The sequence below is a fragment of the Rattus rattus genome, chromosome 5 (genome assembly GCF_011064425.1).
Source record: "Rattus rattus isolate New Zealand chromosome 5, Rrattus_CSIRO_v1, whole genome shotgun sequence".
In the NCBI taxonomy this organism is placed as follows: Eukaryota; Metazoa; Chordata; class Mammalia; order Rodentia; family Muridae; genus Rattus; species Rattus rattus.
In genome coordinates this window covers 90366732-90428884 of record NC_046158.1, presented here as the reverse complement: position 1 = coordinate 90428884, position 62153 = coordinate 90366732, and the positions used below count along the sequence as shown (strand labels likewise).

Sequence of the window (62153 nt, the reverse complement as noted above, 5' to 3'; positions counted from 1 at the left end):
AGGAGTATTCAAGTTAGTAAAAAAAAAAAAAAAGGATTGAAGGAGTTGAAAGGGTGTAAAAGTCCATATGAATAAGAATACCAACCAACTAGAGCTCCCAGGGACTAAACCACTACCCAGAGAGTACACATGGACAGACCCATGGCTCCAGGTTCATAAGCAGCAGAGAATGGCCTTGTTGGGTGCCAATGGGAGTAGAATTTCTTGGTTCTGTCAAGGCTGGACCCCCCAGTGTAAGGGAATGTTAGGGCTGGGAGGTAGGAAGGGGCTGTGGTTGTGGATGGGGAATACCCTTATAGAAGAATGTGAAGGGGTTATGGGATAGGGGCTTATGGACTGGAAACTGGGAAAGGGAATAACATTTGAAATGTTAATAAAAATATCCAATAAAATAAATTAAAATAAAAAGAATAACAATACCAACCAACCAGAGTTCTTAGGGACTAAACCACAATCCAAAGAGTACACATGGACAGATCCATGGCTCTAGCTGCATATGTAGCAGAGGATGACCTTGTTGTGCACCAATGGGACAAGAAGCCCTTAGTCCTGCCAAGGCTGGACCCCACAGTGTAGGGGAATGTCAGGGTGGGGATGTGGGAAGGAAGGGGTGGGTGGATGGATGGGGGAACACCTTCAAGAAGAATTGGGATGAGGCATGGGTTAGGGTGTTTATGAATGGGAAACTGGGAAAGGGCATAACATTTGAAACGTACATAAAAAAATCCAATAAAAAATAAACATGCAAATGTAAAAAAAAGAAGAGGGTCATTTTATGGTGATAACATACTGGGATGAGAAATGTGATTGTGCTGAATCTTTCACAGCCGTAACAAATGTGTGAGATGGGGAATGTGACACATGAGTCATTACGCAGTATGAGTGTGTGGAGGCATTGCACTCCACTCATAGGGATAGAAAAGATTTACTGTCAATATTGATAAAGAAAGAAACAGTCATGTTACTTCCTCTGAATATTTTGTAATGAAAATGAATACTTCATTATCACATACAATCAGTAAAACATAGACTTTTTACTTTTTTTGAGATAATACAATTACAAAATTTCTCCCTTCCTTTTCCCTACTCCCCTTCAAATTCCCTATACCCCTCACTATTCCCCTTCAAATTCGTGTTCTTTATTTATCAATTGTTATTACATGTACATCTATGTATATGTACATATATTATCCCTAGATATAACTCAGTTATATATAGATATAATATCCCTAGATATTGCTCAGTCTGTATAATGTTGCTTGTCTGTATAAATTAGGGCTATCAATTTGGTATTGGATAACCAATTGATGTGTTCTTCCTTGGGGAATACTATTCCTTCTGCCCTCGGCATTTCTTAGTTGCATGTCGTTCTTTGTGTAGGGCTGAGGTCCCATGGGCTTTCCCCATCCACATTGGCATGTCAGTTTGTGCGCTCCTTGTTCAGCTCATGTTTGGGAAGTCATGTTTCTGAGAGCTTATAGGTATATATTCTGACATTACCTGAGACAAAATCTCACAGAAAATACTCCGATCTGACTCTTACCATCTTTCTAATGTTCCTCGAGCCTTAGGTCTATGAGTATTTTATAGATATAGTCACTGGGTCTGAGCTCCTCATTCTTTATTTTGATTGGGTGTGATTTTCTATAGTGGTCTCCGTCTGTTGCAAAGAGAAATTTACTTGGTGACATTTATATATATAGGATAGATGTTTATAGATTGTTATTAGGGATTATGCTGGTTTAGTAAAGTATTGGCTGTAGATTTTCCTCTAATATCCATGATGTCACTAGCTCTCAGCTGTTAGCTAGTTTTCCAATATCAAGAATAACTTCTGTCTTGTTGAGGGGGTCTTAAGTCCAATGAGAGATCTTTTGATTACCATCAAGGTGTTTGTGCCACTGCTACACTCTCAGGGTTACCATGCACTGCTGGTGGTTGATGTGGTTTGTAGATATCATTGTGTTTTAAATACCAGAATGAGTATCTTCTCTATGTTCATATTAATACTGTCTCTAAATAGCAGTACAGAAAGAGACACTGAAGACATTTGAATAAACCCACTTGCCAAATGCAGCAAATACAAGCTGGATGCCCTTGATAGCAGAACAAAGTTGCTCTGGAAGACACAAGCTGAGTTAGACAAAGCTGTCCTCACACACTTACTGCAATGCTCTAAATTTATAATTTATAAAAGTCATTATAAGATAATTTTAAATATTTCTGTAGTGATTTTACTTGTGTAGTTCGCATGTATATAGAGAAAATTCTGTTTTTAAATTAAGGTTGTTGTTATCATTTCTATGAATTCCTCAGAAACTGAATATTAAAAGTTTGTTGAAATATTTGTATTCATCATGAGAGAGTTTAAACTGACAAAAGTATGAAATTGATTTTTATGCAGACCTTGGTATCATTTTGCCTTCCTGTGACCCATTACTCATTACAACATTCCCCTTGTTGCTTGACAATGAATATGTTTTAGAAGACATCTTCCTTGGTTAATTGACTTTAGTTTTGTAGGACCACATCATTTCAGCTTGGTTTGGTCACTATTTCTGCCCATCCCCCACACAGTTAATGAGCTATGTTTTCTATTTATAGAAAAATTTTATACTCTCTGTGCTTGAAGTAATAGCCAGTGAATAGTCACTATGGAGAGACGCCATGAATTTCACAGCAGGAAAACATTATGATAAGTAAGCTTCAGCAGCAAGGAAGACTTGGGTAACAGTTTGCTTTTTGCATATATTAGTTATGGTTTGTAGACAGGAAGAAATGGGTGGTGGGAGGAATGTTGTTCAAAACAGAAGAGTTTGTTTTGGTTACAGAGACAAGAAGCAATCCTCAGCAAAGTCACTTAGAGAATCAGATTCATCTGAGGTACACTTTAGTCTGTTATTCACCCTTGCTCAGTTCAGGACTAGACTAGAACACAAGTTAGTGACTGCATTCATGGCTCTTTAGGGAAATTATTATGACTGCAGAGGAAGACAAATATTCTGTTTTCTTCAAAACAAGTTTATTGTAGATATTTTAAAAGAGAAGAGGTAAAATATAAGGAAAAATTCATTACTGACAAGTGCAGGTTAAAAAACAAAACAAAACAGTGTCCTGTAAGCGATGCAGTATATAGAAATTGAATATATGCTTAAACAGCTATCTAAGGTACAAATTTACCCCAAGCTAAAACCATGTAAGATCAGCTACAATTACCTGGTGGAAGAAAGAGTAAAGGCTAAAATGTAAATATGTAATGTTTACTGTTAACGATCAATCTTCTAGACTTTTTATTTTTAAAATATTTATCATAATTTTTCTAGGCCAACTCAAAGAGAGGTTTGATGAACTGTGGCAGTCGGACAGCAGCAACGAAGAAAAGGGGCCAGAAAATGCATCTTATGAGGAAAAGCCAAAGGGACAGGGAGAATGAACACTAACTAGGGAGTGCACTCACATGGTGTGTGAACATTCACTGGAACATGAATATCTGCCAGTGGTCAGGTGGATATAATCAGAAATATTGTGTACTTGTAGGAAACTTTTTATTCATAAAAATTATTTTAAAATCTTAAAGGTACAGACAAGTGATTTTATTGGTATTTTACTAGCTTCATGGATATTGAGTACTGAGACTTGTGGGCAAGTTCTTCAAGCCCATAGCAAAAATAAACCCATGTTCATAGGCAAGTTCTTCGTGTCTATGCAGGAGAAGTAAGCATACATTGACTCTATTAAGAGGATGACAGATCTCCTTTTTGCAAAGAAGAACTTCGGGCTTACTACATTAACAAAAATAATAAAAACAAAACAGGAAATGACCTAATTTCAAACCTTGTAAACTGAGGAAAACATGTTATGACCCAGATAGATTAATAAATGGAACAGTCTCAGAACATATTTTAGTCCCATGATTCAGTAATTTCTTCACTTGATGTGAACATCACATTTATTTTTCAAATTTTCTGCATGTCCAGTTATTATTAATCCATTCAAAAGTGTCATTCACTTTCATATAAATGAAGACAGAACTAGTCACCTCAAAGCAGAGGACCCCTGACAGGCAGTAGTCACAGAAGAGGACACGCTCCAGGAGGGTGTGAACGTGGTGAAGGGCTCAGAGCTAAGTGTCTCCCTCTAGAAGTCTTTGAGTGACTAACTCATAGAAATGGCTGTCTGGTACTCAAGACGTCTGAAAATCTGAAGACCAAAACTGAGTAAGTTACTAAGTATGCTAATGCTCACTGTGTTATTTTGTCCTCTTTGATTTGGGAGGATTCTGAAAAAGGGAAATGTGTATTCAGTCTTATTTCTCCCACTTTTCTATCTAGCGGCCATTCCTGCAGTCTGTCTCTCTCCTCTTACCCTCTCTCCTGCAGCCTCAGCCACAGAGCCAAGCTAATCCTCCTTGGATAACGACTTGGCTTTAAAGAAACTATATTTTTCATCCACTAAATCCCTATCCTTACATGAATAATATCTCAGGATAATTTGTCTGGAAAGCCACATGGAACTCATGTGTAACAGGGTTCCTGTCTGTCAGCAGTGTACCCAAGACTGGGGACTGCAATGTGTTAGCCTAAAATGACCCACTGCTGCTGGTAGGGAATTACTTGTGGTGCTGCTGTTTTTAAGAGTGCACCATTGGACTGCCCTCCTGCCATCTCTTTTCCTTTATTTTAATTTTTCAGCCCCACTGGCCAACTTTGTCTCCTGCCTTGTTCAATGATCTAATTTCACTTTCTCTTTCTTTTCCATCTATTTCCTTTCGTATTTTAAATGTATATTTAATTATCCTAAAATTCCAAGTTGCCCTCTGCCTGGGCTTTATCTTTGCATGAATTTTACATGGAGTACCATATTTTTGTGTTTAAATGTCGCCATGACTATCATTCTTCTGTGTAGTTTCGTTGGCCGTGGTGATTTGCCTTTTCGCAGTCTCCCTCTGCTAGCTGTAACTCACTACGGAGCACAACCTGAATTCAAACTAGCAGTAAACCTCCTGTCTCTTCTTCACAAGGAATGAGAATACATAGCCTATCACCAATTTAAAAAAATTGCTCTCAAAATTTCAGTTTGGAAAAAGGATACTCTCATTGTGCTTAATCCATTCAAGCCTACAGCAAAGCATATTCCTCTTAGGAATCACAAGGAATTTTGGGAGGCTTTTAAATTTTCCATTTTTATGGAACTTTTGGTTAGTTTTATAGCTCCTCACAAGAATGAAAGTTTGAATAGAAATCATAAATTAGTTCTTTTAACTTTCTTGAGATTATACTATACTCACATCATTTTCCTGTTCCTTTTTTCCCCCTCCAAACTCTCCCAAGTAACACCGCCACACACTCTTTTTCAAGTTCATAGCTTCTTTTTCCTTTAATATCTATATTTCCTAAATACATATATGCAATCTACTCAGCCCATACAATGTTACTTGTATATGTTTTCAAGGCTGACTCATTGTTGCTTCATTGTAAGATTTTTATTATTCCATTAAAATGGTGTGGCATACAGAATGATGTCCTTGAAAAATGCCTGTGTCCTAAGTGGGAACCTGTGATTATTATCTTATGGCAAAGTTGGCGTTGTGAATATAATTGGTTCAAGAATTTTAAGATTTAAAATTATCATTGATCTGTCCGAAGTAATTCCAATGATCATTAGAAGGGAAAACAAGAGATTCAGAATGAAAGAGAAAGTGATCAGATTAGAATTAGAGGCTGGAAATATGCACTTCAAATATTCCAAAAGGGGCCCTGAACCAAGAAATGCAAGCATCCTTTAGAAGCTGGAAATGACAAGGAAACAGATTCTATCCAGAAACTTTGAGAAGAATAAAGCTCTGGTGCTAGTTTAATGCTATTTCCTAATACTCACATTAGAACGGTGTCAGGGTAGGTGAAGATGAGGGGGCAGGTGAGTGGAATGGGGTTGGGACAGTGGGCTGAGGGAAAGATAAGCTCTTTTTAGCCACAAAATTTGTGATATTTTCTTACAACATAGATCAGAAACAAATACAAATGTTAATTATGGGGCTGAGTAAATAGTTCAACTATAAAACAATTGTTTTAAAATTATGCATAAAGACCTGGGTTCAATACCCAGACATGCTAGGTACATACATACATACATACATACATACATACATACATACATACATACATACATACATACACACATAAAAAGAGAGAGAGCTGAAAACTGTTTATTGTGAATATTTAGTGAGAGTCTTACATTTTGGTCTTAGTGTAAAGTTTCATATTTGGTGATAATTGCTTCCTCTCAAGTGCTTCTCTAGCCATGTGCAGAGGCTATTCTTTATCTGTACAAAGGTCTATTGTCATCCTCCTCCCCATGTTGGGAGCCGACCACTCTTTTTAGCTGCTTTTATGCTCTTTATAACTCAGTAGTCACCCTGTTCCCCGAGTACATACACACGCACACACATGCACGCACACACAAACACATCATACCACACCTCCACACAATTTGACTCTTCCCAATATTTTATTTGCTGTTAATTTACCCAATTCAAGTGCATTTTAATACAAATTCTATGTGATTTAATTCTTATATCGGGGAGTCAAGTGGGTGTGCAGATCTATACCAGAGAGCATTTTTGTCTCAGATAACCAGAAACAGATTTTGTTGAAAGTGTATAATGGCTATATAATGAAAGGACTTCTATTTTAAAACGAATTTAGCTACCTTCTTTTTGACTTTGTAAATGAATGATTGATGCCGCATAATTAGTTTTATGAGAGAAGTTTCCCATACAACTATTTCTCTGTGTGGTTTATCAAGGACAGGAATGACCTTGGGTTCTTGTTGTAGCCCTTAATTGGCATACGGTTACATACTATTGGTTTGAAGACAACTGATTTGCAGAATATTCTCAACTCTAATGTCAGTCCTCAGTCCCATGAATGTATTTCTTCATTCAGCAAGCAGATACACTTGTAATCTGGCTTTGTGAGTTCCTTTTGGTGACATGATGGTGGTAGAAACTACCCACGAGAACCAAACAGGATCCCCATATCAAAGTTAGCTATATTTTATTTTATGTTTTATTTTGCAGTCCTAGGATTCAAAATTCGGTCTCATATAGTCTAAGACAGTACTCTACTATTGAGCATCAAGAAGCTGCATTTCAGTTCAAGAGATGAACAGTTACACAATTACGAATAATAATTGTACTAAATACTAACAGAGTGGTTTTAGTTAGGGCTACTATTGCTATTTTAAAAATGTCATGATGAACATGGACTGACCCTGGACTCTGACCTCATAGGTAGCAATGAATATCCTAGTAAGAGCACCAGTGGAAGGGGAAGCCCTGGGTCCTGCTAAGACTGAACCCCTAGTGAACTAGACTTTTGGGGAGAGGGCAGCAATGGGGGGGTAGGGTTGGGAGGGAACACCCATAAGGAAGGAGGGGGAGGGGATGTTTACCCGAAACCGGAAAGGAATAACACTCGAAATGTACATAAGAAATACTCAAGTTAATAATAATAATAATAATAATAATAATAATAATAATAATAATAAAAATGTCATGATGAAAAGCAAGGTGAGGAGGAAAATTTTTATTTTGCTTATACTTCCATATCTTTATTACTCATCAAAGAAAATCAGGATAGAAACTAAAACAAGTCAGGAACCTGGAAGCAGAAGCTGATGCAGAGGCTTACTGGCTTGCTCCTCGTGACTTGCTCTGCCTGCTTTCTGATAGAACCTAGGACCACCTGCCCAGGGATGGTAACACTCACAATAGACTGGGCCCTCCCATGTCAGTCACTGATTAAGAAAATGTCTTACAGATTTCCCTATTCTATTGTCCTATGGAGGCATTTTCTCAGTTGAAATTCTCTCCTCTCAGATGACTATTTTGTGTCAAGTTGACATTAAATACTAGCCAGGAGAAAGTTAGCGAATATGGGAAGATTGGATTGGACTGTGATTTTAAAAATAAGGGCATGTTTACCTGGAGTTTGAGAATTAGACTTTGTGTAATGCCCAATACAATGAGAGAAATTTTGGAAGTTGAAGAAAGAAGAGAAATGTTTGTTTAAAGTTTAATTCAGTTATAAAAATAACTAGAGACTTTGAAAACTGTAAATTGTGTATGAGTGTGTTAGATGACTGATATGGATAGCTGAAATCATAGCAGTCCATAAAATATTGTAGTCAAAGGGATTTAAAAATGACTTGTTTTGTCATTCAGGTAGAATATCCTGGACAAGAAGAAGTAAAAATATCCATTTAATATTAAGCAACAGCATAGAAGACACCATTTTAGAGATGAAATTAATTTAGTAGTAGTAGTAGCTAGGTTTAAAAACTATGACACAGTGTGGAAATCAACTGACCCATCTAGGTGGAAGCCAGTGTACATGTTATAATGATTATTTTGCTGAATGTAGTATTAATTTAATAATTACTTCCACAGCTGCAGACTTTCTTTCTTAAACACTAACTTTTGCCTAGGTAAATTGTTCTCATTTTTATTCTCCCCTCAGCAAATACGAATGCTGATTCTGACATCAGAAGCAATGTATGGAATGAATCGCTCTGCAGTATCAGAGTTTATATTCCTCGGGATCACTAATATATGGGAGGTTCAGTGTTTACTTTTTTTCTTCACCTTGCTGTTCTACTTTGCAAGTATGATTGGCAACCTTGTCATTGTGCTCACGGTAACCTTGGATCCTCATCTAAACTCCCCCCTGTATTTCCTCTTAGCTAATCTCTCAGTCATTGATATGATGTTCTGCTCAATTACAGCTCCTAAGATGATCTGTGACATTTTTAAGAAAAACAAAACCATCTCCTTCTGGGGATGTATAACTCAGATCTTCTTCAGTCATGCAGTTGGGGGCACTGAGATGGTGCTCCTCATAGCCATGGCCTTTGACAGATATGTAGCCATATGTAAGCCTCTGCATTACCTGATCATCATGAGCCCACGAGTGTGTCTATTCTTTTTAGTCACTTCCTGGGTCATTGGTCTTATTCACTCAATGGTACAACTAGTGTTTGTTGTAGACTTGCCTTTCTGTGGTCCTAATACATTGGACAGTTTTTACTGTGACCTGCCCCGACTCCTCAGACTTGCCTGCACAAACACTCAAGAGCTTGAGCTCATGGTCACTGTCAACAGTGGGCTCATTTCTGTGGGGTCCTTTCTTCTACTGGTCATTTCCTATATTTTCATTCTATTCACTGTTTGGAAACATTCTTCTGGTGGGTTATCTAAAGCCCTTTCCACTCTCTCAGCCCACATCACTGTGGTCATCTTGTTCTTTGGGCCACTGATGTTTTTCTATACGTGGCCTTCACCAACATCACACCTTGATAAGTATCTTGCTATCTTTGATGCATTTATCACTCCCTTTTTGAATCCAGTCATCTATACATTCAGGAACAAAGACATGAAAGTGGCAATGGGGAGACTGTGGGCCTATTTTAGGCATTACAGGAAAATGTCATAAATGGTTTGACTATGATGATGGAACTATAGATACTCCATTATGGACATTTCAAAGAAGTCTCCATGAAATATCAGAGACACTCCCAAGATTTATGCAATACTACATGCCCAAAGATCTGCTAAATATTTATCAGCTGTATTATTACAAATGGTGTTAATGACTGACACTCTGTATGTCAGGGTGTGAATAACAATTTAGAGTCCTTTATACTTTACCATCTTTAAAGTCCATGATCCAGAGAAATTTCCAACCATAAATCAAAGAATAATATTATATCAGATTTCTGTAGTAGGTAGACTAAGAGATTATACAAATATGTGACTTTTTAGTCTGCTTACTACCTTCCTTGATCTTGAGATTTTTTTTTAACAAAAATTTTGTTTTCATTGATCCAGTCTCTTGTGTCTCACCTCTTTATCATACTTCTCTCTTTTGTGGTCTGGAAAATTGTTCGACCTGTGTGTAGAATAATAGAATTGAAAATTAGAGTGATTGATCAACACTGTTTGTTCCAATCTCCTTAAGCTATAAAAATGTTAGGAATAAAGAGTATATTTTAAAACAGATTGATGGAACTTTCTCAGAGGCTGAGTGGAAATAGCTATAAAGTCACCAGGGAGACTCAGGCTGAAGAAAACTTGATGATAAACACTGTATCTGTGCCCTTTCATTTTCAGATGGGCTGTGTATTTGAATTGGTGCCCATATTTCACTCTCTCAGGTTTTCCTGTAGTCACAAAGCAGTATATGTTCCTTGTATCCTTCCCTCTCTGTAAAAGGTCATTTTCATGTGGCATGATGAAGTCGTTTCTAATTCCTTTCCAAACTTCTCCTACTACCATACTTTTCCTGTCTCAGGCCCTAGGAAAGTCCAGAACCAATAGGAGGAGAAGCCCTTGGTTCTGTAAAGGTGTGTTTCCCCATTATGGGGGAATGCCAGGGTGTTGAGGTGGGAGTGGGTGGGTGGGGGTGGGAGCATCCTCATAGAAGCAGTGAGAGGGCAGAGGAAGTATAGGAGAGGGGGAAAAGGAGATAACATTTGAAATGTAAATACATAAAATATCCAAGAAAGATATAATTAAAAATAAATAAATAAGTAAATAGTACAACAACAAAAAAGGTGAATTTTAAACCATTGCTCTAACTGTGGAAAAGGAAACTCCACATGAAACAGTTTTCTCTTGTCTAGGTGGCATTCTCAGAGACTCTCCATCAGAATCTGCTATCCAAGCCTGCAGCCCTTTGTACACTTATGTAGATGCTTTTTTTGCCCGTTAAATTACCAACACTTAATCATCTTGATTATTTTTATGGTATAAGGTAAGAGTTCTATTTGGCTTTCCTTGGATGAATAGCAATTTGTTCCATTTCTTTCCTTCGAATTGAAACTAAATACTTTTTATATTAAAGTACTATTCCTATTGGGATCAATTTCTGAAATTTGTTTCATTCACTATCCAATTTCTTTATTGGGCTATCTATATAATAGATATTATTCATATTTATTTTTATGTGTGCATATGTGTGTACACACACTGTATGGGTACAGATGCCCACAGAAGCAAGATGCACACAGACCATCATGAACAGCCGATGCGGATGCTGGGAACTAAACTTAGGCCATCTGGAAGAACAGCAAGTACTCTTAACCTCTGAATCATCTCTCCAGCCTCAATATATATCATACTCTTTTGATGATTGTCAATTAATGGACATTTTTAGCATCTCATCTAAAAAGTCAGTTTCCTATGTATATTTTCCTTTATCACTGCAATGTGATTTTGTTCACATTAATTGTACAAGCCATGTACTATAGATTGATTATCTCTTACTCAGGGAAATGTGATCTGATGTTTGTTCTTTATAAGTCATATAAATCATTGTGGCTCTTTCTCAAAAAATTAAATAGAAAAAATGATGTCAGTCAAATATGCATAAAATTTCTTTTTGTTTAAAATGTGTTTAAAATTATCCAACATGGTTAATAAAGATTAGAAAGAAGTTACTAATTGACACTTGCTTCATGGGGTGATGAAGTTATGATAACTTCTCATTGCTTGTGCCTGTGGAGATGTAGGTACATTACCTGTGTGGAATCCCACAGATCAGATAGCCTGAAATATGTAGAAATAATAGAGACCCATGGAGGGGAAGGGGAGGACCAAATCTCAAAAGTTGTTTCTGACTGACATGTGGGCTATGATACAACACACACACACACACACACACACACACACACACACACACACACGCACACACACACACCACAGCATGCTATACTAGAAAATAGTTTTTAATGCAAAAACATAACAGAACTCCCATTTCATCTATTATACCACTCCTGATTATATCCCTGAAGGAACTTTAGACAACCAACAATAAGATACTTGCACGCCCATGATTTTGTGTTACTATTCACAATAAGTAAGTTATGAGCACAATCTAGTTGGCTACCGACAGGTGAATGGATAATGAAAATACTATATAAATGCATACATACATACATACATACATACATACATACATACATACATACATACGTGTGTGTGTGTGTGTGTGTGTGTGTGTGTGTGTAATGTATTATTCAGCCATAAAAAGTAATGCTATCTTATCATTGCAGAAAACTGGATGGAGCTTCAGGAAATGTTACATAAATAAGCTAGACACAAGAAAGACATGTTCCACATTTGCTATATGTAAAACAAATAATGTTGCCCTGAAAGTAGAGGCTTGACTACTACATATGGCATGGGAGTGGCATGGGAGAAGAGATTGATATTCTAGGACAAATCATATATTTTCTAACTATGTTTGAAACAGATATTAATTCCTACTTTTGTGAGACAGAATCTCATATTGCCTTGAGATCACTGTGTAATGGAGAATGATCCTCCTGCCTTACTCGCCCAGGTATTGGGATTACAACTGTGTATGGCCATGGTCAGCAATAGCATGCATAGTGATGAACAATGAGTTCAACTTCTAGGAGTAGCATATGTTCTCACTGATTAAAACAAATATTTGGAGCTTACACCAGGAAGAATTGTCACCTGAAAGAAAATGTCAAGAAGGGGACATCATTTTGAGCTTTTAGTATCTTTTTAGTAAATCTTGAAAGTGAGCTCCTGACCCAAAAATATCAGAAGCTCAAAATCACATGTTTTACCAAATTGTGTTATAGTAATACATTGGGGTTTCCAGTATGCTTGAAGAAGATTCAATTGCTGTCAGTTGAGCAAGTGAGTTATTTAAAAACTGGATTTCAGACTCCATTCAAAGAGGTTTACATGGAAGGATTTAATCATCAGGCACAAGTCCACTTCAAAGCATAGCCTGATGAACATGAAGTTGGTTACACTTAACTGTTATGTTTGGTAGTAAAAACTTCTTTAAGTTATTATTTGTGGTTTGGCAAAATTTGTTTTCAGAATTTTAAGAGAAGTTACTCATAAAATAGAAAATTGATTTATATTTTACAAGTATTAATAAATCCCTTACTATGTTCCAGAGCACTGGTCTGGAAGAATCTTTACTGGTGGGGTGTCTATGTGTGTACAGAAGGGTTTTTAGGAGCATCCATGTACTATTCACCAAATACCATTTATCAGACCTACTGCTATGGCAACCAAAATTACATAAAATTGTACCAAAGTCCCCTGGTGGCAGTCACCGCTAGTAGGAATGCATCATTGTATAGTCAGGGCTATTTCAGGAAGTAGGTATACATTACTGATACCACAAGAGAAAAAAAAGCCTCAGTTTGAGTTCTTGCTAGAGCCATAAAATGTATTTATATGATAGATATATTTATAATTTTATTCTTCCCCATACGGACATAAATGTATACCTACCTCTCTGCTACTAGTTTTGACAAAATACTATTGAGATGTGATCAGTTTTCAGCATGACTTTCTACTTCTCTTTAGTATACTTATTTAATTTATAACCAGAAAAACATATTAAAAAGCAAAATTCACAAATCATGGTGGTACACATATGAAATCCCAAACCTTGGGAGGTTGAGGCATGAGGATTGATGTGAGTTTGAGGGCTATGCTATAGGAAGTACAAGAAGAGGTCAGGCATGGTGGAATTCACCCTTATTCCCAGCACTTGGGAGGCAGAATCAGACAGACATTGATTTTTCCCCCAGGAACTATAACTGCTTTAAGTTAATAAGCATTGTGCAAAACCAACACATAGCAAACAGTAATGATTTACCATATCATTATTTTCAGCATAATCCAATGCTGAATTAATGGCTCCTTATTGTTTTCATGATCTTTAAAACAAAGATTCAATTGAAAGAATGGATAGACAAAACAGATCAAATTAAATCAAATCAAAGCAAAGCAAAGTAAAGTAAAACAAGTCAAATATCCCAGAAAAGATATTTCATAGTTCATCTTTTCCCCAAAAGGAAGAACAGTAGAAATAGGTAATCATTTTGCTTACACACACACACACACACACACACACACACACACACACACACACACACACAATCACGCCCTCACAAGTTTGTGTATCCACACGAAAAATAAGAAATAAAAATAAACAATACAAGGATCACCTAACCATTTTATTTACAAAGAATAGACCCAGTTTTTCCATGTCTAGATCTCTGTGGCCATTTGTTTATATATCCCTGGCTTCAGTTGAGGTATGTACACATGGAGCAATCCATGGCTCCAGTCACATATGTAGCAGAGGATGGCATTGTTCAGGAGGAGTGGAGGATAAGAGAAGAGGCCCTTGGTTCTGTGAAGGCTCATTTCCCCAGTGTAGGGAAAAGCCAGGGTTTTGATGTGGGAGGGGATGAGTGGGAGTGGGATCATCTTCATAAAAGCAGGGGAGGGGTTTAGGGGAGAGGGATAACATGTGGAATGTAAATACATAAATGTAAATACATAAATGTAAATACATAAAATATCCAATAAGTAAAGAATTTAAGGAGTGGCAAATCAGGAAATACAGTCATGCTTGTTGCTGTAAAATTAAAATAAATGGTTTATTTTATCCCACACTAGGTCTGGCACCATAATGCCCCATGGCATCTATTTGATATTTTCATCTCAGTCAGCAAAGCATCTCACTCGCTTTGCTCCATCCCATATCACACAGCCGATGGCAACTCTCTGAGCCTGGCTACAATCTCTCTACCCTGTTTACCAAATTGTGTTCAGTGGCAGGTTGCCACTATGCCAGACATACACATCCCAATTTCATGGCGGCCCAGTGTCTCCAACCCCCACACACTCTCTTGAATTCAATTAAATCACCACATTAAAGAACACACAGTACAATAACCTCTGATCCAATTGATAATATATAATTGCCCACCTAGACATACAAAGTCCTGTACCTATCCATCCCTTAAGAATATTCATAATGATCTGTAAATGTGCAGAGAGAAATATTAACATCTGCCTCCATGTTCTCTTGGCTGCTTCTCCTGCTGACTCCAGTTTCTTTCTCCTCTCTAAAACTTTTTTCCCTCCCACCCTTCCTTCTCACCCAATGACAGGCCTTGTTCTATCTTGTACCTGCCTTCACCTGCATAATGACCTCATCCTACATGTGCTTCCTAAATTCAGCATGAAAAAAATTGCTGCAGACTGGGATACATTAAAATAAAGTCATTTGGTTTGTCTGTTGTACACTCCCAACTATACTCTGGAGTGTTTTACTGATGTGCCTTGGGTTGCTGAGATATACAGTTATATCATTAATAAATTAATTTTAATTTTAATTTGAAGATTTTCTGGTTCTATATAGTATTCATTACACGACAATCCTACGAACATAGAATGATTACTATACTTTTCTTCCTTTACTTGGTTACTACCTCATTCCTTGTGATATACTTTTTAAAACATACATGAATTATTTTCCTCACCAATACTATTTCCTCCTTATAGGTTCTCAGCACCAAATACACTTAGATAATTAAGATTATTTTCTCCACTCTCTGCTCAAGTGTTCCACTACAAATAAGTCAGTTGATAGTTTTATCTTTCTGGAAACACTATTGGTGTTATTGATAGTATCCTCCCAATTCTTCTATAATATTTTCCATCTCATCGATGACCTTCACCCACTGCGCTTAATCGAACCTTTTCACCCCATCTTTATTAAATTGGGTATTTCTTATTTACATTTCAAATGTTATTCCATTTCCCGGTTTCCAGGCCAACATCCCCCTAACGCCTCTCCCTCCCCTTCTATATGGGTGTTCCCCTCCCCATCCTACCACATTACTGCCCTCCCCACAAGAATCCCGTTCACTGGGGGTCCAGCCTTGGCAGGAACAAAGGTTTCCCCTTCCACTGGTGCACTTACTAGGCTATTCATTGCTACCTATGCAGTTGGAGCCCAGGGTCAGTCCATGTATAGTCTTTGGGTAGTGGCTTAGTCCCTGGAAGCTCTGGTTGGTTGGCATTGTTGTTCATATGCGGTCTCAGGCTCCTTCAGCTCATTCAGTCCTTTCTCTGATTCTTTCAACAGGAGTCCCGTTCTCAGTTGAGTGGTTTGCTGCTGGCATTCACCTATGTACTTGCCATATTCCTGCTGCATTTCTCAGGAGAAATACATCCGGTTCCTGTCAGCCTGCACCTCTTTGTTTCATCCATCTTATCTAGTTTGGTGGCTGTATATGTATGGGCCATATGCGGGGCAAGCTATGAATGGGCGTTCCTTCAGCCTCTGTTCTAAACTTTGCCTCCCTATCCCCTACAAAAGATATTCTTTTTCCCTTTTAAAGAAGGAGTGAAGCATTCACATTTTGGTCGTCCTTCTTGAGTTTCATGTGTTCTGTGCATCTAGGGTAATTCGAGCATTTGGGCTAATAGCCACTTATCAATGAGTGCATACCATGTGTGTTTTTCTGTGATTGGGTTACCTCACTCAGGATGATATTTTCCAGTTCCATCCATTTGCCTATGAATTTCATAAAGTCATTGTTTTTGAAAGCTGAGTAATATTCCACTGTGTAGATGTACCATATTTTCTGTATCCATTCCTCTGTTGAAGGGCATCTGGGTTTTTTCCAGCTTCTGGCTATTATAAATAAGGCTGCAATGAACATAGTGGAGCACATGACTTTTTTATATGTTGGGGCATCTTTTGGGTATATGCCCAAGAGAGGTATAGCTGGATCCTCAGGCAGTTAATGTCCAATTTTCTGAGGAACCTTCAGACTGATTTCCAGAATGGTTGTACCAGTCTGCAATCCCACCAACAATGGAGGAGTGTTCCTCTTTCTCCACATCCTCACCAGCACCTGCTGTCACAGGAGTTTTTGATCTTAGCCATTCTCACTGGTGTGAGGTGAAATCTCAGGGTTGTTTTGATTTGCATTTCCATTATGACTAAAGATGTTGAACATTTCTTTAGGTGCTTCTCACCCATTCAGCATTCCTGAGCTATGAATTCTTTGTTTAGCTCTGAACCCCATTTTTAATAGGGATATTTGTCTCCCTGCGGTCTAACTTCTTGAGTTCTTTGTATATTTTGGATATAAGCCCTCTATTGGTTGTAGGATTGGTGAAGCTATTTTCACAATCTGTTGGTTGATGTTTTATCCTAACGACAGTGTCCTTTGCCTTACAGAACCTTTGTAGCGTTATGAGATCCCATTTGTCGATTCTTGATCTTAGAGTATAAGCCATTGGTGTTTTGTACAGGAAATTTTCTCCATTGCCCATGCGTTCAAATTGCTTCCCCACTTTTTCTTCTATTAGTTTGAGTGTATCTAGTTTGATATGGAGGTCCTTGGTCCACTTGGATTTAAGCTTTATACAGGGAAACATGGATAGATCTGCATTCTGGAGGTGAGATTATGTTTGTGTACTTGTCTTCAGTTTTTTGCTTTTTCTAGGGTGTAACTTTCCTCCTTGTATTGGGTTTTACCATTCATTATCCTTTGTTGGGCTGGATTTGTAGAAAGATGTATAAATTTGGTTTTGTCATGGAATATCTTGGCTTCTCCATCCATGTTAATTGAGAATTTTGCTGGATACAGTAACTTGGGCTGGTATTTTTGTTCTCTTAGGGTCTGTATGACATCTGTCTAGGATCTTCTGGCTTTCATAGTTTCTGGTAAGAAGTCTGGTGTAATTCTGATAGGTCTCCCTTTATATGCTACTTGACCTTTTTCCTTTACTGTTTTTAATATTCTTTCTTTGTTTTGTGTGTTTGTTGCTTTGATTATTATATGATGGGAAAAGTTTCTTTTCTGGTTCAATCTATTTGTAGTTCTGTAGGCTGTTTGAATGTTTATGGGCATCTCTTTCTTTAGGTTAGGGAATTTTTCTTCTATGATTTTGTTGAAGATATTTACTGGTCCTTTTAGCTGGGGTTTTCACTCTCTTCTATACCTATTATCCTTAGGTTTGATCTTCTCCTTGTGTCCTGGATTTCCTGTATGTTTTGGCCCAGTAGCTTTTTCAGTTTTACATTATCTTTGACAGTTGTGTCAATGATTTCTATGGAATCTTCTGCTCCTGTGATTCTCTCTTTTATCTCTTGTATTCTGTTGTTATGCTTGTATCTACAACTCCTTTTCTCTTCCTTTTGTTTTCTACATCCAGGGTTGTCTCCCTTTGTGCTTTCTTTATTGTTTCTATTTCCATTTTCAATTCCTTTACCTGTGTGATTGTGTGTTCCTGTAATTCTTTCAGGGATTTTGTCTTTCCTCTCTAAGGGTTTCTACTTGTTTACTTATGTTTTCCTACATTTCTCTAAAGCAGTTCTTTATGTTTTTCTTGAAGTCCTCCAGCATCACGATCGAATGTGATATTAAATCTAGATCTTGCTTTTCTGTTGTGTTTGAAGATTCATTTTTTGCTTTGGTGGGAGATTTGGGCTCTGATGATGCCATGTAGTCTTGGTTTCTGATGCTTGGGTTCCTGTGCTTGCCTCTTGCCATCAGGTTGTCTCTGGTATTACCTTGTTTTGCTATTTCTGGCAGTGGCTTAACTGTTCTATATGCCTGTGTGTCAGGAGTGCTGTAGACCTGCTTTCCTGTTTTCTTTCAGCCAGTTATGGGAACAGAGTATTCTGCTTTTAGGCCGGTAGTAGTTCTTGTCTACTGGCCTTCAGTTGTTCCTGTGGGCGTGTGTCCTCATTCTACCAGGCAAGTCATTTGGAGCAGAAATGTTGATCTTACCTCTTGTTTCAGGCCTGAAGTCCTTCCTCAGGGCTGGGTTTCAGCTCTCTGTGAGGGCAGCAACCAGAAGGGCCTGCCTCTACTTCTAGGTCCCTGCGTGCAGGGGGCCCTGACGGCACTAGGTGTTTACCTCTAGAGTCAGAAATGTGGGCAGAGAGTAGTCTTCTTTGGTTTCCCCAGAGTGTCTGCCCCTCTGAAGCTCTAGCTCTTCCTTCCAAGGGATTTGGGTGCAGGGAACTGTTTGACCAGGTCTCTTCAGATCTGGTCACAGTCTGTACCACAGGGCTCCTGCAGCTTGAGTGCCCCTATCTTCCTGTTCCCAGAGGCCCTATACAGTTTCCTCTTGGTCCAGGGATGTGGGCAAAGGTGGGCAGAAGTGGTGGTCTCTTGTGCCCTGCAATCTCAGGAGTGCCCACACTTCTGGGCAATCAGCTTCTCTCTCACGGGGTTTGGGAGCAAGGAGCTTTGGGCCGGGATCAGTGAGGTTTGGGCATCAACTAGAAACCAGAAGTGTCCAGTCACAGGGGAGTTTTGTCTTTGTGTGTCTTGAGTCTACCAAGCAGGTCACTTGGAGCAGAAAAGTTGGTTTTACCTCTGGTCTTTGGTCTGAAGTTGCTCCTTGGGCCTGGGTTTCAGCTCTCCTTGAGGGCAGCAACCAGAAGGGCCTGCCCCTCTTTCCTTAATCGAACCTTTTATTGTTAGAATTCTTTCCTCAAATCTAGCCTCTACATTTCTTTTCAGCTCCAGGTGCTTTCAAATGGTTGTGACTAGGACAATTTTTTCCAAGTGCTTTGGAATTAGGAATGCTTCTGCTCTGATTTTATTATTAGTATGTTTTACTTAATTTTATTTCATTTTTAATTATTTTTTGATTTTGCAAACCAACCAGACCTTATACAAAATAGTTACATTCTTTGTAGCTCAAGTACCTCCACCAACTCTTTTTAATCTTTTGTACCAAGTACAAATCTTTAGTAGAGGGTTACTAGAACTTAAAAGATTATTTGCCTTGTTTCTAACTGCTTACATACTATACATATATTCCATATCTCTTGTTGAAAACTAGTCCAAGAAAAGTGATATATATACTTCACAATTTAAAAAAATGATTCAAAGGCCAGGAAATGGCTCATCAAGTTCAGGCTTTTGATGCCAAACTGGGAGACTTGAGGTCATAACTGAATTAAATCCCTAAGTTGCATATGGTGAAAGGAGGGACCTGACCCCAAATGTCCTCTGGATTCTGGTCTGACTTTTGGCTATTTTATTGTGTTCTTTTCTCTAACATCCTTCTTTATCATTCTAACCCTGCAACACTAGGTAGGAAAGAAAGGCAAAGGGAAGTGGGCATTGAAATCATTAGAATACTTCCTGCTAATTAGGGGCATTGAATTCCTTGGGGCAAGTCAAACTTCACTATCAGGATACCTCCAACTAGCGAGCAGCAAGCATTGAGCAACAAGCAGGAAGCAGCAAATAGCAAGAAAGCAGCAAGCAGGAAGTAGCAAGCAAGCAGGAAGCAGCAAACAACAAGAAAGCAACAAGCAGGAAGTAACAAGCAAGCAGGAAGCAGGAAGCAGCAAACAACAAGAAAGCAGCAAGCAGGAAGCAGCAAATAGCAAGAAAGCAGCAAGCAGGAAGTAGCAAGCAAGCAGGAATCAGGAAGCAGCAAACAACAAGAAAGCAACAAGCAGGAAGTAGCAAGCAAGCAGGAATCAGGAAGCAGCAAACAGCAAGAAAGCAGCAAGCAGGAAGCAGCAAGCAAACAGCAAGCAGCAACCAGTAGTAGCAGCGGCAGCCATCACCTCTCTCAGGGCTCTGACATTTATGTTCCCTCTAAAGTGTCCCCCGAATTCCAAATGTAAACTATTTTTAGCTGACAAAAATCATGTTACAGCCAGAGCACAAGATGAATCATAGTTAGCTGCTGTGGACAATATGAAGCAGTCCCATATCTTACACCTCAGATTAAAAGAAAAACATTTAAGTAACATTTCTGTGCTTTTAAAGAAACCAAAATTCTCACTATATTTCCCCTCTCTGTTTTAAGCCATTAATTGTGCTGTTTTTTTTTTTTAATCAAACATTTGGTACAAATTTTAAACAAAGACATTTACAATAAACTAAACACTTTTTAAATCAATGGTTAAGGTTTTGAGATCTTTCCTGCTCAGTTCTAATCTTTATAAATTTTGATAGTATCCATAGGTTTTCATTTCCTGTAGAAACATAAACCAAACTGCAACCTCAAAGCAAAACTATTGCAGGTGTCCATGCTGATGTTACCACATCCTTATAGTATATAGGCTGATTTGATTCCATAGTTTTTTCTATAACCCAGTGCCTCTGTGCTGATGTTATTCTGTTTTCATTACCCTTTAGAAATTTTAAAGTTAGACTCCGGGGCCGGCGGATCCCTGCCCTCAGCAGCTCTCTGCTCCCAGGCCCCCTGGTCGGGCGGGCACTCCTGAGGCAGCAGAGCGGAGGAGACCACCAACGCTGCCCACCCCTGCCCACATCCCTGGCCCAGGAGGAAACTGTTAACGGCCTCTGGGTACCCGTAGAGGAGGGCCCAGGAGCAGCAGGTCCACCGCGTCTGAGACACCGCACCTGAAGGGACCGACCGGATAAACAGTTCTCTGCACCCAAATCCCGTGGGAGGGAGAGCTAAACCTTCAGAGAGGCGGACACGCCTGGGAAACCAGAAGAGACTACACGCTGCACACAGTACTGATCCCAGAGGAAAACACCAAAAGATATCTGGAACCCTGGTGCACGGAACCTCCCGGAAGGGGCGGCGCAGATCTGCCTGGTTGCTGCCGCAGCGGAGAGCCCGTGGGAAGCACCCCGCAAGCAAACTTGAGCCTCGGGTCCGCAGGTAAGACCAACTTTTCTGCTACAAACGACTTGCCTGGTAAACTCAGGTCTCACAGAGGCGGAGTTCCTCTGGGACCGGACACTTCCGGTGTTTGGCCAGACTCCGGGGCCGGCGGATCCCTGCCCTCAGCAGCTCTCTGCTCCCAGGCCCCCTGGTCGGGCGGGCACTCCTGAGGCAGCAGAGCAGAGGAGACCACCAACGCTGCCCACCCCTGCCCACATCCCTGGCCCAGGAGGAAACTGTTAACGCCTCTGGGTACCCGTGAGAGGAGGGCCCAGGAGCAGCAGGTCCACTGCGTCTGGGACACCGCACCTGAAGGGACCGACCGGATAAACAGTTCTCTGCACCCAAATCCCGTGGGAGGGAGAGCTAAACCTTCAGAGAGGGAGACACGCCTGCGAAACCAGAAGAGACTGCTCTCTGCACACATTACTGATTCCAGAGGAAAACACCGGAGGCCATCTGGAACCCTGGTGCACGGAGGCTCCCAGAAGGGGCGGCGCAGATCTTCCTGGTTGCTGCCGAGCGGAGAGCCCGTGGGCAGCACCCTGCAAGCAAACTTGAGCCTCGGGTCCGCAGGGTAAGACCAACTTTTCTGCTAAAACGACTTGCCTGGTAAACTCAGGTCTCACAGAGGCGGAGTTCCTCTGGGACCGGACACTTCCGGTGTTTGGCCAGACTCCGGGGCCGGGCGGATCCTGCCCTCAGCAGCTCTCTGCTCCCAGGCCCCCTGGTCGGGCGGGCACCCTGAGGCAGCAGAGCAGAGGAGACCACCAACGCTGCCCACCCCTGCCCACATCCCTGGCCCAGGAGGAAACTGTTAACGGCCTCTGGGTACCCGAGAGGAGGGCCCAGGAGCAGCAGGTCCACCGCCTGAGACACCGCACCTGAAGGGACCGACCGGATAAACAGTTCTCTGCACCCAAATCCCGTGGGAGAGCTAAACCTTCAGAGAGGCGGACACGCCTGGGAAACCAGAAGAGACTGCACGCTGCACACAGTACTGAGCCCAGAGGAAAACAACAAAAGATATCTGGAACCCTGGTGCACGGAACCTCCCGGAAGGGACGGAGCAGATCTTCCTGGTTGCTGCCGCAGCGGAGAGCCAGTGGGCAGCACCCATAAGCAAGCTTAACTTGAGCCTCGGGTCCACAGGTAAGACCAACTTTTCTGCTGCAAGTGACTTGCCTGGTGAACTCAAGACACAGGTCCACAGGAACAGCTGAAGACCTGTAGAGAGGAAAACTACACGCCCAAAGCAGAACACTCTGTCCCGATAACTGGCAGAAAGAAAAACAGGAAAACAGGTCTACAGCACTCCTGACACACAGGCTTATAGGACAGTTTAGCCACTGTCAGAAATAGCAGAACAAAGTAACACTAGAGATAATCTGATGGCGAGAGGCAAGCGCAGGAACCCAAGCAACAGAAACCAAGACTACCTGGCACCATCGGAGCCCAATTCTCCCATCAAAACAAACATGGAATATCCAAACACACCAGAAAAGCAAGATCTAGATTCAAAATCATATTTGACCATGATGCTGGAGGACTTCAAGAAAGACGGGAAGAACTCCCTTAGAGAACAAGTAGAAGCCTACAGAGAGGAATCGCAAAAATGCCTGAAAGAATTCCAGGAAAACATAAATAAACAAGTAGAAGCCCATAGAGAGGAGACACAAAAATCCTTGAAAGAATTCCAGGAAAACATAAATAAACAAGTAGAAGTCCATAGGGAGGAGACACAAAAATCCCTGAAAGAATTCCAGGAAAACACAATCAAACAGTTGAAGGAATTAAAAGTGGAAATAGAAGCAATCAAGAAAGAACACATGGAAACAACCCTGATATAGAAAACCAAAAGAAGAGACAAGGAGCTGTAGATACAAGCTTCACCAACAGAATACAAGAGATGGAAGAGAGAATCTCAGGAGCAGAAGATTCCATAGAAATCATTGACTCAACTGTCAAAGATAATGTAAAGCGGAAAAAGCTACTGGTCCAAAACATACAGGAAATCCAGGACTCAATGAGAAGATCAAACCTAAGGATAATAGGTATAGAAGAGAGTGAAGACTCCCAACTCAAAGGACCAGTAAATATCTTCAACAAAATCATAGAAGAAAACTTCCCTACCCTAAAAAAGAGATACCAATAGGCATACAAGAAGCCTACAGAACTCCAAATAGATTGGACCAGAAAAGAAACACCTCCCGTCATATAATAGTCAAAACACCAAACGCACAAAATAAAGAAAGAATATTAAAAGCAGTAAGGGAAAAAGGCCAAGTAACATATAAAGGCAGACCTATCAGAATCACACCAGACTTTTCGCCAGAAACTATGAAGGCCAGAAGATCCTGGACTGATGTCATACAGACCCTAAGAGAACACAAATGCCAGCCCAGGTTACTGTATCCTGCAAAACTCTCAATCAACATAGATGGAGAAACCAAGATATTCCATGACAAAACCAAATTTACACAATATCTTTCTACAAATCCAGCACTACAAAGGATAATAAATGGTAAAGCCCAACATAAGGAGGCAAGCTATACCCTAGAAGAAGCAAGAAACTAATCGTCTTGGCAACAAAACAAAGAGAAGAAAAGCACACAAACATAACCTCACATCCAAATATGAATACAACCGGAAGCAATAATCACTATTCCTTAATATCTCTCAACATCAATGGCCTCAACTCTCCAATAAAAAGACATAGATTAACAAACTGGATACGCAACGAGGACCCTGCATTCTGCTGCCTACAGGAAACACACCTCAGAGACAAAGACAGACACTACCTCAGAGTGAAAGGCTGGAAAACAACTTTCCAGGCAAATGGTCAGAAGAAGCAAGCTGGAGTAGCCATTCTAATATCAGATAAAATCAATTTTCAACTAAAAGTCATCAAAAAAGATAAGGAAGGACACTTCATATTCATCAAAGGAAAAATCCACCAAGATGAACTCTCAATCCTAAATATCTATGCCCCAAATACAAGGGCACCCTACATACGTAAAAGAAACCTTACTAAAGCTCAAAACACACATTGCACCTCACACAATAATAGTGGGAGATTTCAACACCCCACTCTCATCAATGGACAGATCATGGAAACAGAAATTAAACAGAGATGTAGACAGACTAAGAGAAGTCATGAGCCAAATGGACTTAACGGATATTTATAGAACATTCTATCCTAAAGTAAAAGGATATACCTTCTTCTCAGCTCCTCATGGCACTTTCTCCAAAATTGACCATATAATTGGTCAAAAAACGGGCCTCAACAGGTACAGAAAGATAGAAATAATCCCATGCGTGCTATCAGACCACCACGGCCTAAAACTGGTCTTCAATAACAATAAGGGAAGAATGCCCACATATACGTGGAAATTGAACAATGCTCTACTCAATGATAACCTGGTCAAGGAAGAAATAAAGAAAGAAATTAAAAACTTTTTAGAATTTAATGAAAATGAAGGTACAACATACCCAAACTTATGGGACACAATGAAAGCTGTGCTAAGAGGAAAACTCATAGCGCTGAGTGCCTGCAGAAAGAAACAGGAAAGAGCATATGTCAGCAGCTTGACAGCACACCTAAAAGCTCTAGAACAAAAAGAAGCAAATACACCCAGGAGGAGTAGAAGGCAGGAAATAATCAAACTCAGAGCCGAAATCAACCAAGTAGAAACAAAAAGGACCATAGAAAGAATCAACAGAACCAAAAGTTGGTTCTTTGAGAAAATCAACAAGATAGATAAACCCTTAGCCAGATTAACGAGAGGACACAGAGAGTGTGTCCAAATTAACAAAATCAGAAATGAAAAGGGAGACATAACTACAGATTCAGAGGAAATTCAAAAAATCATCAGATCTTACTATAAAAGCCTATATTCAACAAAACTTGAAAATCTGCAGGAAATGGACAATTTCCTAGACAGATACCAGGTACCGAAGTTAAATCAGGAACAGATAAACCAGTTAAACAACCCCATAACTCCTAAGGAAATAGAAGCAGTCATTAAAGGTCTCCCAACCAAAAAGAGCCCAGGTCCAGACGGGTTCAGTGCAGAATTCTATCAGACCTTCATAGAAGACCTCATACCAATATTATCCAAACTATTCCACAAAATTGAAACAGATGGAGCACTACCGAATTCCTTCTATGAAGCCACAATTACTCTTATACCTAAACCACACAAAGACCCAACAAAGAAAGAGAACTTCAGACCAATTTCCCTTATGAATATCGACGCAAAAATACTCAATAAAATCCTGGCAAACCGAATCCAAGAGCACATCAAAACAATCATCCACCATGATCAAGTAGGCTTCATCCCAGGCATGCAGGGATGGTTTAATATACGGAAAACCATCAACGTGATCCATTATATAAACAAACTGAAAGAGCAAAACCACATGATCATTTCATTAGATGCTGAGAAAGCATTTGACAAAATTCAACACCCCTTCATGATAAAAGTCCTGGAAAGAATAGGAATTCAAGGCCCATACCTAAACATAGTAAAAGCCATATACAGCAAACCAGTTGCTAACATTAAACTAAATGGAGAGAAACTTGAAGCAATCCCACTAAAATCAGGGACTAGACAAGGCTGCCCACTCTCTCCCTACTTATTCAATATAGTTCTTGAAGTTCTAGCCAGAGCAATCAGACAACAAAAAGGAGGTCAAGGGGATACAGATCGAAAAGAAGAAGTCAAAATATCACTATTTGCAGATGATATGATAGTATATTTAAGTGATCCCAAAAGTTCCACCAGAGAACTACTAAAACTGATAGACAACTTCAGCAAAGTGGCTGGGTATAAAATTAACTCAAATAAATCAGTAGCCTTCCTCTACACAAAAGAGAAACAGGCCGAGAAAGAAATTAGGGAAATGACACCCTTCATAATAGACCCAAATAATATAAAGTACCTCAGTGTGACTTTAACCAAGCAAGGGAAAGATCTGTACAATAAGAACTTCAAGACTCTGAAGAAAGAAATTGAAGAAGATCTCAGAAGATGGAAAGATCTCCCATGCTCATGGATTGGCAGGATTAATATAGTAAAATGGCCATTCTACCAAAAAGCGATCTACAGATTCAATGCAATCCCCATCAAAATACCAATCCAATTCTTCAAAGAGTTAGACAGAACAATTTGCAAATTCATCTGAATAACAAAAACCCAGGATAGCTAAAACTATCCTCAACAATAAAAGGACTTCAGGGGAATCACTATCCCAGAACTCAAGCAGTATTATAGAGCAATAGTGATAAAAACTGCATGGTATTGGTATAGAGACAGACAGATAGACCAATGGAACAGAATTGAAGACCCAGAAATGAACCCACACACCTATGGTCACTTGATTTTTGACAAAGGAGCCAAAACCATCCAATGGAAAAAAGATAGCATTTTCAGCAAATGGTGCTGGTTCAACTGGAGGTCAACATGTAGAAGAATGCAGATCGATCCATGCTTATCACCCTGTACAAAGCTTAAGTCCAAGTGGATAAAGGACCTCCACATCAAACCAGATACACTCAAACTAATAGAAGAAAAACTAGGGAAGCATTTGGAACACATGGGCACTGGAAAAAATTTCCTGAACAAAACACCAATGGCTTATGCTTTAAGATCAAGAATCGACAAATGGGATCTCATAAAACTGCAAAGCTTCTGTAAGGCAAAGGACACTGTGGTTAGGACAAAACGACAACCAACAGATTGGGAAAAGATCTTTACCAATCCTACAACAGATAGAGGGCTTATATCCAAAATATACAAAGAACTCAAGAAGTTAGACCGCAGGGAGACAAATAACCCTATTAAAAAATGGGGTTCAGAGCTAAACAAAGAATTCACAGCTGAGGAATACCGAATGGCCGAGAAACACCTAAAGAAATGTTCAACATCGTTAGTCATAAGGGAAATGCAAATCAAAACAACCCTGAGATTTCACCTCACACCAGTGAGAATGGCTAAGATCAAAAACTCAGGTGACAGCAAATGCTGGCGAGGATGTGGAGAAAGGGGAACACTCCTCCATTGTTGGTGGGGTTGCAGACTGGTACAACCATTCTGGAAATCAGTCTGGAGGTTCCTCAGAAAATTGGACATTGAACTGCCTGAGGATCCAGCTATACCTCTCCTGGGCATATACCCAAAAGATGCCCCAACATATAAAAAAGACACGTGCTCCACTATGTTCATCGCAGCCTTATTTATAATAGCCAGAAGCTGGAAAGAACCCAGATGCCCTTCAACAGAGGAATGGATACAGAAAATGTGGTACATCTACACAATGGAATATTACTCAGCTATCAAAAAACAATGACTTTATGAAATTAGTAGGCAAATGGTTGGAACTGGAAAATATCATCCTGAGTGAGCTAACCCAATCACAGAAAGACATACATGGTATGTACTCATTGATAAGTGGCTATTAGCCCAAATGCTCGAATTACCCTAGATGCCTAGAACAAATGAAACTCAAGACGGATGATCAAAAAGTGAATGCATATCGCTCCTGAGAGACACAGCCAGAATACAGCAAATACAGAGGCGTATGCCAGCAGGAAACCACTGAACTGAGAACAGGACCCCCGTTGAAGGAATCAGAGAAAGAACTGGAAGAGCTTGAAGGAGCTCGAGACCCCATATGTACAGCAATGCCAACCAAACAGAGCTTCCAGGGACTAAGCCACCCCAAAGACTATACATGGACTGACCCTGACTCTGACCTCATAGGGTAGCAAATGAATATCCTAGTAAGAGCACCAGTGGAAGGGGAAGCCCTGGGTCCTGCAAGACTGAACCCCAGTGAACTAGACTGTTGGGGAGAGGGGAAGCAAGGGGGGAGGGGTTGGGAGGGGAACACCCATAAGGAAGGGGAGGGGAGGAGATGTTTGCCGAAACCGGAAAAGGGAATAACACTCAAAATGTATATAAGAAATATTCAAGTTAATAAAAAAAAAAAAAAGAAAAAAAAAAGAAATAAAAAAAAAAAAGAAATTTTAAAGTTAACAAAGCATTACTTAGCTGATCCCTGAGAATCTTTACTCTCCCTTTTCATTTTATAAGTATTTCTAAAGCATGATTAGAGCTTTCTACAAATGCTTGTTCTGTAGGATTGTACTGTATATTTGTAATATGCTTTATACTTTAGTATGCAAAGAATTTGCTGGAGAGAAATGTGAGAGACATTGTCATTTTTTTTGTGTGCAGGAATCCCCATAATAGCCATTACTTCCAGTAAATGTATAACTGTAGAATCAGCCTTTTTAAAACTCAAAGTGGTTGCCCATTGAATCTTCAAATATGTGTCAATGGTATTGTGTACAAATGTTATTTTTCCAAATTCTGCAAAGTAAAAGAGACTAGTCTGCCAGATTTCATTTCTTTTGGTATCCCTAGGCCTTCTTCCAGTGGTCAATGAAACTGTGGTTATACAAAGAAAAAGTAGGACATTTTCTTATAATTTCCTTGGCATGTTGCCAGGTTATATAGAGTTTTTTTCTTTAAACCTTTATTGTTAGCATGGTGTTTTCATAAACATTTGAGGCTTCTACCACATTTCCTATTAATAATTGAATTTTCTCATTTCTTCGTGCTGGTGTGCCTGGAAACCCTGTAGGAGGTTGAATATAGATGATATATAATGAATAGTTTCTATTTCTGATTATTTTTTGTAGTTGAATAAATAAGGTTAATTCTGAATTGTCAGGAATAAACAGCAGTTTCTATACATAGATGTGCTATATACCTTTAATCCCTCTGGCTCAAATACAGATTCTCCTTTAGTAGACACCTTTAATCTCAAGCAATGATATCTAATTGATGGGCTAACAAACTGACTAATCAGAGCAAGATTTGAGAGAAAGAATCAGAGCCAGGGCATGTCCATCTCACAGGAGAATGGCCAGGAAAGAAGGGCTACTGAAGAGCAGCCCAGAGGGAGTCAGGGAAGGTCAGTTCAGTGAGTGCAGTTCAATTGCATTCAGACAATGCAGTGGAGTTCTGTTGAGTTCAGTTGAGTGTGGTAGGTTGCAATTCAGCTGAATGCAGTTGAATTTATTTGAGTTTGTGCACTTTCATGCAGTTCCATTCAGTTTGTGCTATCAGTGCACTTCAGTTGATGGAGTTCAGAGGCAGTTTTTTCTACACACAGCAATTCATCGATAAGTCAAGAGAAGCCAGTTTAAAGAACTCAGCTTGAAGAGGATTTTTGAACCAGAAAAGTCAAGTTGAACAAGTCTGTTAGAGTTCAGAAAGCACTGAAACAGTGAGATTACTCAGCAAAAGCCTCTGAGACAGTTACATCTGATGACTAAAAGATACTTTTACAGAATATAAGAAGACAAACGGTACAAATAGTTCTCCCTTCCTCTTATATCTGGTTTCTGTTTCTGTGCTATTTCTGAGTTTATTAATCACCCACTGACATGAGTATGCCATTTCTTATAGGAGCCATCTTGTTACAAGTTATATAAAATTAAGCCACAATATACTTCATTGTTTCTGAAGTCCTTAGTGTGCTGTGGTACTTACTGAAAAATAAATCTCTGTTCTTCTACATTTATGTTTACTTACGTATACAACTATATTATGTGCTTGTCTGCTCTCGACTCTTTGGATAAACTGTGTTGTTACTGTTGTCAAACAGTCTCGGCCTTCCCCTCCCCCCCCCAGCAGTTTCTAGGACTTTGATTGTTTCTTTTATTATCAAATATTTTGGTTATTTTATTCAATATTGAGGTTTATTTACCATATCAACTTCTATACATCTAAACATGGTCACACACCTGCAAAAGCAGGTAGTAGTATACCGCCTGCTTTTTACTGAAAATCAAAACGTTTCATAGACATTTTACTTCCTAAAGGACAGTACAAGCAGCATATTGATTTGTTTCAATAAATGACATGCAGACATTTCATGTCATAGCATGAAAGTAAATGAGAATATACTTACCTAATATTAAGGAATGAGAGTCATGAATGATTATTAAGAATTATATCCATGTAGGCTAATGATACAAAACCAACATTTTTTGTCCCTTATTACTGTGAGTTGTAATTTTTTTTGTCACATAGGCCACATCAAGTAAGTCTCCAGGGAAGAGAATCCTGTATTCATGAGATCTTTCTAAATTACCATGTTTTTGTAGCACATCTTGGTCAGCAGCCTCTTGAGGTGTATATAATTAGCTTCTTTTCTCCTTAATGGAAGACTCTGTGTGGCAGTTTATGTGAGAGGACACAGGGACCTTGAACTATGCCAAGATGCTTTTATTCTCATTCAGGTAAATAAACAGGTAAAAGGAAACTTAATAATGCTTGAATTGCTTATGGTCAGATGTTAGTTTGTTCTTGGAATTGCAGTGGAGATGATTTACATTGCAAAGGAATGTGGATGTGGGAACATAGAGCAAAGCAGAAAGCAGTCAGGAAAAGGAACTGGACAGCACAGAAAAATAGTCATTAAACATCAGTTGTTGTACGGAAAAGTCTAAGTACCTGACAGCCTTTGAGCTAGAACCACATTGTAAATGGCCTTGAGTAGTCAAACTATTTTGTTACTTTCTACTAAGTTTATGCCATAATTAACCGTTCTATGCTCACTGATCATTGATTGAATGAATGAGCTAATATCCTATGAACTGACAACTAAGAAAAATAGCAGTAATGCATATAAATAAAAGGGAAAATTTGTATTTATCTCTTCACTGGCTTGTAAACATAGGTGGGAATGAACTATTCCCCTGTGAAATATTTAGTGAATATTATGTAAAGCAGAATTAAATTTATCAGAAATATTCATGTTTTCCATCCCATGGAAGAATGTTATAAGTACTTGATTAGAAGTAAAATTTAACATATGACCAAAGGACCTAGTGCTGAAAACAAGCATTCTGATAGAATGTCAGTTTTAAATTTCAGAAGAAGATGATACTTAAAAATACCGAAATGTGTAATTTGTTTTCTTGTTATTATCTGTGGTTTATAGTTGGAGTTTCAACATTCATTGGATTTTGATTAGCGATCTGATCAGGAAGGTTTTTAAAGAGGTATGAGGTGACAGTCACATAAATATTTATTTGAAAAGGATATGGAACTATTTATATCTCCCTAACTTTTAAATGAATATAATATGTTCTAAACTGAATTTAAGAATTTTGGTTAAGTTTAAGGAAAACCTTGAAACGATCTGCAAAGTGAAAATACAGACAGATTTAATTGGGGGAGAAAAAAATCATAATTCAAATATTTTATGCCTAACTTACAGTAAGCTTTCCCATTTTCTTTGCCCAGTTACACACTTGCATATTTCAAATTTCATAGTTATTACATGTGCATTCTGCATGATCTAGGTCTAGACATTCATTTTGTTCTTATTTTTATTTTATTATCACTTTTTTGAAGCTTGATAATAATTTTATTAGTGTTTAGAAGAAAAAAATCTCAGCCTAGGCAGATTTTAAATCTCAGCAGTACTCCAGGAGAGAAAGGAGGCTTGTCTGTGTGTGTGTGTGTGTGTGTGTGTGTGTGTGTGTGTGTGTGTGTGTGTATGCTCACACACCTAAAAATGAGAGAAAAGTCAGAGAGAGAGAGAGAGAGACAGAGAAAGAGACAGAGAGAGAGACACAGAGAGAGAGAGAGAGACAGAGACACAGAGACACAGAGATACAGGGAGATAGACAGAGAAGTGTTAAGCTAGCATGAAAGTCAGGCACAGGTTGGGAAGGGAACTTTAAAGAAATAGTATGGAAGACAAAGAATTAGAGGACACATGTTTAGGACAAGCTTAGGGCAGAGTTTGAAATGTTAAAAGCAAAAATTACAATTTATATTTTCTATCACTTGATAATTTTACTCAATCTTTAATATTATACAATCGTATATATTTTAAGTGGTTTAAGAACATAGATTCACAACTTTTCGTTTCCAGCAAACACTTATTTCCCTGTTTTCTGATTCTAAACTTTTGGATGCATTAAAGAGAAGACATGTAAATTCAACTGTATAGGGTCTGCTGTCTGATTGAGAAATTCATCAATGAATTAAATTTGTATTGAGTATTAAAAATAGACATGGTGTTCCATGAGAGCAAATGCACTAATTTTACATTTGAACGTTGTTTTTTGGTCAATAAAATGATGCGAATAATGTAATGTGGTACTCAATGGGGCATAGGTATGCCATTTTGAGGCATACTTTGGGCATGGCAGTGTGATGTTCTCTGCCTATTTCTATTCTTTAATACTCTTGAGTAATTATTCTCATGGGTTGGTCACTACTATGAGCAAAGAAAGAAGAATAAAGGCGTTGATATTGTTAACGTTTATTCAGCATCCACAAATGGAACACCTGTCTATTGAGGACATGATTGTGTCTATAAGCATGTCACCCTTATCCTGACAAATATTTACTGATTTCAGGACTGTCTTTCATGTTTCGTGTCTCTAACTTAACCAAAGTAACCATTTTAGTTTGTTTAACAGAGAAACAAAAACCAAGGTCAGGGGTTACAGTACCTTTTCTGATAGTTGAACAATTAGCTTAATCATGGGTCCTGAATGCAAAGCCCAGATGTTATCTATTATGCTGTTTCATCTCTAAATAAAAAGAACTCTACAATATGATATGATAAATTTTTCATAGAATCTTGTGTGTGTGTTTATAATCCACATGTCTATGAATGCTCAATGAATAAATGTTGTTCATCATAATTTTTATAAAAACTGCTACAGTGAAAATGGGAAAACATACATGATAATATTTTCTAAATGACATGATAATATTTTCTTCTGTATTAACATCCTTAATGTGAGAATTTTATATAATATGGCTATTCTATCCTAATCTCTCAAATATTTTCACTTGTCTTTTTTCTACTTTATAATCTGCTCAGTTCTCTTTTTGTATTGCCCTATCGAGAAAAAAATCCAGTGTCTTAAACATATCAATGCTGTGTTGCAAATCTAGTCTTGATGGTAGTATTTGAAATGTCTCCATACTTTTAAAAATATGTGTGTTAATTTACACTGTCATTAACAATTTGTAAAAATACCCTCTTCATAATTAAAAATTATGTGTATGTGTCTTTGCCCCCAAGTCTAAGCTCTGTATTTGTGGAAACCTCATGGAAACAAAGAGATATCAAATTCTCTGGAATCTGAATTACTTACAGCTAGAACTGCTGTAATCTGCTTGGCATGGATGTCAAGAACAAAACTAGGGTCTTTTGCAAGAGTTCCAATTGCTCTTAACTGATGAGCCACCTCTCCAAGTCCAAATATTCTTTAAAAACATCCATTAAACTTTACTATGTTTTGAGTTTTTGATGATATATTTTGTTATAGGTCTTAAGTAATACTTTAAAAACTAATTTGTGATTTTTTTGTTATTGGTTATGTTTGGAACTTGCTCACATCTCTGCTTAGTTACAATGCTATAGTTAAAATAGTTTTCACAACTTGGAGATCCTTCTTTCCTCTTATACAATTATAATGTACAGTTTCTCCCATTTTCTCCTTCAGGTATCACTACCTACAAAGCCAATGGAAGGTGTGAATCAGTCTACGGTGTCAGAGTTTGTGTTCCTGGGACTCACCAACTCTTGGGACATTCAACTATTCCTTTTTGTGTTCTCCTCCATATTTTATGTAGCAAGCATGACAGGAAACTCTCTCATTGTCTTCACTGTGGCATCGGACCCTCACTTACACTCTCCAATGTACTTTCTGCTGGCTAACCTCTCCTTCATTGACCTAGGTGTATCTTCTGTTATTTCCCCCAAGATGATTTATGACCTCTTTAAAAAGCATAAAGTAATCTCTTTTAGAGGTTGTGTCACTCAAATCTTCTTCATTCACTTCATTGGTGGTGTGGAAATGGTTTTACTCGTAGCCATGGCCTTTGACAGATATGTGGCCATATGTAAGCCTCTCCATTACCTGACCATCATGAGCCCACGGATGTGCATCTTGTTTTCAGTGGCCTCCTGGTTGGTTGGCTTTATGCATTCTCTGGTTCAACTGGCTTTTGTAGTAAGCTTGCCATTCTGTGGACCAAATGTGTTGGACAGCTTCTACTGTGACTTTCCCCGGTTCATCAAACTAGCCTGTATAGACACATACAGCCTGAAATTACTGGTCTCAGTCAACAGTGGATTCATGTCTGTGGGCTCCTTCTTCATACTGACCATTTCCTATATTGTCATCATATTTACTGTTCAGAAACACTCTTCAAGTGGTTCCTCCAAAGCTCTGTCTACACTTTCAGCTCATGTTATGGTGGTTGTCTTATTCTTTGGTCCTGTGATGTTCATTTATACATGGCCTTTTTCTTTCACACACTTGGATAAATTTCTGTCTATATTTGATGCAATTGTCACTCCCTTTCTGAACCCAGTGATCTATACATTCAGGAATCAAGAAATGAAAATGGCAATGATGAGAGTACTTAATCAGATAATGGGTTACAGACAACTTATTAAACACTTGCACTCCGATCAGTCTTAACTAAATATAGATATTAATTATTAACCAATTTCTAAGAAAAATACTTTCTTGCATATTTTGATATGCTTATTTATAATTATATATTTTTATTATACTTAGTAGGGAATAATAAGAATTGCATTTATTTATATAGCAAAAATATAGCAGGGGCTGGAGAGATGGCTAGGTGATTAAGATCACTAACAGCTCTTCCAGGGGTCCTGAGTTCAATTCCCAGCAACCACATGGTGGTTTCCAATCATCTGTAATGATATCTGATGGTCTCTTCTGGTGTGTCTGAAGAGAGTAGCAGTGTGCCCATATAAATAAAATTAATTAATTAGAAATACAACAAATATAAATTTCTACAGAATAATATCTCACTGACGGAAGCTCTTAGGCATAAAAGAGGGACTGTTTTAAGATCTTCAGGCATAGGAACAATTTTTACCTTTCTTTCCAAATAATTTTTTAAAAATTATGTGTATTTATATGCTGCATGTGCACATGAAAATGCAAGTGCCCTAAAATACTTGACTACATTCATAGAGAAAAGGATGAATCAACATATGTTAATCAATAAATGTTCTTTGGTACATAAATAGTCTAAAAGTCAGGATTACATAATCATCTCTGTAAAGGCAGATGCAGCCTTTAACAAAATTTATTGCTTCATGATAAAAATCATGAATATGCTAATGTTAGAAGGAAGATATCTCAACATAATAAATGCTGTGCTATGTAAATCTATATCCACCATCATACTAAATGGAGAAACATTTTTTTTTTCAAGGAAAGGAGACCCAATTTATTCTGGTGCTATTGCAAATGGGTATGATCTCTGTGGAAGTTAGCATGGAGCTTCCTTAAAAAAACTGAAAATCACATATCACATAATCTAGCTTTACCACATTTGGGCCTATATACAAACAGCTTTACATCTTGCTACAGAGATACTCATCTATTTTATTGTTGGTCTATTAATAACAGCCAGAAATTGGAAACCGCTTAGATATCCATTAACTGATGAATGAACGGTGGAATGTGGTACATTTACACAATGCTAAATACGAAGGGGTGAAGCTCAAGATAGATTGCTGGAGCCAGAAATGATCCTCAGTGAGGTAACTCAGACTTCAAAAGACAAACATTGCATGTTTTATCATGTATGCAGATTAGCTTTTAAGCTTTAGACACGTGTTTCAATCAGAACAACCACAGAGGTTAGGTAGCTACTAAGGTAGCAGGCCTTCCAAGGAAGGAGAAATAGAACATAGTGCTATTAAGTTGAAATTTGCTTCATTATTTTCAATGTTTGTGACCTTCTTTGGTTTGAAACTTTTTCTCTTTTTCTTCCCATTTCCTTCAATCAACATTGTGTCTTCTTTCTTTTTTTTTCTTCCATTTTTCTTTATTAACTTGAGTATTTCTTATTTACATTTCGAATGTTATTCCCTTTCCCAGTTTCTGGGCCAACATCCCCCTAACCCCTCCTCCTCCCCTTCTGTATGGGTGTTCCCCTCCCCATCCTCCCCCATTACCACCCTCCCCCCAACAGTCTTTCACTGGGGGTTCAGTCTTAGCAGGACCAAGGGCTTCCCCTTCCACTGGTGATCTTACTAGGCTATTCATTGCTACCTATGAGGTTGGAGCCCAGGGTCAGTCCATGTATAGTCTTTGGGTAGTGGCTTAGTCCCTGGAAGCTCTGGTTGCTTGGCATTGTTGTACATATGGTGTCTCGAGCCCCTTCAAGCTCTTCCAGTCCTTTCTCTGATTCTTTCAACAGGGGTCCCGCTCTCAGTTCAGTGATTTGCTGCTGGCATTCACCTCTGAATTTGCTGTATTCTGGCTGTGTCTCTCAGGAGAGATCTACATCCGGTTCCTGTCGGCCTGCACTTCTTTGCTTCATCCATCTTGTCTAATACATCTGTATATGTATGGGCCACATGTGGGGCAGGCTCTGAATGGGTGTTCCTTCTGCCTCTGTTTTAATCTTTGCATCCCTATTCCCTGACAAGGGTATTCTTGTTCCCCTTTTAAAGAAGGAGTGAAGCATTCGCATTTTGATAATCCGTCTTGAGTTTCTTGTGTTCTGTGAATCTAGGGCAATTCAAACATTTGGGCTAATAGTCACTTATCAATGAGTGCATAGGAGAAACATTTAAAATTTAAAATTATTTAAAATTAGAAGAATCATTCTCTCTCTGTCATTGTTCAATATAGCAATTGATTTATTAGCTAGAGCAATAAGACAATGGAAAATGAGAAAATAGACATGAAACTCTGAAGCTGTCAGAGGGAAAAGCAGATAGTTGTGTTAGTTACTTTTGTTGTGACAAAATTCAGTGACCAAAACCAGAGTTTATTTTGGCATGTAGTTTCAGAGGTGATGCTCATAACAGCAAGGAAGGTATTTCAGCAGTGTTAGATTAGGAAGCTGGCTAATCACATTTGCCAGTCCTATACACAGAGTAGCGATGTGTTGGAAGTAAGGTAAGGCTATAAACTCTCAAAAACCACCTCCGAAAATGCACTTCTGCAGCAAAGGTCTAGATTGCAAGAGTCCTCTTCAAACAGCCCCACCAAATGTTCAAATACCTGATCCTATTTGGGGGGGGGGAGTGTTTTTCATTCAAACCACCACAGTACTATAAAATATGGGTTTGGGAAGTATTTCCTAAATAGGACTCTGGTTTCTCAGGGAATAAAGGCAACAATCAGCAAATATGTCCTTATGAAATTAAGAAGCCATAGAGCAGAGAAAAGTGTCGATTGAGTGAAGAGGTAGTCTATTACATGGGAGAAAATATTTCCCATCTGTATATCTAATAGAATATTACTATTCAGATTACATAAAGGCAAGATTTCTATGGTGAAAACAACCTAATAAAAATGGGCTATAGAATTAAATAGCAAGTTCTCAAAAGAGAAGTTACAAATGTTAGTAAATATTTTGAAGGGTGTTGATCTCTGAACACTCCATCTTTTGTAACAAGACTAGTCACCAAGCAGTGGGATTGGGACACCATCCCTGTCACAAAAAAATCTCTCCAGCCTGCAAGATGCCTTGGGGCAATGCTGGCTCAGAGCTTGTGGGAGTGGCCAACCAATGACTGGTCTAATTTAAGGCCTAAACCTTAAGTGGGAGCCCATGCCTTGTATTGCCTGGAAGTCCAGGAACTACAAAATGTGGATAGATCAGAGACCTAGGGTGGAACTACATATGACTGACAAAAGTCAATAAAATGATGTTTAATGATATTCTACTATGCTAATAGATTGGCACCTCTCCCGGTAATCATCAGAGAAACTCCTTCCAGCAGCTGATGGAAACAGATGCAGAGACTCACAGCCCAACATCATGTAAAACACAGAGCTTCTGGAATCCTGTAGAGGATGGGGAGGAAGGATTATATATGGAAGCGGGGTCAAGAATACTAAGAGAACACAGTCCACAGAATCAAGTATGCAGGGTCCCTAGGAGCTCTCAAGGACTGAAGTGGCAATCACAGAGCCTGCATGGGTCTGTGTTACATTTTCTGCTTACATGCTATGACTATTTAGCTTGGAGTTTTGTGAGACTTCTAGTAGTGGGAGTAGGGGCATCTCTTACTCTTTCGTCTGCATATGGGACTCTTTTCCTTCTGCTGGGTTGCCTCTTCCAGCCTTGATAAGAGGGTTTGTGCCTAGTCTTATTGCATTTTGTTATACCTTGTGTGGTTGACATCATAAGAGGCCTGTCCTTTTCTAAAGGGAAACAGGAGAAGTGGATTTTGAGAAGAATGGAGGTAGGGACTGTGAGGAGGAGAGGAGGGATGGGAGGTTGTGGTTGGGATGCATTATATGAGAGAAGAGTAAAGGAAAAGAAAAGGAAATTTTAAAGTGTTCAACACCGCTAGCTATTAGGGAAGTGCAAATTAGAACTACCTTGAGATACCATCTCACTCCAGGCAAACAAATGACCATAACTGTTGGTGAGAATGTGAGCAAAGTGGCATCTTTATTCATATTGTTGTGGTTATAGATGCAGTGCTATGAAAATCAGTGTGGCGGCATCTAAAATATACTGAGTAGAGTTCATGGCACTGGACGGGACTATGTACACTACTGGAGGGGCAAAGTAATAATCCATTTCTCTTTGCCACAAACCCTGTCAGTTACCTTAGAGACCTACCTGAAAGATAAACCCTTTGGTGCAATAGTTAATGGAGTTAAAATAGTCGAAGGTCATGGGAGTTAAGCAAAACACTATTTGATTGGATTTAAGACCCATTCCATGGTATGGAACCCATACCTTACATCATTAATTATATTAAGAACCTGAGACTACATAGATTATAGACCCCATAGAAAAATCTGCTACAATTATTCTGCTAGCTAAATGTCTCTTAACAACATATGGCTATACCTATATGTTGATCAGTCCATCATTCAACTCTTATCACTGAAACTTCTTTGTGCAGTAGAGTGCTTTTAACACAGATACCTACAACGACAACATGCACAGAATGAGAGACTTTGGTTTACTCAGCCCTAAATGAGGCAACTATATCACACCTCTCCCTTCAAGACCCAGAGGTTTAAGTGGAAGAGGAGACAGAAAGATGATAATAATCAAAGGTTGGTGGATGACTCTAAGGACACAGCTTGTTCGCAGACAAAATAGGAACCCATAGGAACTACAATAGCATGCATAATATCTGCACAAGTTCAAACTAAAAATCATCCCATCAGAAACAAGTGGGCCCAAGTTTTCACACCCAAGAAGCTATTTACAATTGATAGCTGCTGGGATAGGGAAAATCAGTTTCCATCAGCGACACTGGATATATGACCTCAGAGAAGACTGCATGCTCAGAAATAGTTGGCCACACAAAACAGACTCCATGTGTTTGTCATTATTTTGTTTGTTTGTTTGTTTGTTTTTGGTGTTTATTAAAGCTCTTTTGCTCTTACTGTAGTTGGTGTTTTAAGGAGAGTGTATGAATATGAAGTTGGGTGGGGAAATGGGAAGGAATTGAAGTTGGGGAGGGGAAAGAATGTGACAAAATATATTATATGCAAAGTCTAAAAAATGAATTAAGAAAATAAAATAACTAAAACTAGAACTACCGTATTACCAGCTTTACCATTTACGGCCATTAACCAAAGGTTTCTGTTTTAGTTATTTTTCCATTTATATGAGATGAAATACCATGATCAACTCAACTTCTAGAAAGTGTTTATTTGAAGTTATAGTTACAGGGAAATAAGCATCCACAATGGCAGAGTAGAATACATGGTGGCTGGCATTAAGAACTTTCATCCTTTAGTATAAGTACACAACAGAGGGAGTACTAGGAAGGGTGAAGATTTTGACTCCTCAGAGCCCACTCCAGTAACATATTTCTACCAGCTAGGCCATACCTTCTAAACCTACCCAAAGAGTACCACCAAATGGGGACCGAACATTCAAACATTTAAGCATATGTGTGATATTATTGTTCAAATGACCACAGACAATCTTTTACTACAAAGATATATGTATATTCATTTTTTGATGTTCTATTCAAAATAGCTAGAAAATGGAATGAACCAAAGATAAATAGAAAAATAGATAATGAAAATTTGGTACATATACACAATAAAATTTTATTTAGCATGAAGCAAATAAAATTATGAGGATAAACATTTTTATAATTAAGAATATTTCTGTATAGGATGGAGTGTGTGGAGGTGAGGGTCTTCAGAGTCATTTCTCTCCTTCTATATATAGTTTCTAAGAATCAAACTCAGGTCTTCATGCCTGAAGGTAAGTGTCTTTATCCATTGAGTGAACTCATTGACCATGAATATTTCTAATCCATTAGTTATAGTTAATTTTGTGAAAATATTAACCCTGTAATCAAGAATAAATGCAATGAGTAATTTTCGATTTATTGTACAGAAGAAGCTTAATGAGACCAACGAGACTCTTATTTTCCCTTTTCTCCATAGTATCTGAGGGTCAGAGTCCTTTGGCCGCACTGACCAAAACAGTTCTCTAGAGAAAGAAAAATCCTATAAGCATGAGCTTGATCTAAATTCTCATGCATTTGCTGTGTTTCTTGGTCAGTGGCCTCTTGAGGTGTATATAATTAGCTTCATATATTCCTAATGGAAGATGTCATGTGGTATTTCATGAGAGGACACAGGAAAACCTGACTCTGCCAAATGCTGTTCTCATTCAGGTATATGGAAGGAAATAAACTTAAGAATGCTTAACTGGATTATTCTAAGATGCTAGTTTGTGACTGGAATTGCTGTGGACATGAGTCACATTCTAAAGTCCTCAAGGAAGTCTAGAGCAAAGTGGAGAACAGTCAGGAATGGAAGTAAATAGCTTGGGAGAAACTTGCAACAATAATCAATGTATACATAGATTATGAATTTACTTTGAAAAAGATCAAGGAGAGGTATGTGGAAGGGTTTGGAGGGAGGAAAGGGAAGAGAAAAATGATGTAATTTAGCAGGGGATTAGACTCTCATTTTATCATTTCTAAGCATAGGGCAATTTATTGAGACATAAATTTCATGCAAAAATTTCAAAAGTTCTGTGACTTTTTCTAGTACTACTTATATTCCCCTATATGTAATGTGGTCCTGGCTCAAAGGCAGTCAGTTGTGTTAGCTTTTTCCAATATTTCAATAGGCAGATTTTTTATTTTTGAGATTATGATAAAACTACATAAATTAAATCAACTGTTCTTTGAGAAGAAATGCATTAAGGTTATATTTGAAGTTTCAAGAATCAATAAAATAAATATGGATATGAAAATATATTATTAAATAAGAGTTAATACATTTTGGACCTTTATTTTGGTGCTCCCTGCTAACTGACATTCACTTTTTAAATGAATATATCTCCTATGTTTAACATTATTATGGACAAGTGAAAGAAAATAAAATGATAACATGTAGTTCAAAACCACATTTGGAATACTTAGTTATTGAGAGTGTGGTTCTAATTCTTTTAGTCTTAAAGTTAAATATAAGCTAATACAGTAGTTTGTTCATTAAACAAACAACAGACAAACAAATTATACCAAGCCTCAAATATTTAATTATTTAACCTGATATTAAATTGTCAGTAGCTAAAGTATGGTATTAATATTGGTTTTTAATTGAAAGCCCTATTCTTTTCATTGTTCTACAATTCTTTAAATAAAACAAAGATCTACACTATTCAGACAATATTACATGTAATGAGATAAACGACTTTGCAGAGATTTAACCACATAGTTACTACTACAGGATATCATCTTGCAGAAGATTCATGCCAATTTAGAATAATTTCAGGGCAAATGATTTATATTATTCCCAGTACTATAAGACTGATACTCTGCAAGAATGCAAGTTTGGATACTTGATTTTGTCATGATGTCAATTGTTAAAGAAATGTATTGAAATGATACAAACTGGTAACTGTTTCACAGAATGCAAATACATATAAATCTACCTGTTTGACGGAGTTAGTCTCACATCCAGTTAATTCAATACACTGATAATACATTAATAATACATTAATATTTACATTTTAACTTAAGACTTCATGGTAATTACATTTCATAAAACTTGGGGTTAAATACTTTCCAGAGTTGAGAAGTTAAACATAAGAGAATACATACCTGAATAAGGTCTCTAGTCATTGACATGGATATCAACATGGATAGTTGAAAAACATGAGTAGTTTTTTATTTTGTAATTGATCTGATAATGCATACTATTCTAAAGAAATTGTAAAGAGTTGCTGTCTTTAGTGTTGGCTAATCTTTTAATTTATGAGGAACATTTCAGAACTGGTTCTGGTTTAAAAGTAGAGGGATATTGAATTCAATGTTGTAACAAGACTACATGACTGGCCACAGCTTCTCCTTGATCACAATTTCAAAATACATGAGCATAGTGAGAACCTTTTCCTCCTCCAGTTTTTATTAAGGACAGTTAACAAATAGATACTGTATATATTTATGCTGTACAATGAGGTGTTTTATATGTGTGCATATATAAAATGGAAAAACATGTAAATATATGTGAATGTTATATGATGATTAAGTCAAGCTAATTAGCGTACTGACCATCCATACTTATTCAGAATATGAATGTCGAAGTTCTACCCTTACTAATTTTCACGTAGGTACTACTTTTTTAAAAAAAACACACTCACCATATGGTACAATGAATTTCAAGAATCTACCCATACTATCTAATTGCATTTTTCCCCTTTGACAAAAATCTCCAATTTAATCTTTTTATCTTATCCCATTGGATTATGGAAAACTGTCAAACTCTCTGATTCTATGAATATAGAATCTTTAGAATTCACTCCGAGATATTTCAGTAATTGACTTTCTGTGTCTCTTTAATTTCACTTAGCCCAAAGATTTCTAGGCTTATTCATGTTAAAAGAAAAATAGAACTTCTTTTTTTGAATGGGATAAAGAATAATCTGTGTGTCCAAGTGTGTGTGTGTGTGTGTGTGTGTGTGTGTGTATGTGTGTGTACAGAATCATAGACATGTGATTCTTGGAGGCCAGAAGACAGTGTCATGGGTCTTTAATCCTTTGAGATAGGGTCTTATCCTGAACCTTGATCTAGTCTGGCAGCTCACAAGCTCAAGTGATCCTTCTATTCCCACCTCTTACAACACTGTGAGAACAGACATACACAGCCACAATTAGATTTTTTTTTTTGATTCTAGGATCTGAGCACAGGTTCTCATGACCACACTGCAAGCACTCTTATTAATCAAGCCAACTTTCTAGGCTAGTACATCTTATTTTTGTTTTTTTTTCCTTTTTATCTCTACTTTTTATTTCTTTACTTAAACTTCTACAACCTTTTTATCAATACCGTGGTGTTGAAGATCAAACATAGGGTCTTACTCATCTTTACTTTTAATTCATTGGGCTAACCACCCAGTCTGTAGTTTTACATTTTTGAGTACCCCCCTCCCAAGAAATTTTAGGCTTTCAAAAATACTAATTTATATTCACATCAAGAGTTTACAAGGGTACTGCCTGTTAAAATCCAACCCAATATGTATCTTTAATTTTTTCAAGTTTTTGAAATTAATTTTCAAGTTTTGAAAATGAGTTTTGAAACTCATTTTCTTTTCCTTTTCTTTCCCTTTCCTTTGTTCCCTTTCCTTTTCCCTTCTTCCTTTCCCTTCCTTTCCCTTTCTTACTTTACTTTTCCTCTCCCAATGCTTCCCACTCACTTTCCATTGTTGTTTATGAGAAATGTGAGGTGATATCTCACTGCAGCCTGTAGTTATGATTCTTTGATGACCAGCGATGCTCGGCACTTATTTATATATGAGCAGAACTTTCATTAATATAATTGTAATTTATAATTTCTCCTGTTTCCTCTTTCAGGCAGCATTGCTAATACAATCAATGGAAGGAGTGAATCAGTCTCTGGTGTCAGAGTTTGTGTTCCTGGGACTCACCAACTCCTGGAGTATTCAATTATTGCTCTTTGTGTTCTCCTCCATGTTTTATGTGGCAAGCATGATGGGAAACTCACTCATCGTATTCACTGTGGCATCTGACCCTCACCTACACTCTCCCATGTACTTTCTATTGGCTAACCTCTCCTTCATTGACTTAGGTGTTTCTTCTGTTTCTTCCCCCAAGATGATTTATGATTTATTCAGAAAACACAAAGTCATCTCCTTTACAGGTTGTGTTACTCAAATATTTTTTATTCATGTCATTGGTGGTGTGGAGATGGTTTTGCTCATAGCCATGGCCTTTGACAGATATGTGGCGATATGTAAGCCTCTCCGTTACCTGATCATAATGAGCCCAAGGATGTGCATCTTCTTTTCAGTGACTGCCTGGGTGGTTGGCCTTATGCATTCTCTGGTTCAACTAGCTTTTGTAGTAAACTTACCATTCTGTGGACCAAATGTGTTAGACAGCTTTTACTGTGACCTTCCTCGGTTTATCAAATTAGCCTGCATAGACACTAACCAGCTGGAATTCATGGTGACAGTCAACAGTGGGTTCATCTCTGTGGGTTCCTTCTTCATACTGATAATTTCATATATTGTCATCATAATGACTGTGCAAAAACATTCTTCAAGTGGTTCCTCTAAAGCTCTATCCACTCTTTCAGCTCACATCTCTGTGGTGGTCTTATTCTTTGGTCCTTTAATATTTTTCTATACCTGGCCATCTCCCTCCACACACCTGGATAAGTATCTGGCCATATTTGATGCAGTTATCACTCCTTTTCTGAACCCTGTGATTTATACATTTAGAAATCAAGAAATGAAGATAGCAATGAAGAGAGTATGCAGACAACTAGTTAGTTATAGGAAAACTTCCTAAATAGATGTAATATTGTCTGTTATCAGTGAATGTAGATGTTTATTGCTCATCAAACTCAGAAAAATCTTTGTACATATATATTTCATATATCAATTATATAGACATAGTTTTTCATCTACTAAGACAGGAACAATTTCTCTTGAAGAGGAGAACTACATGTATTTGCAAGCCAAAGATTATAATAATCTTTAACCTACATTCCTAAGGAATGATTTTTACTTGAAGTAACTGGTGCATTAAGTGCTCTCAAACAAGGAAACTTTCTCTTTCCCTTTCCATATTTTATAATCTGAGAATTTCATACACAAATATTATATTCAAAAATTTCTACTCTCTTTCTCCCCACTCAAAGTCACCCCTGGTCTCCTTCATTTCTTTTTTTATTCATAATTTCCTTAATTATTATTGTTAAAATCACACTTGTGAGCACACATGTGTATTTTATACACACATATATGTGATATATATCTGTATATATTTCAGTATAAATCATGCTGAATAAACTTAATGTTGCTAATATGTATATTTTCTTTAGGAATAATAGGATAACCCTGGGATTGGATAACATATCAAATTATACATTGTCTCATATGCAGGAATTTCTGAATGGATTTTGGGGCCACTTATAAAGACTTTCTGAATGGAATCATTTGTCTGTCTCCTGTAGTTTGTACAAACTGCACGTTTGGAGTTTTTTAGTTGTAGAAGGGTTCTAAATCAAGAGAATACACAAAGGTGTACAATGGATGCACATTTTTTTAAAAGAAGTTTTGAAAAGTATGTTGGAACTAATAAGGAACTTAGAAAACCTGTTTATTCTGCTCAATTCACATGATTCTATTCAAATGCAATCAAATTCTATTTCATTTTTTAATTTATTGCCTAAGTTATTTGCTTCAAATCCCAATGCAGCTTCCCCTCCCCTCCTCCCCAATCCTTCCCCTTCCAACCTTCTCCCACCTGCCACTTCTCGTCCATTACTCCTCAGAAAAGGGAGACTTCTGGTGGGTAGAAACCATCCTTGGCATATCAAGTAGTAGTAAGACTAGGTGTGTCTATTACCACTGACGCTAGATAAGGCAGTCCAAGTAGGGGACAGGGATCCAAAGGCAAGCAACGTTGTCTGAGAGAGGTGTGGTCTTACTTTACAGTCTGACATGATGTCTTATCTGTACAACTGTTACACATATGTAGAGGGCCTCGTTCAGTCTAATGCAGGCTTTCTGGTTGGCAGTTTAGTCTCTAAGATCCCCAATAGACCCAGGTTTGTTGACTCTGTAGAGTTTCTTTACCCCTCTGGCTCCTTCAATCCTTCCTTCCTTCCTTCTACAGGATTTTTCAAATTCCACTTAATGTTTTGTTGTGGGTCTCTACATCAGTTTCCAACAATTGCTGTTTTAAGCCTCTCTGATAAGAGTTTTGCTAGGCTCTTGTCTGCAAGTATAGCAGAATACCATTAAGAGTGTCAGGTATGGACTCTCTCTCATGGCATGAGTCTCTAGTTGGGCGTCTCATTCATTGACCCTTTCTTCAAATTCTTCTTCACCATTACCCATGCATATCTTGTAGGCAGGACAAATTGTGGGCCTAAGGGTTTCCTGGGCTGGTGTCCTAATCCCTCCATTGGAAGTCTTACCTCTTTACTGGACATGGCTGATTCAGGTTTCCCCATTGCTAGGAGTCTTATCTATGGTTATCCTCATAGATTCTTGAGAAGTTCCATGATCCTAGGTCTAGCTTGTCCTGGAAATGCTATCCCAGTCCCCAATACAGTTGTCTATCCCAGCACTCTCTTCTTCCATCCTACCCCTACCTGATCCCACCTGTGGCCATCCCCATCCATTCCATAACTGAGTCCCATCTCTCTGTCATCCACGATGTGTAATCGATTTCCCCTTTTCAGTGGGATTCAAGTATCCCCCATTTGGGCTTTCAATTTATTTATTTGTTCTTCTTTACTTACTTTGTTTGTGTTTTTATCAATTCCCTTTTTACAATCTAACATTAGGCAGAGCTTGGGGAATTTTGTGGAAATGGTTGGGGATGGATTAAAGAAGTCAAGGATGAAGAACATAAGAAAACCTATAGAATCAATTAACTTGGGCCAATAAGGGGTCACAGAGACTGAATAACCAACCAGAGAGCATGCATATGACTGACTTACACCTTCTGCATATATATATATATATATATATATATATATATATATATATATATATAACAGTTGTGCATTTTGGTCTTCATGTGGGACCCCTAACATCAGGAGCAAGGGCTATCTCTGACTCGGTTGTCTTTAGATCAGTTTCCCACAATAGGGCTGCCTTGTTTAACCTTAACTATAGAAGATGCACCTAGTTCTAATGTAACTTTATATGCCAAAGCTATTCTTAGGAATCCTCCTCTCTTCTGAGGACAAAGAAAGAAGTGGATGAGGGTAAATGAGAGGATTTGAGAGCGAAGGAAGAACCTGAAAGAGAGGCCAGAGAGAAAACTGTTATTGGGACATATTTTCTTCTCTTTGAATATTTCCACATTAAAGTGAAACTCAAAAGCAATGTTATATGTGGAAGAAGAAATTGAAGCAACACTTGTGTCCACACTGTGAGTTTGTTCATAGTAGGTACTAAGGTACTTCAAATGCTGCTACCCTGGCTTACCCTAGTGATATGGGAGTAAAACCATCCATAATTTTTTCCTATTTTTTAAAAATTATCTCTAATCTTCTCTTACACTCCAGTCATTATTCCCCTCCCAGTCTGTCCTCCAACAGTTCTTCATCCCATTCTTCCTCACTCTGTCTCCAAGAGGATGTCCCCACCTCACCCCACCAGGCTTCCCACTCCCTGCAGCCTTAAGTATTTCAAGGTTAGGTGCTTCTTCTCTCACTGATGCCAGACCAGGTAGTACTTGACCGTATATATGTTGGGGGTCTTGTACCAGCTAGTGTAGCCTGCCTGGTAGGTGGCTTAATGTCTGAGAGATCTCAGGGGTCCAGGCTAGTTGAGACTGCTGATTTTCCTCTAGGGTCCCAGTCATATGCAAGTGTATCACCACTGTGATGAGAGTCACAAGAGCAACAATCATCTGCATCATAAAATTTCGTGCACTTAGACACAGTAGGTACTAACATATTTCAAGTGCTGCTACCAGTATTGTAAGTTTGTCCTTGACTTTTCCTACATGACATTTTGATTTCCATAATGGTTCACTGGCTTGAGATTCAGGATGAGGTTCACTGGGATTAAACTTAGGTGAGCTCCTGACTTATTATATAAACTTTTGTTAATAAATGTAAACAGTTGCTTTATATAACAAGCTTGTTTCTACTAAGGAATCTGTGAGTGATTGGTGCCAGCTCTATTATTTGTGCATTAAAGTAGAACTTTATCAATTTCTGTGTTATGCAAACAACATTGCACATATGATTCTTTTATAGCAGATAAAATGTAATAATGAACTCACAACACATGGAACTAACTAGTCTACCCATTTGTTTCATTCCTCATAAGCAAGTGACTTAAAAACTTGTAATACCTTGTTAGATGCAATTGCAATGCTTTTGAGGGGCAATCCATTTGGGAAAACAGGTGCCCTTCCACTGTAGAGGTTACAATCACAACTGTGTCACTCTTGTGCTAACAACCTTCTGTGCTTCCCTCTGGTCTGTAGTTAGATTTTACCTGTGGTTGGGCAAGTGTCTATTTTTTCTTAGATGCACTGCCCTTAGAATGATAAGAGCTCACTATTCCAGTCAACCCTACTTTTTAAAAATCACCTCTTATTGGTTTTCATACTGCTGCCTAAACTGAATATTCCTCCTTTTATAAATTCTCTTCCATTACCAAGGTCTTAGTTTCTGGACCTTGGTTCATTTCCTGTAACAGGGATGGATTATAGGAATGTGCAGAGTCACTTTCATTCACAAAGGCATATATGTGTAAATGCAAAACACAGGAAAGATCTGAAAGAATACACATTACATGAGGGTTACCCCAAGAGATATGTGGGTGGGGAGTCAATAAAGGCTTAAAAGATCAATAGTTGCTGATTTGACTTAAAATAATCTTAAACTTAAGATGAGAATGGCCCCTGCACTCTCAATGTAATTGGGAATATTAAAAACAGCCATAAAAATCAGTTATTTTTAAAACTGAAAGTACAGAGTTCCATCATACTGCATCTTACATCTAAATATTATACTTACAATACCTATAAAGCTTAGATATTATGGATTTAGTCTTTCATAGTTTGTGATGTTTGATATAATATTTAAATACACTTCATGCCCACTGAACACCTCTTTCAACCACGTAAGACTTCTGAAACTGTGGTCTTTATTTACTTCTTTTACTTTTTTTCTTTTGAAAATTAAATATTGGTCATTTTATTTATTGACATTTCCCCCTTCCCTGTTTCCCCTCCAAAAACCTCTATTTCATTCTCTCCTCCCCACTGCTTCTATGGGAGAGCTCCCCTATCCGCCCACCCACCAACTCCTTCCTCACCATGCTAACATTCCCCTACTTGGGGTAACAAGTCTCCAGAGGACCAAGGGCCTCCTTTCCCATTGATGCTAGATAGCGCAATCCTCTGTTACATAAGCAGCTGAAGTCATGGGTCCCTCCTTCTGTACTCTTTGGTTGGTGGTTTAGTCCCTGGGAGCTCTGGGAAGTCTGCCTGGTTGATATTGTTGTTCTTCGTATGGGGTTGCAAACCCCCTTCAGCTCCTTCAGTCCTTAACCTAACTCTGCCATTGGGGTCCCCATGCTCAGTCCATTGGTTGACTGTGAGTGTCCTCATTTGTATTGGTCAGGCTCTGGCAGAGCCTCTCAGGGGAAAGCCATACCAGGGTCCTGTCACAAGTGTTTCATTGCATCAGCAATAGTGGCTGGGTTTGGTGGCTGCAGATGGGATGAATACCTAGGTGGTACAGTCTCTGGATGGTATTTCTTTCAGTTTCTGCTCCACTCTTTGTCCCTACATTTATTTTAGACAATTCTGTGTTAATATTTTTGAGATGGGTAGGCTATACCCCAATCCAAGCCTTGCCTAACCTCTGTACAGGTTCTCTCTCCCATTTATTGGGTATTTCAGCTAATGTCATCCCCTTTGGGTCCTAGGACCTCTTGATTTCCTGGCACCTGGGACTTTCTGGTGGCTACCCCCAGTTCTTCATCACACACTGCTACACATCACCATTCAATTTCTTGATCCTCTGTAGTTCGCAATCCCTCCCCTGTGTCCTCCTAAATCTGATCCTGCCCCCCCCACTTTTTTCAGTCCTGCTCCCTCTCGATTCTAGGTCCTTTCCTCCCTCTACCTCCCTGATTATTTTGCTCACCTTCTAAGTAGAACTAAGGCATCCACACTTTGATCTTCCTTCTTCTTGAGCATCATATGGCCTGTGAGTTATATTGTGGGTATTCTGAGCCTTTCTCCCAATATCCATTTATATGGGAATATATATATACACATTATATGTGTGTGTGTGTGTGTGTGTGTGTGTGTGTGTGTTCTTTTGTGACTGGGTTACCTCACTTAGGGTAGTATTTTCTAGTTACATCCATTTGCCTGAGAATTTTATGAAGTTATTATTTTTAATAGTGGAGTAGTACTTCATTGTGTAAATGTACCACAGTTTCTGTATCCATTCCTCTATTGAGGGACACCTGGGTTGTTTCCAGCTTCGGGCTATTATAAATAAGGCTCCTATGAACATAATGGACCATGTGTCCTTGTTATATGTTAGAGCATCTTTTGGGTGTATGTCCAGGAGTAGTATAGCTGGGTTCTCAGGTAGTACTATGTCAATTTTCTGAGGAACCTCCAGACTGACTTCCAAAGTGGTTGTCCCAGCTTGCAATCCCACCAACAATGGAGGAGTGTTCCTCTTTCTCAACATCCTTGTCAGCATCTGTTGTCACCTGAGATTTTGATCTTAGCCATTCTGACTGGTGTGGGGTTGAATCTCAGGGTTGTTTTGATTTGCATTTCCCTGATGATTAAGGATATTGAACATTTCTTTAGGTTCTTCTTGACCATTTGAAATTCCTTGGTTGAGGTACAACCATTCTGGAAATCAGTCTGGAGGTTCCTCAGAAAATTGGACATTGCACTACCTGAGGACCCAGCTATACCTCTCCTGGGCATATACCCAAAAGATGCTCCGGCATCCACCAAAGACACATGGTCAACTATGTTTATAGAAGCCTTATTTATAATAGCCAGAAGCTGGAATTAACCCAGATGTGCTACAACAGAGGAATGAATACAATAAACATGGTACATCTACATAATGGAGAACTACTCAGCTATCAAAAACAATGACTTCATGAAATTCTTAGGCAAATGGATTAAAGTAGAAAATATCATCCCGAGTAAGATAACCTAATCACAGAAAAACACACATGGTATGCACTCACTGATAAGTGGATATTGGCCCAAAAGGTCAAATTATCCAAGATACAATTTGCAGACCACATAAGCTCAAGAAGGACGAATAAATTGTGGATGTCTCACTCCTTCTTAAAAGGGGGAACAAAATTATTCATAGGAGGGGATTTAGAGGCAAAATTTGGAGCAGAGATTGAAGGAATGGCCATACTGAGCCTGCCACACATGGGTATACAGCATATATATATATATATATATATATATATATATATATATATATATATCCACTAAAACTAGTTAAGATTGATGAAGCTGAGAAATGCCTGCTGACAGGAACCAAATATAGATGTCTCCTGAGAGACACAGCCAGAGCATGTCAAATAGAGAGGCGAATGCTAGCAGCAAACCATTGAACTGAGAACAGAATCCCCATTGGAGGAATTGGAGAAAGGATAGGAAGAGCTAAAGGGGCTTGCAACCCTATAAGAACAACAATGCCAACCCTCCAGAGCTTCCAGGGACTAAACTACTACCCAAAGACTATACATGTACTGACCTTTGGCTCCAACTGTATATGTAGCAGAGGATGGCCTTGTTGGGCACCAATGGAAGGAGAAGCCCTTGGTCCTGCCAAGGCTGGATGCCCCCCAGTATAGGGCAATGTCTGGGGGACAAAAAGGGGGGTTGGATGAGAAGGGGAACACCCTTATAGAAGAAGGAGAGGGGAATGGGATGGGGGTTTATGTCCAGGAAACTGGGAAAGGGAATAACAGTTGAAATATAAATAAAAAATCCAATAAAAGAAAATTAATAACTAAAAAAATGAAATTCAGTTGAAAATTCTTTGTTTACTCTTGTGTGCCATTTTTTAATAATGTTGTTTGATTCTCTGGAGTCTAACTTCTTAAGTTCTTTGTGTATAATGGATATTAGCACTCCTACTTTATTTTTTTTTTTTTATTAACTTGAATATTTCTTATATACATTTCGAAAAGTTATTCGTTTCCTGGTTTCGGGCAAACATCCCCTCCTCTCCCCTTCCTTGGGTGTTCCCCCTCCCCCCTCCCCCCATTGCCGCCCTCCCCCAACAGTCTATTTCACTGGGGGTTCCAGTCTTGGCAGGACCAGGGCCCCTTCCACTGGTACTCTTACTAGGATATTCATTGCTACCTATGAGGTCAGAGTCCAGGGTCAGTCCATGTATAGTCTTTAGGTAGTGGCTTAGTCCCTGGAAGGTCTGGTTGCTTGGCATTGTTGTACATATGGGGTCTCGAGCCCCTTCAAGCTCTTCCAGTTCTTTCTCTGATTCCTTCAACTGGGGTCCTATTCTCAGTTCAGTGGTTTGCTGCTGGCATTCGCCTCTGTATTTGCTGTATTCTGGCTGTGTCTCTCAGGAGCGATCTACACTTCTGCACTTCTTTGCTTCATCCATCTTGTCTAATTGGGTGGCTGTATATATGGGCCACATGTGGGGCAGGCTCTGAATGGTGTTCCTTCAGTCTCTGTTTTAATCTTTGCCTCTCTCTTCCCTGCCAAGGGTATTCTTGTTCCCCTTTTAAAGAAGGAGTGAAGCATTCACATTTTGATCATCCGTCTTGAGTTTCATTTGTTCTAGGCATCTAGGGTAATTCAACCATTTGGGATAATAGCCACTTATCAGTGAGTGCATACCATGTATGTCTTTCTGTGATTAGGTTAGCTCACTCAGGATGATATTTTCCAGTTCAACCATTTGCCTATGAATTTCATAAAAGTGAATTGTTTTTGATAGCTGAGTAATATTCCATTGTGTAGATGTACCACATTTTCTGTATCCATTCCTCTGTTGAAGGGCATCTGGGTTCTTTCCAGCTTCTGGCTATTATAAATAAGGCTGCGATGAACATAGTGGAGCACGTGTCTTTTTATATGTTAGGGCATCTTTTTGGGTATATGCCTAAGAGAGGGTATAGCTGGATCCTCAGGCAGTTCAATGTCCAATTTTCTGAGGAACCTCCAGACTGATTTCCAGAATGGTTGTACCAGTCTGCAACCCCACCAACAATGGAGGAGTGTTCCTCTTTCTCCACATCCTCGCCAGCATTTGCTGTCACCTGAGTTTTTGATCTTAGCCATTCTCACTGGTGTGAGGTGAAATCTCAGGGTTGTTTTGATTTGCATTTCCCTGATGACTAAAGATGTTGAACATTTCTTTAGGTGTTTCTCAGCCATTCGGCATTCCTCAGCTGTGAATTCTTTGTTTAGCTCTGAACCCCATTTTTTAATAGGGTTGTTAGTTTCCCTCTGGTCTAACTTCTTGAATTCTTTGTATATTTTGGATATAAGGCCTCTATCTGTTGTAGGATTGGTAAAGATTTTTCCCAATCTGTTGGTTGCCGTTTTGTCCTAACCACAGTGTCCTTTGCCTTCCAGAAGCTTTGCAGTTTTATGAGATCCCATTTGTTGATTCTTGATCGTAGAGCATAAGCCAATGGTGTTTTGTTCAGGAAATTTTTTCCAGTGCCCATTTGTTCCAAATGCTTCCCTAGTTTTTCTTCTATTAGTTTGAGTGTGTCTGGTTTGATGTGGAGGTCCTTGATCCACTTGGACTTAAGCTTTGTACAGGGTGATAAGCATGGATTGATCTGCATTCTTCTACATGTTGACCTCCAGTTGAACCAGCACCATTTGCTGCAAATTCCATCTTTTTTCCATTGGATGGTTTTGGCTCCTTTGTCAAAAAATCAAGTGACCATAGGTTTGTGGATTCATTTCTGGTCTTCAATTCTGTTCCATTGGTCTATCTGTCTGTCTCTGTACCAATACCATGCAGTTTTTATCACTATTGCTCTGTAATACTGCTTGAGTTCAGGGATAGTGATTCCCCTGAAGTCCTTTTTTTTATTGTTGAGATAGTTTTAGCTATCCTGGGTTTTTTGTTATTCCAGATGAATTTGCAAATTGTTCTGTCTAACTCTTTGAAGAATTGGATTGGTATTTTGATGGGGATTGCATTGAATCTGTAGATCGCTTTTGGCAGAATGGCCATATTTACTATATTAATCCTGCCAATCCATGAGCATGGGAGATCTTTCCATCTTCTGAGATCTTCTTCAATTTCTTTCTTCAGAGTCTTGAAGTTCTTATTGTACAGATCTTTCCCTTGCTTGGTTAAAGTCACACCGAGGTACTTTATATTATTTGGATCTATTATGAAGGGTGTCGTTTCCCTAATTTCTTTCTCAGCTTGTTTCTCTTTTGTGTAGAGGAAGGCTACTGATTTATTTGAGTTAATTTTATACCCAGCGACTTTGCTGAAGTTGTTTATCAGCTTTAGTAGTTCTCTGGTGGAACTTTTGGGATCATTAAATATACTATCATATCATCTGCAAATAGTGATATTTGACTTCTTCTTTTCGATCTGTATCCCTTGACCTCCTTTTTTGTCTGATTGCTCTGGCTAGAACTTCAAGAACTATATTGAATAAGTAGGGAGAGAGTGGGCAGCCTTGTCTAGTCCCTGATTTTAGTGGGATTGCTTCAAGTTTCTCTCCATTTAGTTTAATGTTAGCCACTGGTTTTGCTGTATATGGCTTTTTTACTCTGTTTAGGTATGGGCCTTGAATTCCTATTCTTTTCAGGACTTTTATCATGAAGGGGTGTTGAATTTTGTCAAATGCTTTCTCAGCATCTAATGAAATGATCATGTGGTTTTGTTCTTTCAGTTTGTTTATATAATGGATCACATTGATGTTTTTCCTTATATTAAACCATCCCTGCATGCCTGGGATGAAGCCTACTTGATCATGGTGGATGATTGTTTTGATGTGCTCTTGGATTCGGTTTGCAAGAATTTTGTTGAGTATTTTTGCGTCGATGTTCATAAGGGAAATTGGTCTGAAGTTCTCTTTCTTTGTTGGGTCTTTGTGTGGTTTAGGTATAAGTGTAATTGTGGCTTCATAGAAGGAATTGGTAGTGCTCCATCCGTTTCAATTTGTGGAATAGTTTGGATAATATTGGTATGAGGTCTAGGTCTATGAAGGTCTGATAGAATTCTGCACTAAACCCGTCTGGACCTGGGCTCTTTTTGGTTGGGAGACCTTTAATGACTGCTTCTATTTCCTTAGGAGTTATGGGGTTGTTTAGCTGGTTTATCTGTTCCTGATTTAACTTCGGTACCTGGTATCTGTCTAGGAAATTGTCCATTTCCTGTAGATTCTCAAGTTTTGTTGAATATAGGCTTTTATAGTAAGATCTGATGAATTTTTGAATTTCCTCTGAATCTGTAGTTATGTCTCCTTTTCATTTCTGATTTTGTTAATTTGGACACACTCTCTGTGTCCTCTCGTTAATCTGGCTAGGGTTTATCTATCTTGTTGATTTTCTCAAAGTACCAACTTTTGGTTCTGTTGATTCTTTCTATGGTCCTTTTTGTTTCTACTTGGTTGATTTCAGCTCTGAGTTTGATTATTTCCTGCCTTCTACTCCTCCTGGGTGTATTTGCTTCTTTTTGTTCTAGAGCTTTTAGGTGTGCTGTCAAGCTGCTGACATATGCTCTTTCTGTTTCTTTCTGCAGGCACTCAAGCGCTATGAGTTTTCCTCTTAGCACAGCTTTCATTGTGTCCCATAAGTTTGGGTATGTTGTACCTTCATTTTCATTAAATTCTAAAAAAGTTTTTAATTTCTTTCTTTATTTCTTCCCTGACCAGGTTATCATTGAGTGAGCATTGTTCAATTTCCATGTATATGTGGGGATTCTTCCCTTATTGTTATTGAAGACCAGCTTTAGGCCGTGGTGGTCCGATAGCACGCATGGGATTATTTCTATCTTTCTGTACCTGTTGAGGCCCGTTTTTGACCAATTATATGGTCAATTTTGGAGAAAGTGCCATGAGGAGCTGAGAAGAAAGTATATCCTTTTGCTTTAGGGTAGAACGTTCTATAAATATCCGTTAAGTCCATTTGGCTCATGACTTCTCTTAGTCTGTCTACGTCTCTGTTTAATTTCTGTTTCCATGATCTGTCCATTGATGAGAGTGGGGTGTTGATATCTCCTACTATTATTGTGTGAGGTGCAATGTGTGTTTTGAGCTTTAGTAAGGTTTCTTTTACATATGTAGGTGCCTTGTATTTGGGGCATAGATATTTAGGATTGAGAGTTCATCTTGGTGGATTTTTCCTTTGATGAATATAAAGTGTCCTTCCTTATCTTTTTTGATGACTTTTAGTTGAAAATTGATTTTATTTGATATTAGAATGGCTACTCCAGCTTGCTTCTTCTGTCCATTTGCCTGGAAAGTTGTTTTCCAGCCTTTCATTCTGAGGTGAGTGTCTGTCTTTGTCTCTGAGGTGTGTTTCCTGTAGGCAGCAGAATGCAGGGTCCTCGTTCATTATATCCAGTTTGTTAATCTATGTCTTTTTATTGGGGATTGAGGCCATTGATGTTGAGAGATATTAAGGAATAGTGATTATTGCTTCCTGTTATATTCATATTTGGATGTGAGGTTGTTTGTGTGCTTTTGTTCTCTTTGTTTTGTTGCCAAGACGATTAGTTTCTTGCCTCTTCTAGGGTATAGCTTGCCTCCTTATGTTGGGCTTTACAATTTATTATCCTTTGTAGTGCTGGATTTGTAGAAAGATATTGTGTAAATTTGGTTTTGTCATGGAATATCTTGGTTTCTCCATCTATATTTTAATTAGAGTTTGCAGGATACAGTAGCCTGGGCTGGCATTTTGTTCTCTTAGGGTCTGTATGACATCAGTCCAGGATCTTCTGGCCTTCATAGTTTCTGAAAAGTCTGGTGTCATTCTGATAGGTCTGCCTTTATATGTTACTTGACCTTTTTCCCTTACTGCTTTTAATATTCTTTCTTTATTTTGTGTGTTTTGGTGTTTTGACTATTATGTGACGGGAGGTGTTTCTTTTCTGGTCCAATCTATTTGGCGTTCTGTAGGCTTCTTGTATGCCTATGGGTATCTCTTTTTTTAGGTTAGGGAAGTTTTCTTCTATGATTTTGTTGAAGATATTTACTGATCCTTTGAGCTGGGAGTCTTCACTCTCTTCTATACCTATTATCCTTAGGTTTGATCTTCTCATTGAGTCCTGGATTTCCTGTATGTTTTGGACCAGTAGCTTTTCAGCTTTTTACATTATCTTTGACAGTTGAGTCAATGATTTCTATGGAATCTTCTGCTCCTGAGATTCTCTCTCTTCCATCTCTTGTATTCTGTTGGTAAGCTTGTATCTATAGCTCCTTGTCTCTTCTTTTGGTTTTCTATATCCAGGGTTGTTTCCATGTGTTCTTTCTTGATTGCTTCTATTTTCATTTTTAATTCCTTCAACTGTTTGATTGTGTTCTCCTGGAATTCTTTCAGGGATTTTTGTGTCTCCTCTCTATGGGCTTCTACTTGTTTATTTATGTTTTCCTGGAATTCTTTCAGGGATTTTTGTGTCTCCTCTCTATGGGCTTCTACTTGTTCTCTAAGGGAGTTCTTCACGTCTTTCTTGAAGTCCTCCAGCATCATGGTCAAATTGATTTTGAAACTAGATCTTGCTTTTCTGGTGTGTTTGGATATTCCATGTTTGTTTTGGTGGGAGAATTGGGCTCCGATGATGTCATGTAGTCTTGGTTTCTGTTGCTTGGGTTCCTGCGCTTGCCTCTGCCATCAGATTTTCTCTAGTGTTACTTTTTTCTGCTATTTGTGACAGTGGCTAGACTGTCCTATAAGCCTGTGTGTCCAGGAGTGCTGTAGACCTGTTTTCCTGTTTTCTTTCAGCCAGTTATGGGGACAGAGTGTTCTGCTTTTAATAAGTGTAGTTTTTCCCTCTATAGGTCTTCAGCTGTTCCTGTGGGCCTGTGTCTTGAGTTCACCAGGCAGGTCACTTGCAGCAGAAAAGTTGGTCTTACGGTGGTCCCAGGCTCAAGTTCGCTCATGGGGTGCTGCCCACGGGCTTTCGCTGTGGCAGCAACCAGGAAGATCTCGCAGCCCCTTCCGGGGGAGCCTCCGTGCACCAGGGTTCAGATGGATTCTGGTGCTTTCCTCTGGAATCAGTAATGTGTGCAGAGAGCAGTCTCTTCTGGTTTCGCAGGCGTGTCTGCCTCTCTGAAGGTTTAGCTCTCCCTCCCACGGGATTTGGGTGCAGAGAACTGTTTATCCGGTCTGTTTCCTTCAGGTTCTGGAGGTGTCTCAGGCAGCGGTTCTGCCGCTCCTGGGCCCTCTCCCACGGGAGCCCAGAGGCCTTATACAGTTTCCTCTTGGGCCAGGGATGTGGGCAGGGGTGGGCAGTGTTCGTGGTCTCTTCCACTCTGCAGCCTCAGGAGTGCCCACCTGACCAGGCGGTGAGGTCTCTCTCCCAGGGGTTCTGGGAGCAGAGAGCTGCTGCAGGCTGGGATCCGCAGGTGTGGGACTTCCCAGCACTCCTACTTTATAAACCTACCCAAACAATGCCAACAAATGGGGACCACATATTCAAACATTTCAGTATATGGGGGATATTTCTTTCTTTCTTTTTTTTTTTTTTCGGAGCTGGGGACCGAACCCAGGGCCTTGCGTTTGCTAGGCAAGTGCTCTACCACTGAGCTAAATTCCCAACCCCATATAGGGGATATTCTTATCCAAATGACCACAGACTATATTCTATTACAAAGATTAATGTATATTCATGTCTTTTGCTATTCTATTCACAATAGCTAGAAAATGGAATGAGCCACAAATGAATAGATGAGTAGATAATATAATTTTGCTACCTAGACACAATAAAATTTTATTCAGCACAAAACCAATACAATTATGAGGTCCAACATTTTTACAATTAATATTTTTTTATAGAGGATGGATTGTATGGAGATAAGTAGTCAACTTTTTAGAATCATTTCTCTCCTTCCACATATTGATTCGAAGAATCAAACTCAGTTCCTCATGCGTGATGAGTGCCTTTATCCATTGAGTAAAGTCATTGACCCTGAATACTTCTAATCCACTGGCTATAGTTAATTTTGTGAAAGTATGAACCCTGTAGTCAAGAATAAATGCAATGAGTAATTTTCAATTTGTTGAACATGAGTAGCTTAATGAGACCAACAAGACTTTTATTTCCATTTCTGTCCATAGTATCTGAGGTTCAATGTTCTTTGGCCACACTGACCGAAACTGTTCTCTAGAGAAAGAAAAATCCTGTAAGCCTGAGCTCGTTCAAATCTCTCATGCATTTGCTATGTTTCTTGGTCATTGGCCTCTTGAGGTGTATATAATTAGCTTCATATATTCTTAATGGAAGATTCCATGTGGTATTTTGTGAGAGGACACAGGAAAATATCTGACTCTGCCAAATGCTGTTGTTCTTATCCAGGTAAAATATATGGATGGAACTAAACCTAACAATGCTTAACTGGATTATTCTAAGATGCTAGTTTGTGACTGGAATTGCCATGGACATGAATCACATTCTAAAGTCTCAAGGAAGTCTAGAGCAAAAGGAAAAGGAAGTAAACAGCTCAGGCGAAACTTGCAACAATAATCAATGTACATATAGGCTATAAATTCACTTTGAAAAATATCAAGAATGTGGATGGGTTTGAAGGGAGGAAAGGGAAGAGGAAAATGGTGCAATTTAGCAGGAGCTTAGACTCTCATTTTATCATTTCTGAGCATAGGAAAATTTATTGATGCATAATTGCACACAAAAATGACAAAAGTTCTGTGACCTTTTCTAATACTATTTATAATCCCCTATGTGTAGTGTGGTCCTGGCTCAAAGGCAGTCAGTTGTTTAGCTTTTTCCAATATTTCTATAGACAGAATTTTTAAAGATTTTTGAGATCATGATATAATTACACCAATTAGGTCAACTGTTTTTTGAGAACAAATGCATTAAGTTTATATTTGAAGTTTCAAGTATTGATAAAATATGCATATTAAAATATACTATTAAATAAGAGTTAATACATTTTGCACCTTTATTTTGGTGCTCTCTGCTAACTGACATTCACTTTCTACATGAATATATCTCCTATGTTTAACATTATTATGGACAAGTGAAAGGAAGTAAAATGATAACATGTACTACAAAACCACATCTGGAATACTTAGTTATTGAGTGTATAGTTCTAATCGTTTTAGCCTTAAAGTTAAATATAAGCTATTACATTAGTTTGTTCAGTAAATAAAAAACAGACAAACAAATTATACCAAGCCTCAAATATTTAATTATTTAGCCTGATATTAAGCTGTCCATAGATAAATTATGGTATTAATCTTGGTTTTTAATTGAAAGCCCTATTCTTTCTATTGTTCTGTGATAATTCTTTAAATAAAACAAAGATCTACAATATTCATATAATATTACATGTAATGAGATAAATGACTTTGCAGAGATTTAACCACATAGTTACTACTACAGGATATCATCTTGCAGAAGACTCATGCCAATTTAGAATAATTTCAGGGCAATCATTTATATCATGCCCAGTACTTCAAGACTGATACTCTGCAAGAATGCAAGTTTGGATACTTGATTTTTGTCATGATGTCAATTGTTAAAGAAATGTTTGAAATCATGCAAACTGGTAACTGTTGCACAGAAAATGCAAATACGTATAAATCTACCTGTTTGACGGAGTTAGTCTCATACCCAGTTAGCTCAATTAAAGTGTAATATATTAATATTTATATTTTAAATTAAGACTTCATGGCTCCCACTGGTCAATGAGTACACATGGAGGGACACATAGCTCCAGCCGCATATGTAGCAGAGGATGTCATTGTCCAGCATCAATAGGAGGAAAAGTACTTGGTCCTGTGAAATCTCATTTTCCAATGTAGGGGAGTTTCAGGATGTTGAGGTTTAAGTGGGTGGGTGGCATGGGATCATCCTCAAAGAAGCAGGGGAAGGGAGGAGGGGATATGGAAGAAGGGGGGGAGGATTACATTTGAAATGTAAATACATAAATTATCCAAGAAAATTAAATTTAAAATTAAAGATTTCATGGTAATAACATTTCATAAACCTTGGGGTTAAATATTTTCCAGAGTTGAGAAGTTAAACATAAGAGAATGCATGACTGAATAAGGTCTATAGTCATTGCCATGGATATCAACATGGATAGTTGAAAAACAGTGAGTATTTTTTTATTTTGTAATTGAACTGATAATACATTACTCTTCAAATGAAATTGTAAAGAATTGCTGTGTTTAGTGTTGGTTAATCTTTTATGTTATGAGGAACATTTCTGAACTGGTTCTGGTTTGAAAGTAGAGGGATATTGGATTCACCAATATTGTAACAAGACTACATGACTGGCAGCAGCTTCTCCTTGATCACAATTTCAAAATACATGAACATAATAAGAACCTTTTTCTCCTCCAGTTT

General features: G+C 38.5%; 3 protein-coding genes across 3 annotated transcripts; all 3 read left to right on the top strand.

The window, feature by feature from the left end:
- Positions 1–8528: 8528 nt before the first annotated feature.
- On the top strand, positions 8529–9491 carry LOC116900580 (olfactory receptor 4F15). Its single transcript, XM_032902303.1, has one exon. The coding sequence runs from the start codon at positions 8529–8531 to the stop codon at positions 9489–9491; it is 963 nt and encodes a 320-aa protein (XP_032758194.1).
- A 24621-nt stretch (positions 9492–34112) lies between these two features.
- LOC116900579 (olfactory receptor 4F3/4F16/4F29-like) lies at positions 34113–35078 on the top strand. The gene has a single exon (XM_032902302.1). The coding sequence runs from the start codon at positions 34116–34118 to the stop codon at positions 35076–35078; it is 963 nt and encodes a 320-aa protein (XP_032758193.1). The 5' UTR covers positions 34113–34115.
- Positions 35079–44464: 9386 nt separating this feature from the next.
- LOC116900578 (olfactory receptor 4F3/4F16/4F29-like) lies at positions 44465–45412 on the top strand. The gene has a single exon (XM_032902301.1). It carries the CDS (start codon positions 44474–44476, stop codon positions 45410–45412), a length of 939 nt encoding a protein of 312 aa, XP_032758192.1. The 5' UTR covers positions 44465–44473.
- Positions 45413–62153: the final 16741 nt, after the last annotated feature.

What these genes read in the sequence shown, in the direction of transcription:
- LOC116900580 (XM_032902303.1), top strand. Translation starts at nt 8,529, where the DNA reads ATGCTGATTCTGACATCAGAAGCAATGTATGGAATGAATCGCTCTGCA.
- LOC116900579 (XM_032902302.1), top strand. Translation starts at nt 34,116, where the DNA reads ATGGAAGGTGTGAATCAGTCTACGGTGTCAGAGTTTGTGTTCCTGGGA.
- LOC116900578 (XM_032902301.1), top strand. Translation starts at nt 44,474, where the DNA reads ATGGAAGGAGTGAATCAGTCTCTGGTGTCAGAGTTTGTGTTCCTGGGA.